The following is a 72,089-nucleotide window of genomic DNA, read 5'->3' as shown; positions in this document are numbered from 1 at the left end:
TTCTATCTGTTCTCTCACTTGCTACCTAACCTTCAACAGGAGAGGACCTACACTGCATGTGCTGCTGTGACCTGTGTCTGTAACCTACCATGGCTCGTGTGACTGGGGAAAGGGCCCCTGCCTTCACCTCAGCGGAGTTGGAGCGGCTGCTGTATGGGGTCCTAACCCAGTACCGACTGCTGTATGGGCCTCCAGACCAACAGGTGAGTACACTGTGAGCACAATGCATGGGGCATGAATGCATGGAGTAGTGTGTGTGAAGGACTCATGTGGGGGTGGTTGGTGTATGTCTCCTGGGCGACGTGCTTGTGTGCTGCGCCATGTCTGTGCAAATGAGGATGGGAAGGGGTATGGTGGGCCATGAGTGTAACAGGCAGAACGGTCTGAGTAATACCTTTCACTGTCTATATTTTCTCTGCAGGTCCGCGCCCATCGAAAGAAGGGTATATGGCATGTCATCGCCAAGGACGTGCGGACCCTGGGTGTCTACGGCAGGCGGAGCACCCACTGTCCGAGACGGTGGGAGGACTTGAGACGCTAGGCATGGAAGATGGCAGAGGCCCAGCTGGGGATGGCCTTCCAATGAGGTGCCCGTCGAACCCTGAACCCTCTGATGGCCCCCATACTGGCGGTGGCCTATCTGGAGCTAGATGGGCGCTTGAGGACATCACAGCAGCCACAAGGGGGTGAGTACAGTGCCCATCATTACAACTTACGCATGGTAGGGTTTTATCCGGGCAGGGGATGAGTGTCTGTGGGTGCCCCTAGGCCAGGCCTAACATCGCAGAGTAGGTCCAGTGTTGGGCAGGGTTCAGAAGTGATATTCCTCTTACCTAGCTATGAGGCATCCACTACTGAGCAGGGCTGTGTGGGTCCCAGGTATGCTGCAGTTGGCAGTATGTGTCCCTCCCCATGCCCTGGTGACTAGCATTGTTACTGGTAGTGCACTGCATAGTGCATAAGCCTGTTCCCTGTGTGTGAGGTTGCTGTGTACAACAACAGTGATGTTGGTACAGCCATTGACCAAGTGTTTCCTTCGTCTCTTCCCCCATTTTTGTTTAGTCATCCTGTCCTGAGTTCACCGATGCTGAGGGCACCAGTAGGACGAAGGGTGAGGAGAGCACCGCGGTGGAGACTGGAGGGGACAGTTCAGACACAGATACCTCCTCTGATGGAAGCTCCCTGGTGGTGGCGGACACCTCTGTGACCACCCCAGCTACAGGTACAGCCGCCACCCCCGTACCATCCTCTCAGCAGCCCCTCAGTGATTTGCCGTGCCCGCTCATCCAGGAGGGTGGGCATTTCCTTCGCCCCAGGCACCTCAGGCCCTGCCCCACTTAGCCATGAGTGAGGAGCCCATTGGCCTCCTGAGATCCATCTCTGTTGGCAGTCAATCATTGTGAATGCCATCCAGGAGCTGGCAGCCCAAATGCAACAAACCAGTGCATTTCTGGAGGGCATTCACACTGGCTTGGCGGCCCAACGCAGATCAATCCAGGCTCCGGCCTACCCTCTGATGGCAGCCATTGTCCCTGTTTCCACCCTCCTCCTCCAACTTCCTCTACCCAATCACATTCCCCTCAACACACAAGAGTGGTTCAGGCAAATACAAACATCACCCACAGGCACTCACACAAACACCATCCAGATGCAGATATACCAACATCCACTGCCTCCACTATGTCCCCCTCCTCCTCATCCTCCACCTCCCTCCCAGTTGCTTCTACACTCCTGCATGCACTACATCCTCAGCCATTACCTCCATCACCAGCACACATATCAGAACACACACCTCACTGGCAGACTCCACCCCACACGTCTCCTGTGTCCTCTCCCACTGTGTCTGTGCCCCCCTCCCAAGGTACACAACCGCAAGCACTCAGTCACCCAACAGCCGTCCACCTCACGCCTGGCCAGGGTGTGTAAAACCCAGGCAACCACTTCAGCCATCCATCCACGGGCCCAGTAGTGTCCACAGCAACTTGTTGTGGTGAAGGATCCAAGCTACCAGCCAGCCTCACAGAAAGGGTGCCTGCCAAAGTGCTGCCAGGAGGGGCAAGGAGCAAACCCCAGCTGCTTCCAGAAAGGGCAAGGAGCCATCCCCAGCTGCTGCCAGGAAGGGCAAGGAGCCATCCCCAGCTGCTGCCAGAAAGGGCAAGGGGCCCGCCCCAGCTGCTGCCCTGAAGAGCAAGGATCCATCCCTAGTTGCTGCCAGGGAGGGAAAGGGGCCTGTACCAGCAGGAAGGAAGGAGAAGGGGGCCTGGTGCAGGGCCTCAGTCAGACGCCCCACACAAACCATTGTTGTGCAGCCGTCCAAGGCTGCAGGGGACGGGCTGGAGTTTCCCCCCACAACCACCACCAGCATCACCGCCACCAGCAGTGGGCACCGTCCGAGGCTGCAGGGGATGGGCTATAGCTTCCCCCCACAACCACCATCAGCATCACCAGCAGTGGGCAGCTGTCTGAGGCTAAAGGGGATGGGCTGGAGCTTCCCCCCACTACCGCTACCACGAGCAGCATCAGCACCACTGCCACCACTGAGCAGCCCATCACTGCCTGCGGACATTCATTAGACCTACATCCATGGGCTGTTGTGCGGCCTGTTCCCTGCAAATCCTGTGGGCATGACACCCAGCTGAGAGACTGTGACCTTGCACTCCCAAGGATCGGAAGCACAGGGCACTGTGCCCCCTCCAGAACCAGTGGGTATGGCACCCACTAACCCCATCCTCCCAGGATGAAGATCACAGGGCATGATGCCCCCTCCAGAACCAGTGGGTATGCACCCACTCACCCCATCCTCCCCAGGATGAAGATCACAGGGCAAGATGCCCCCTCCAGAACCAGTGGGACTGGCACCCACTCATCCCATCCTCCCCAGGAAGAATATCACAGGGCACGATGCCCCCTCCTTAACCATTGGGTATAGCACCCACTCACCCCATCCTTCGCCGGATGAAGATTACAGGGCACAATGCCCCCTCCAGAACCAGTGGGCAAGTCACCCACTTGAGAGATGGTGGCCTTGCACTCCCCCGAACCAAGCACAGGGCATGTTGCCCACTCCAGAACCAGTGGGCAAGTCACCCACTTGAGAAACTGTGGCCTTGCACTCCCCAGAACCAAGCACAGGGCATGTTGCCACTCCACAGCCAGTGGGCAAGTCACCCACTTGAGAGACTGTGGCCTTGCACTCCCTAGGACAAAGAGCAATGGGCATGTTGCCCCCTCAAGGACCAGTGGTGTTGTTCCATCTGCTGGCTGAGGTGCCCCCCGTTCCCCCTCCCCCTGAGGTGCCTGCCTATTTTCGAACTGATGCCCCTGCAGTATTCTCTCCGTGTTGTTGCAGGAGTCAATTGGGGCCTTGGACTTTGTGATGTGGCCCTGTGGCCTACGCATGTTGAGGACTGGGTTGAGCCCCTTGATTTGTGCATATGTATTTAAATTTAGATTTGATGTATGTATTTCTACTGTATTTATATTATTACACTCACTTTCATCTATTGGTGTTGTCCTTGCAGTATTCCTGAGGGGTATGAGGTAAATATGTTTTCTTGTGCATCTCATTGTGTGTATGGTGCTCGGGGTGGGAGGGTGTGTTGTGCGTGTCTGTGCCACTCTCTTTACCGCCACTTTATCACCGACTGCCAGGTTTATAATGAGGGCCTTAGGCCCTCATTCCAACCCTGGCGGTCTCTGACCGCGCTGGGCGGAGGGCAGCGGAAGCACCGCCAACAGGCTGCCGGTGCTTCCTGGGCTATTCTGACCGCGGCGGTAAAGCCGCGGTCAGAAAAGGGGAACCGGCGGTTTCCCGGCGGTTTTCCCCTGGCCCAGGGAATCCTGCCATGGGGATTCCAACCCCCTTCCCGCCAGCCTGTTTCTGGTGGTTTTCACCGCCAGAACCAGGCTGGCGGGAACGGGTGTTGTGGGGCCCCTCGGGGCCCCTGCACTGCACCATGCCACTGGCATGGGCAGTGCAGGGGCCCCCTAACAGGGCCCCATAAAGAATTTCACTGTCTGCTTAGCAGACAGTGAAAATCGCGATGGGTGCCACTGCACCCGTCGCACCCCTGCAACTCCGCCGGCTCCATTCGGAGCCGGCTTCCTCATTGCAGGGGCTTTCCCGCTGGGCTGGCGGGCGGCCTTTTGGCGGTCGCCCGCCGGCCCAGCGGGAAAGTTGGAATGGCCGCCGCAGTCTTTTGACCGCGGGGCGGTCATTCCGCGGTGACCGCATGGCGGGCGGCGATAACCGCCCGCCGCGGTCAGAATGACCGCCTTAATGTCTTAACCCATTCTTCAATTGCACCCTTTTTCCTCCTATTATTTAGCCCATTAACATTCCAAGAAACGATTCTTAACAAAGGTTCAGCCCTACCATTGAGTTATTTTAATGAACTGACAGAGATATAAGCAGACTAGACCTGCTGAAAGCTTCGGCCCTGCCCTACACATTGATCTATCATCTGAATTATATACCTTGCTGCACCTGATTCTGCGTGGTTGAATTATTTTATTCTGTGATAAGATCTCGTTCCCCTTACTTCGCCCGCTGCCCCTCCTCCCAAAACTCCCCTGCCCCTTTAGTGGCCTACACCTGGTGCCCTCCCACCTGGGCGATCCGGAGAACACCACCCACCGCCCCCTTTCCAGTCAAGTGCCTTGACATGGCACCCTAACCATCGGTAGCAGCAGAGGGAATTAAAAGAAAGTGCCAATGTAGTGCGCTGAGTGCGCTTTTATGTGAACATTTCAAACATCCCAGTGAGGGTAGCCACCCTAACTACAGTGTCCCTTTTTCATCCCATTCCATCTGCATTTTCTATTGAGTGCAGAAGAGTCTTGGCTGTGTCAACTGTATGGACTATGTTTGAGTGACCCTTGAAAATAACTTTATGTTTAGATTGTTGAACAAGCCCTGCCGGGGCACCTGCTTTTTGAAATGCAGGTATCATCCCCTTCAGCTCCCTCTGGCTACGAGCGGCAGCAGCAGCAGCAGAGATATCTGAAAAGATTTTAAAAGTAAAGTCCAATGTACTTTGCTCTTGATCGCATGTTGCAAGATAAGGGGGGTGATTCTAACTTCGGCGGGCGGCGGAGGCCGCCCGCCAAAGTTCCCCTACCAAAATACCGCTCCGCGGTCGAAAGACTGCTGAGGGTATTTTGGGATTTGCCCTGGGCTGGCGGGCGGCCGCCAAAAGGCCGCCCGCCAGCCCAGGGCAAATCAACCTTCCCACGAGGACAGCCGGCGTAGTGGGAAGGTGCGACGGGTGCAGTGGCACCCGTCGCGTATTTCAGTGTCTGCATAGCAGACACTGAAATACTTTGTGGGGCCCTCTTACGGGGGCCCCTGCAGTGCCCATGCCATTGGCATGGGCACTGCAGGGGCCCCCAGGGGCCCCACGGCACCCCCTTCCGCCATCCTGTTCCTGGCGGGAGACCCGCCAGGAACAGGATGGCGGTAGGGGGTGTCAGAATCCCCATGGCGGCGGAGCGCGCTCCGCCGCCATGGAGGATTCTGCAGGGCAGCGGGAAACCGGCGGGAGACCGCCGGTTTCCCGCATCTGACCGCGGCCGAACCGCCGCAGTCAGAATGCCCTGCGGGGCACCGCCGGTCTGTCGGCGGTGCTCCCGCCGACCCTGGCCCCGGCGGTCTCTGACCGCCGGGGTCAGAATGACCCCCTAGTTCTTTAATACAGAAGTCAGCAAATTTTACCAATATAGTTTGGGGATATTTTGCATTAGGAAGCTGTACTGCAGGCACTCAATGAGACCGCATAATGGAGAGATTTAGGTGTCCGTCCGTTGGTTCTGGAAGAACATTTCGAGTAATAAGGTCTGTAAGCAAGTCTGAGACAGTCTGCCTATTTTTATTCTCTTCCGGGACCCCCGTAAATCTTAGATTGGATCTACGTGAGCGGTTCTCAGCGTCGTCAATCCAAATCTTGCAAATCCAAATGATCAGCTTGACATTTCGCAACTGATGGCTCCAAGTGTGACTGATTGTCTTCCAGATCTGAGACTTGCTGCTCTACTTCCTTTATGCATATTGCTGCACATCGAGTTTAACTGTGTTTTCATTGTCTGATTTGCCTCTTCTTGTATGTCTTCAGGGATTTTAATTCACTTAAAATTTGGAGGACCAGAGTATCTGTGGGGATGCCGGTGCCTCCTTTGGCTCTTTGATCTTGGAGCTGAGGGTCTCTAAGCAATCTCTCCTGTTCTAGCTGGTGAGGCTCACTCACCAAAACATTCTTGGGGGATCCAGTTGTTGTCTCTTTCCCAAGGATGCAAGAGTTTGAGTTATACTGAACGACTGAGGGAAGGTTGTCTTACGAAGGGGCAGGGTTGCACACATTTAGCAGCACAGTGGGTGCTTCTTTTGACCCTGTGCCGACCCCACTGCTAAACAATGGATATAGCTGCCTGTGCCCCAAGCCAGTCTCCTGGGTCTCTCTGCTGTTGACTGCTCAGCTAGGGCTTGGTTACGGCTGGTTGGAAGCTTGACTTGATTTATTGACTATACCATGGTCCTGCTCTCCATTGTCCCCAACTGCGGCTCTCTCCAATGTGATACTAAAACAAGGATCTGACTTATCCGGCATCAAAGAAGATGAGCTCAAGATCTGAACAGGGCTGAGGGTCAAGCCATTAACCACAGGGGGGGTATTTTTGCTTAGATCCGTATTCGCTATTTTGTCAGAGGGTGTTGAGCGCTTGCCCCAGGTGTTCCAAGATGGTTTGACAGTCGTTGATGCAAAGCAGTCCTTGCTGTTCAGATCCCGAGGTGATCGCCGCATAATTGGCTAAGTGCTGCCCCCTGTGCTGTGCACTGTGCTCCGTGTGCCTTTTACCATATTTAGCCTGAGAACCCGAAGGCCACAAGCCGCACTTGTGAATATACAGGCGGCTTCCGTTGCTCTCCAGGAGTGGTATGGTAATATCGCCAGGCAGTCGGATGTTGATTATTTAAACACCCTTATATTGATTTAGAAACAGTATTATGCTGACAACACTTGATGTTCCAGAATACGACAGTGTATGGCAGGTGGCAAATGACACCCCATAGAGGGGTTTAGTCAGAGTTCAGTCAAAGAACGACCTCTTTTTATTTTTATTTTTCGAGGAGGGGGAGGAGGTCTACAGTCATTGTCGGGGGAAGATTCTTTTCCCCCAAGGATCAGCTGGCTTTAACAACACTGGCGCCTCCCCCCCTTACCGAGCTGCGAGTTCACTGTGTTTTCGCCAAGGGTTTCGCTCTGCCCCTAGGCAGTCTGTGAGTCTCCTACCTCTGCCTCGCCTCTGCCTCACTTGGACCGCCATCTCTGTCTCCAAGTTCACTTCTTATTGCTCAAACAGGGGGCAGGTGGGATGCACACGGTGCATGTCTCTGCGAATCTCCGCAAAATGGAAAGGGTCTTCCCTCTACGCTGTCCGATCGCTCAGCCACGGAGCGTGATGGGAGCTCCTATGCAGCCGTCTGGGCCTTCAATCTTAATAGCATCTTGATCTTTCTGTCATCTTGTATAATACATGTTACTCCTTTTTATTAACCTTGTTTGTGAATGCTATTGTTTTGTTTCATGGTGTTTTGGTGCTGCTTAAATACTGAAGACACCTTTCTCTGGAGAAATTCCTACTGCCTGAGCCAGGGTTTAAGTCTAGGTTCTCTGACTGAAACTATATTTTGACCTGGTAAAATACTTGAATACTACTTTCATGGGACATTTTTCTAACATTAATAATCCATAACTGCACAACCCTTATTATCATCTCATCAAAAGGTTACAAATTATGAACAGCCTGCCATGCTTACAAAATACCACATCAATCTTTCCCTTAATGTACCCAAAAATCTGGTAGTCTGGACAGTCAATTACTTTGATATAGATTTGTAGTCGTAGGTAACCATGCAACTTTTTGCCTGTAGTTATGAAGTCGCATAAGCAGTGGTGCCTTAACTAATTCACAGCCAACGAGTTTGAGAACTACTTGGATGGCTGAAGGACCAATCGTCTGTCCGCTTAAATAGTTACCTCAGCTCTTTGCCCAGACTGATTCAATAATTTGGTTTATCTTGTAATTGCCTTGCAGATGACAAACAAAGCATACTCAAATTCAAGAACCTCAATGACCCCATGACATCCAGCTGAGCACTAAGCTTGATCCCAGAAAAATACTTAATATCCGCTAACTGCTCAACACACCAAAAATGAAATCCTTAGATATGGAAACTGTCCAAAGGCTGAAGAGATTCTGGCCTGCAGACCTAGAGGAAGCACCACTATAAACACCAAAAACCTTGGTGCTATCCTAAATGAAACTCTTACCTTGGAACATCAAATTGACTCTGCAGTGAAATCCTCAACACATTTAATAAAAATGGTAAGATAGATTTTCCCCTATCTAGGTTTCCTTTCTAAAATTGAGTTATAGTCATGCTCATTCTTTCCATCTTGTTTGGAACACTCACAGATGGCTTTTACTCAGCAGCCAAGAAATATCTCTTCATTTATAGTTGATGCAAAACTGAGGGGCCAGAAGACATTTACATTTGAAACCCTGGGACCACATCACACCTGTCCTTATATGTCTCATCAGATTGTGTTCAAAGCTCTTTGGATAGGACACCAAGCACTCTATAGCTTAGAAACAATATTCGTACAATAATTTGAGACCCATGCCCCTAGGCAAAACTTCCAGTCCAATACACACCTTCATTAGAATGTGACTTGTTTCCACAAAACCCTACTCTGAGGTTGCTCTTTTTTGTTTCAAGCCAGCAAATTATGAAGATTTCTCCTTACTCAAATATGTAAACTAGAAAACCAACCTACTTTTCAGAAGCCAGTGAAATCTTCTTTCCTTATATTTTCGGAACATAATAATTATGTTAGAAAACCCCCAAGAAACGATCCATCAATCAAAAAAATAATGAGCCTCAGAATAATTCATCTTTCAGAGAAGAACTCAACAACCAGAAAAGTAAAGCTCTATGACGATAGATCTACTTCACTATCCTTTAAGCATGAGGGTTCGTACAAGCAGTGCCATCTTTGCCACAACATGACCAGATCACAAATCCGGTCTACCCCCATTTTGCCCAATTCTTCCACATAGTTTCTGTTCACCCAACAATTTCTTTAACGACAAATGTAGGACAACCATTATTATTATGGTCAGTGAGAGTTCTGCGTTGTATAGGAGGCTAGCTCTCTATGTAGTGAGCAAAGCTAAGCACACTATGCTGAGAGTCCGGGCAAACACATGTTGGTTTACAGAGGTAAAAACTAGACCGCCTAATGCTCTAATTTGTATGGTAGCTTGGTCAAGTAAGTAGGCTAATCTTGGAGAAGTGCAAAGCATTTATTATACTCACAGTATCAATAAAGGAAGACACACACACTCAAACGAATTACTCAAGACCACTTTACAAAATTACTTCAGATTTTGATAAAAAAATGTTAAGGCCAAAATCATTAAAATTGGGTAAGCACTTTTTAAATTATTAATTTTCAAAGTTTAGAAAATGTCAGTTCTGTGTGTAATTATGCACCGTAGGAATCAATGGAGAAATATTTAAAAATGCATATTAAATCAGGCAATGTGTTTACCAATGTCTCCTTTTGCAGATAGGTCGAGGTCAATGGTGGGCCCTGTGGACCAGCTGGAGAAGTTCAGGTGGCTCCCGGTTTTGGCGGGAGTACCTGCAAAAAGTCATTAGAGCCGGTGCAAGGCTTGGGGGGGACTACTTGGAAAGGCACTGCACAGGTAGACTTCAAGCTGAGTCCGGTGGGTCCTCTTGGAGTGTCTGTGTGGCAAGGGATGAGGGTCCCTTAGAACACAGCTGGATTTTCCCTGCAGAGCACAGGGTGGCCTGGTGCAGAGCGAATCGGTGAGCCAGGAGCTGTGCTCAAAGGTGCCCTTGGAAGAAGGAGGTAGGTTGCTTTGAGGGTCGCTTGCAGGTCAGCAGGGTTACTTTGGTGGGAGGTTCAGTGTTTAATGAAATCCCTTGACCTGGGCTTCCTCCTGGTCCTTTTTCAGTCCGGAGTGGAATGTCCTTCTGGGTGTCTGATGGTGAGTGACCACTAAAGGTCACAGTGCCACCAAACTTGGCACACTGGTAGGCTTTGTTCTTGCAGTCCATCGGGTGAAATTTAGTCCAGCTGTGGTGTCCGGTTGCTTGGTCAGCAGCCTGTCAGTGAACTGGACTTCAATGGTATTTTGGTCTTGATTGCAGGGGAGTGATGCCTTCACTCTGGAGGGAGATCTTTTGTAATTTTCAGAAGTGTGGAGGTCCACAGGAGGTTTTTAGAGTCCGTCCAATGTCCAAGCTACCCCTCAGCAGTGATTGTTGAGTCCTGGATGCAACAGGCAGGGGTTGGCACCCTTTTCTTGATGCAGCAGGACTTCAGTTCTTGAGCCTTGGGTTTTCTTTGTTGCTGGTCTTCTTGTGACCTTGGAATCTGAATCTCTGGTCCAGGGGTGACCACTAAATACTGTATTTAATGGACGTTTTAGGGAGGTACCCAGTAGTGTCCAATGGGCCATCCACCTTAGGGTGGCTACACCCACTAAGTGACTACTTCCTGTGGGCAGAGGCAACTTTGCTACCGTTGATTAGCTATTTTCCTACCATGCAAGATGGAGAAAAATGAAATGGAGGGTCACTTTGCATGCAACACCCTAGGGATAGTGCAATCTGGGGCTGACCACTCCTCCTGTGTTTTGTGTGTTTTCCAGCAGTTGCTCCCACCAAAGCAGCAGACTTGGGGGTCGGGTTTCAAAGGTGGTAGCCCTTTGAAACTTGTTAGCAGGACAGTGCATAATCCTGAGGAGAGAGGTGTGACACTTCCATCCAGGAAGGGCTTTGTTCTGGGGCCCAGAGAGCAGGAGCTCTCAACCCAGGGTTCCAGAATCGTGTCTGGTGGTGGCAGGCTGGATGTGACCAGCCAGCAACCATGCCTCTAAGGAGGACCCTGGGTGCATTTTGCAATAAATCTAATACTGGTACCAGTTTGGATTTATCATTCTGAGCTGTGAAACTCATACTGACCAGTGCCCAGCACATGCATTTAAAATGGCTGCTCTTTTCAGTTACTATGTCCCAGGTTTGGTAAGGACACAGATGGGGCATATTGCTCATGCATCTATGCCCACACATACAGTACAGTGTACGCTGCCTGAGGGCTGGAAAGCCTGTCAGAGTGGTGACATACCTATATTGCATGCAGTGTATAGGGGATAGGGTGCACAGGCTGTGTACCATGTCAAGTTTGCATTTTAAGATTGCACCAGGACACTCAACCTTTAATGGCAGTATTCAGAGCATCTGGATGCATGGCCCTAGGGGGTGGCACAATCTGTGCTGCTGCCCTCAGGGGCCTAACCTTAGAACCCCATACTCTGGGTAGCTAAGTACCATTTACTAGGGACTTGTAGTGGCAGCACAAAGGTGTTGCCAATTGTGCTAATGCATCACAACAGTTTTGGGAAAGAGATCTGGCCCAGGGAACCTGGTTAGCAGGGGCCATGGGCACTAACGACTTTGAGACCACATCAAATACCCTACAAACAGTGGGGTGCTAACCATGAAATAAGAGACCTTTTCTCACAGCAGGTGACACTAAGGCCAGGATGTAGGATCAAATTCTACCTTGAGCTTGTATAATCTCCATGGGGGGGGTCACATAGTTGTTGCTGGCCCTGAAAAGTACTACTCTGGGATTCTATCTAACACAAATATTTTACAACTGGAGCTTCTCCAGAACTCCCCTATAAGAAGTACTGTTCATGTATTTTAGCATTGGATTACCACCTGAGAAGCTGCTAGCCATTTTTCCATCAAAGAAACAAGCTCAGGGGAGGGGGGCAGAGTGACCTTAGATTGAGATGTGAAGAATATCATGGCATTGTACATCTGTTATCTGTTGTACTCATAAGCACCTAGCCTACCAAAGTGTATTCCGCAGAAAGGAAAGTTAACAGAGGTCCTAAAGAAATGTACCACTGATTACTATAGATAGAGCATACACTTCAGCTCTGTTCCTCATGTCACTAAAGTCAGCAGTGTGACACTAGAAGAGAGAAAAACATATAGAAAGCTGTACTGACAAATTTTAAATGTGCCATTTGCTTGTGTTTCACAGTTCGACATAGGCACCTTTCTAATTAAGTTACATGCTAAAAGGTTAAAATAGATTTGAAAACGTAATGTAGACTTTAATCTAAAAGCTTATGTTGAAACAAATTTGCATTCCTTGTGGTTAATGAACAATTAATGACTTTGAAATGATGTGCAAGTGAGAAAAATATGGTTTTCTGTAATATTTAATTTAATGCAATAACAACGCTCTTCTATTTTAGATTAAATATTTTACCTATGATGATGAAATATTAATGATGATGTTATAAGTTTGTATTTTATATGTGTTTTATCAACAAGTATAAATCAATAGCATTTTATATTTTTTTGTATTAGAATAAATGAGGTATACAGAGCTTGCATTTTGTAGTCATGTAAATGTGGTAAATTGTTTTTTCATATCCTGAAACCTTCTTTCAGATTTTGTTCTCATGAAAAGCAAAGTCCAATTTTTAAAAAGTCTATTGTTTAACTGTAGAAGAACTATATTCATGTGTCCTTGAAATGAATGCAATGCAGGAATATGGACTAAAATTGCACAGACCTGGGAGAATGTTAGACTGTTGCAACCTGAAGTCAAATTAGTGATCCTAATTGAATGATGCCCCGTTTTCATAATATGAACTTATCTTAGTAACCAATTGGAACATTACCTGTGGATTGATATATTGTTTGATGATCGAGCTTTGCTCAAATATGGAGCAGATGTCGTCTTGATGTGAGACTGATACTCTCCTGATGCCTACTGACCAGATGCTTTGCAGACTTAGATTCCCTGAATGCCGTATCCCTTGGAGAGGTATATTCCTCTCTGCCATTTGCCTTTGCCCCTTGAAATGCACTTCTAGGTTAGAAACAACACCATGCTCATGCTTATTTGTATTTTATTTTAGTTAGTGTCCTGTAGCCCGAGTTAGTCTTTTTTTCCAAATTATTTTTGTCCTTTTTGTATTTTTGTATTTTGCCTGCATGTGTTTCTCCCCACACATATATTTCCTTAATTTGTTAGCTGTAAGGTTGACTATTGCCCAAACATTGATTTTTGAGTTGACTGAATTTTAATTGACTAAATGATTGTGAAATCTGAGCACTCCCTGATTTCTGTGTTCAGATATTTCTATTGACTTTCTGTGTCATTCTTCTTGAATGCTTAGTTTTATTATTGTTAGTACACCTGAACTTATTTTGTCGCCTTGGGCAGCCCCTGGTGATTAAGCAACTTTATAATATGGTTTTGCGCATAGTCTACATGATTTTGAGCTTGTGTTTGTAATAAAACTTTTAACTATATTCCTTATTGAAGGTTCCCTTCCGTGGCCACATTGGTCATTTTGCCTAAATTATTGGGGTGGTGTTAGAGAAATTGTTTATAGTTCACCTCATATCTTACTCGATCAAAAAGTTTGTCAACCTTGTGCATTTGATTCTTGTGAAAGATGAACAAATGCATTCACAGTTTTGGTAGCCAAGTCACGGTTTCATCCCATAAGAGGGAGAACCATATTTGTGAAAAAAGTGTTAGGGAGTGAGGCTTGAATCCATGTCATTGCCCATTTTTGTCCAATTTCCTATTCCAGAGATCGATGAAGTTCCAGCGTTGTGACTAAAAGTGACGTATTGTGTGAGTATAAATAGGAATTTGAGCTTGTGATGCTTTTTGCTCGAAGATTGCAGTGAAGTGTGATGTTGTGAAGTGTTTTGCAGAGTCGTTGTAATCTAACTGTGGCGCTAAAAATGTCTGCGATTGTTATTGATGGGTCCAACGCTAAGATCCTGGGATAATGCACAAGTGTAGAAGATACTTGGTTAATTCATTGTTTGCAGTGAGATACTAGTGATGTGGCACTGTTGACAGAGGCAGTAGTTTTTCCTTTAGTGAGTGTGATTTGTTGGTTGGTATTTGGTGGATCTGAAAGGCCTAGGGAGGATCTATATCAACCAGGAGTGAGAATTGCTAGTCAAGTTCCACTTGTTGTTTAATTGTGCAAGCCATATTCAGAAGTGTAGCCCGCACAGCTTTCAAAGTGTTTAATTTCCTACCCATAGTGTGCAGATAGGTTGTGGGTTTTGCTTGCAGTGTTTTGCATTTAGGTTTGAGTGAGCGATTGTGTAAAAGACAATTGCGAAGCTACTGCAGTTTCTGAGAGAAGTGAGTGTGACGTCATTCTGTGCCATGCTGGTATAACACAGTTGGAGTGAAGCCGTGCTGGTATTGATGGACAGTACAGCAATGCTATTGGTTGAAAACAGATTGCAAAAAGGATCGAGGGATTGCATTTACTTCCTGATTTGATTGAAATCAATGTGGTTTGTTGAATTTGTGTCCAAAGATTTTTTTTTCAAACCTTTAAAGAGGAGATGTGTTTATTCCAGCTAGAGAGGGTGAAAAACTAGCACCTGAGGGAACACCATCTTAGGAAGTGTCAGAAACAAAAGGAGTTTTAGCATGCTTATGGGTTAAACAGCAATGTAAACTAACTGAGAAAAAGGGTCTATTAACTTTTTCTTGTTATGGAACATTTAATCTGAGAATTTTAGACAATTTGAGGATATTGATGTGCGAATCAATGCCTCCTCCAAGTCCTGAAAAATTGGAATCCCTCGCTAATTGGGAACTTGTTGCAAGACAGAAAGAAAGAATAACATTTGAGTCTAGAATGCAGAAAACAGTTAAGACATTATCGGAAGCTAAATGGGATGCAGAACTGGAAAGGTGGGGATCACAGACACTAAATGGAGTGAGAATGTTTCCAGCTTTTACAAAGGAAAGTGATGGACTCCCAAACCTAAGATAAGAAAGAAACAGACAGCTAAGGCATATCAGACAGCAGACAGTGAGAGTAAAAGACAGTTACATATGAGAGTGATTCAGAAGGTGAGTTCATAAATCCGCTTCTAATGAATCACCTCCCACTGTATCATTCAATTGAGGAAGCAGTACAGAATATAGGCCCTCATTATGAACACGGCGGTCGAAACTGCTGTCTTCCTCCTGGCGGTCTTACTACTGACTGCCAGCGCACCCGGAACCCCAACGGCCATATAAAGAACATTCCTGTGGGCCGTCCCACAGGAATGCCTGGCCGGGACATTGACATCGGCTCTACATGGAGCCACCGCCAATGCCTCTGTGCAGTGGGTGCAGCTGCTCCCGTCACGCAGATCACTGCCCGTAAATCAGGCAGAGACCTGTGCGATGGGGGACTGCACAGGGGCCCCTGCTCTGCCCATGCCAAGTGCATGGGCAGTGCCGGGGCCCACCAGGGGTGCCCCGGTGAACCCCTTTTGCCAGCCTTTCCCTGGCAGGGAAACCCGCCAGGGAAAGGATGGTGCCTGAGGGATCATTATCCGAGGGGCAACACCGCCCGCCGACTGCCGCCAGGCTTCCTGACGGAGGCAGCCTGGCAGTGAGTGAGGGCCGTCTATGGCGGCCCTCCATCGGTTCATTATGTGGAGTGTGGCCCACCTTGCCGGCTGGTGGAATTTCATGCCACCTCCGGCATGGCGGGCCACACCGCCATGTTCATAATGACCACCATAGTCCTGTTCCAGTTAAACAGACCCTGATTCAGACAGTTCCAAGTACAGGTGCAAATCTCAGAACACAAGTGCCCATGGCTTATCCATAATTTCTGACTGTTAATACAACACAGTCCATTAAAAACCCAGTTGTGAATCAGATAATGCTAAGTCCTAATGCGAATCAGATGGTGGAGACACCTAATGTGACTACACCTATGCAGAACTGTAATCAGAATCAGATTATGCCCATGTGTACACCCGTAAAAAGAATGTCAAATGTTACCCCGAGTCAAACAGGACAGACTTTCTGTACTGTTTTAACAGGCGATAGTATTGAATGCAAATTCCATAGAGTCAGACAAATTTGATTGGTCCTAATACACTCACAGTTCCCCTGACTATAGGTCCAGTTGTTCCACTGTCTGCTTCAGGTAACCCTGGAAGTAATGCCCCATCAAAGAATGTTTAAGCAGTTCCTGAAACGCCAGTAGCATCTGCTGGGATATCACCAATTGTTATACAGAGATCAGTATATTCAAACAATTCAGAGATGGATATAATAGCTTCTTTTATACCAATGTTGACCCCTACGTGAATTGCAGAACATAACCAGATGTTAAATCAAGCAGGACTGGTTTTTGATGCAAGGTTTCCTCAGGAAACCCCACTTCCTTACATGCTCACCCCAGATCAGATTACGAGTGCACATTGCAATATCCAGCAAAATGTGCCCATAGAAATGGTAATAGTTTGCAAGGTCTTTCAGCACAGCAGTTAACCAGTTTGTTAAACAATCTGAGCCTACAAGGAGCGACAGGTGCAACAAATGGTAATGTTAGAACAGAAGATACACTAGAAAGAGACAGACAGGGAATGTGCCCTGATTAAAATTAGAATTAAATGGATTGATTATGGGAACACTCGAGAGGGAGCATTTGACAACATACACAGAAAATAAATTGCAATCCATATAATGAAATATGAAGAAGACTTAAGAAAATCTAAACCTTTAAAGAGAAATTACAGATTAGAGTTCAGTAACAAAGACATTCATAAAATGAGATCGCCTGAAATGAGAATGCACGTTACAGAATTAATAACACACATTCAAACATGGGGAGCATGAGATAAGTGGGAAGGCAAGTGGGCTAAGAAAAGAGATCAGAATAAAGCAAAACAGAATTTGTCCTCGGCAGGAGCAATTCAAGCTGAAGGCAATGTTGAAAAGATGCTGATGAGAGAAATGCCAAGTAGAGGGTATGTACATGTACCCTGTAGTTGGAGTGATCTATTGTCATTTACAAAGGATTACTCAAAATTGAGAGAGAAGCCAGTGGAATGGTAGAAGAAGACAGAGAGATTTGTGAAACTTTCAAAATGTATGTGGGAAGATTTGAATGCATTTTTTGACATTGTAGTTCCAGATGGTTTGTGGATTTGTGCAAAAGATGCATTGATTGGCCAGGCTGTGAACCTCCAAGAGATCCGGTAACAGGTGCACCTTCTGAAGATATGATGAAAAAGTATCATAAGATGAGTGAATTCCTGAAGAACAAAGTGTCCCCAAAAGAAAATTGACAGGACAGCACAGTAAACTAAAGAATCAATCCATATATAATAATGATAGACTGTTACAAGCTTCCAAACAGCACAGTGGTACTGAAAATATTAAGCCAAAAGATATGTCATTTTGTATGTAGATTTGTCCAAGGACTGAAACCAGACATTAGTGCAATAATTTAGCAGCATTTAATTTGTTGGCAGAAGAAGCCCATTGATGTGATCTTGCAATATTCAAGGCACTGTAGTGATGAAATTGAATTGAAGCAGAAAAAGTTGAAGGAAACGTTGATGGTGATGCAAGTAAAGGCTGCGAGTAGAGGAAATCAGAATTCACTGGTGATGGGGATTATGAGTGGAATGCAAGGAGTGCAACAGCAAGTTACCAATGTGGTTCAGTCTAGAGGTAGAGGACATAGGCCCTCATTATGACATTGGTGGTAACTACCGCTTACCGCCATGCTGACTGCCGCCAACATACCGCTGCTGCAGCGGATTACCGCTACGCATATTGTGACACACACATAGCAATCCATCACTATATAGCCACACACGCCAGTCTGCCAGCCCAAAGGTCAGTGATAAACTGGCGGCAGCAAAACCCACCAACGCCAACAGAACTACGTCCACAACATTATGACCTATGAATCACTGCGGCAGACATTCAACAGCGGTAAACCATTGGGGATACATACCACAGTGCTCAAAATACACACACATACAAAACAACACTAGATTGGACAATTCAAATAACACACACCTGACACCCATTCACACACCACACCCACACTACTATAAAACACACACCCACATTACCCACAACCCTTAATGACTACAAACAAGTGACACAAGAGTGATAGCAAGACCACAGCCACACACCACCATCACCTATACACCATCCAAACACCTTACATCATACATCCCAGCACATCAACCCACTCCCTCACCCATACCACTCACACTACACCCAGGCACCACAACGACACCCCAGGTTCTCGGAGGAGGAGCTAAGGGTCATGGTGGAGGAAATCATCCGGGTAGAGCCATGGCTATTCAGATCACAGGTGCAGCAGGAATCCATTGATAGGAAGATGGAGTATTGGAGGAGAATCGTGGACAGGATCAACGCTATGGGACAGCACCCCAGAACAAGGGATGACATCAGGAAGAGGTAGAACGACCTACGGGGGAAGGTGCGCTCCGTGGCAGCAAGACACCAAATAGCTGTACAGAGGACTGGTGGTGGACCCCCACCTACTCCCCCACAACTAACAATATGGGAGGAGCAAGTCTTGGCAATCATGCGTCCTGAAGGTGTGGCAGGAGTAGGAGGAGGACTGGACTACGGTAAGTCAAATCTCTATTACTATCACCCCCCCTACCAGCATGCCATTACATACCCCCACCCTTACCCTAACTCCCATCTCTCCACCACCCACCACACACCCCACCATCACAACCCACCGCTCCCAATACCAAGCCCTGCATGCTCTACCAATACATGGACCCCCATCACAGACCTGCATGGATACCCATCACTAAAGCATGCACACTAGAGGGAAACAGCAAGCCCACGAAATAACTACTACAAAGCTGCCAAGGCAATAACAACCAGAGAGGGCAACACACCCACGCACAAGAAGTCACACGCAGAAACAATAACACTGTATTTACATCCCCACAGGTCCCCCAGCCAACGTCACCGGAGGAGGTGCCAGCAACATCCAGTCCTCCCCCAGAAGAGGCCCACAGTGCTGTCAGAAGCTCTGGACGCCTCGATCTGGATGACCAACTTGGCCCATCAGGGATCTCTGGACAGTCTGTTAGCCAGGCACAGTCCCATACCACCAGAGCCTCCCCCCTCAGGAAACACCAGCACAGTACCCACCCAGCCAGCCCATACCACTGTCCCCAAGACACGTCAATCAGAAGTGTGTCCACCACTACAGGGACCCCAGGCCACCCCACAAACACAGGACAATCAGGGACCTGGGGTCATTTGCAGTGGGCACACAGTTCAGGGGACAGAGGCACAGGACAACAGGGAAGCTGGGAGGACTGCTGTGCGACAGGGGGAGGACAGGCCCAGGGAACCGACTCTCCAGGAGTCACTCCCCAAGATCCTTGGAGCATACCGCCATTCCCAGGAGACGATGGCCCAGATACTGGACACGATGCAGGAGAACATGCAGCTACAAGAGGGACAGTACCTGGGGATCAGGGAGGACTTGAAGTCCATTAACACCACCCTGGTCTCCAATGCAGGGGTGCTGGTAGGCATGGCCAACAGTATGAGGGAGGCAGTGGCACACCACTGGGCACCTACCACTAGCCAAACCGATGAACCGGCCACCAGCTCCCCTGCAGAAGGAGAACCATCCCGCAAACGTTCCCTGCGATCCAGACAGAAGCCAGAGACTATTGCCAAGAGCCCTGCCAGGAAATAAGACTCTCCTGATTGTCACCTTTGTGTCCCACCCTGTCACGCTGTCCACCTTGAACTGCCATTGCTCCACTTCCTATGCCCCTTGGACAATGCACCTGTGATCCAGATAGACCGGACTCTATCCTGGACTTTCCTCCACCATCAACCCAGCCCATTGCACATCCCCATCTACTTATTAGCACTTGAATAAACACCATTTGAAAAAATACAAGCATGGAGTCTGTCAAATGATTGAACTATGTATTCATTTAACAAGCTTTAAACACTGCAATGCTACTGTACAGTAATGTATACATATGAATGTCCTGTAGTTGGCTGCAGTCAACATACCAGGAGCGATAGTGGGGCACAAGTATCTGCAAATAGAGATGCTAAAGGGCACAGTAAGTGGCCATAGAAGTGGGAAAATCAGCCTGCCAGTGACAATGTCAAACACAAAACTGTCATTTATAAGTGAAGTTACACTGTGTAGGAGGCTGGCCTGTCTTGTAGTGTGTACCAAGGGGTACTTACACCTTGCACCAGGTCCAGGTATCCCTTATTAGTGTAGAGGGGTGTCTAGCAGCTTAGGCTGATAGAAAAGGTAGCTTAGCAGAGCAGCTTAGGCTGAACTAGGAGACGAGTGAAGCTCCTACAGTACCACTAGTGTCATATGTCATATGCACAATATCATAAGAAAACACAATACACAGATATACTAAAAATAAAGGTACTTTATTTTTATGACACTATGCCAAAGTATCTCAGTGAGTACCCTCAGTATGAGGATAGCAAATATACACAAGATATATGTACACAATACAAAAATATGCCGTAATAGCAATAGAAAACAGTGCAAACAATGGATAGTCACAATAGAATGCAATGGGGGCACAGAGGGATAGGGGCAACACAAACCATATACTCTAGAAGTGGAATGCGAACCACGAATGGACCCCAAACCTATGTGACCTTGTAGAGGGTCGCTAGGACTGTAAGAAAACAGTGAGGTTTAGAAAAATAGCCCACCCCAAGACCCTGAAAAGTGGGTGCAAAGTGCACCTAAGTTCCCCAAAGAGCACAGAAATAGTGATAGGGGAATTCTGCAAGGAAGACCAACACCAGCAATGCAACAACGATGGATTTCCTGACAAGAGTACCTGTGGAACAAGGGGACCAAGTCCAAGAGTCACGACCAAGTCGGGAGTGGGCAGATGCCCAGGAAATGCCAGCTGTGGGTGCAAAGAAGCTGCCACCGGATGGTAGAAGCTGTGGATTCTGCAAGAACGACAAGGGCTAGAAACTTCCCCTTTGGAGGATGGATGTCCCACGTCGTGAAGAAGTTTGCAGAGGTGTTTCCATGCAGAAAGACCGCAAACAAGCCTTGCTAGCTGCAAGGGTTGCATTTAGGGTTTTTGGATGCTGCTGTGGCCCAGGAGGGACCATGATGTCGCCAATTGCGTGAGGAGACAGAGGGGGCATCCAGCAAGACAAAGAGCCCACTCAGAAGCAAGCAGCACCCGCAGAAGTGCCGGAACAGGCACTACAAAGTGGAGTGAACCTGAGCTCACCCGAAGTCACAAAGGAGGGTCCCACGATGCCGGAGGACAACTCAGGAGGTCGTGCACTGCAGGTTAGAATGCCAGGGACCCAGGCTTGGCTGTGCACAAAGGAAATCCTGGAAGAGTGCACAGGAGCCGGAGTAGCTGCAAAACACGCGGTTCCCAGCAATGCAGTCTAGCGTGGGGAGGCAAGGACTTACCTCCACCAAACTTGGACTGAAGAGTCACTGGACTGTGGGAGTCATTTGGACAGAGCTGCTGAGTTCAAGGGACCTTGCTCGTGGTGCTGAAAGGAGACCCAGAGGACCGGTGATGCAGTTCTTTGGTGCCTGCGGTTGCAGGGGGAAGATTCCGACGACCCACGGGAGATTTCTTTGGACCTTCTAGTGCAGAGAGGAGGCAGACTACCCCCACAGCATGCACCACCAGGAAAACAGTCGAGAAGGCGGCCGGATCAGCGTTACAAGGTCGCAGTAGTCGTCTTTGCTACTTTGCTGCAGTTTTGCAGGCTTCCAGAGCAGTCAGCGGTCGATTCCTTGGCAGAAGGTGAAGAGAGAGATGCAGAGGAACTCTGATGAGCTCTTGCATTTGTTATCTAAAGAATTCCCCAAAGCAGAGACCCTAAATAGTCAGAAAAGGAGCTTTGGCTACTTAGGAGAGAGGATAGGCTAGCAACACCTGGAGGAGCCTATCAGAAGGATTCTCTGACGTCACCTGCTGGCACTGGCCACTCAGAGCAGTCCAGTGTGCCAGCAGCATCTCTGTTTCCAAGATGGTAGAGGTCTGGAGTACACTGGAGGAGCTCTGGGCACCTCCCAGGGGAGGTGCAGGTCAGGGGAGTGGTCACTCCCCTTTCCTTTGTCCAGTTTCACGCCAGAGCAGGGCTGGGGGATCCCTAAACCGGTGTAGACTGGCTTATGCAGAAATGGGCACCATCTGTGCCCATGAAAGCATTTCCAGAGGCTGGGGGAGGCTACTCCTCCCCAGCCCTAACACCTTTTTCCAAAGGGAGAGGGTGTAACACCCTCTCTCTGAGGAAGTCCTTTGTTCTGCCTTCCTGGGCCAAGCCTGGCTGGACCCCAGGAGGGCAGAAACCTGTCTGAGGGGTTGGCAGCAGCAGCATCTGCAGTGAAACCCCGGGAAAGGTAGTTTGGCAGTACCCGGATCTGAGCTAGAGACTCGGGGGATCATGGAATTGTCTCCCCAATGCCAGAATGGCATTGGGGTGACAATTCCATGATCTTAGACATGTTACATGGCCATGTTCGGAGTTACCATTGTGACGCTATACATATGTTGTGACATATGTATAGTGCACACGTGTCCCCGCACTCACAAAGTCTGGGGAATTTGCCTTGAACAATGTGGGAGCACCTTGGCTAGTGCCAGGGTGCCCACACACTAAGTAACTTAGCACCCAACCTTTACCAGGTAAAGGTTAGACATATAGGTGACTTATAAGTTACTTAAGTGCAGTTGTAAATGGCTGTGAAATAACGTGGACGTTATTTCACTCAGGCTGCAATGGCAGGCCTGTGTAAGAATTGTCAGAGCTCCCTATGGGTGGCAAAAGAAATGCTGCTGCCCATATGGATCTCCTGGAACCCCAATACCCTGGGTACCTCAGTACCATATAGTAGGGAATTATAAGGGTGTTCCAGTATGCCAATGTAATTTGGTGAAATTGGTCACTAGCCTGTTAGTGACAAGTTGGAAAGAAATGAGAGAGCATGACCACTGAGGTTCTGGATAGCAGAGCCTCAGTGAGACAGTTAGTCATAACACAGGTAACACATACAGGGCACACTTATGAGCACTGGGGCCCTGGCTGGCAGGGTTCCAGTGACACATACAACTAAAACAACATATATACAGTGAAATATGGGGGTAACATGCCAGGCAAGATGGTACTTTCCTACACACTGTCTTACCTGTGTGTCATTGTAAGTATTGACAAATTATTGTACTTCTGTTGTCCTCATCCTCATCCTCTGCCTCCTCATCTTCACTGTCCACAGGGTCCACTGCTGCCACACGCCCATCTCCAGCCTCATCCTCCTGCAGATGAGGCACCTGGTGACGTAAGGCAAGGTTGTGCAACATACAGCATGCCATGATGATCTGGCAGACCTTCTTGTCAGATTGAGGCAATGAAACCTGGTCTTCAGGAGGCCGAATGTCCTCTCTATGATTCTTCTTGTTCGCCCATGTGCTTCATTACAACGTTCCTCTGCCCTTGTCCTGGGATTCCGCACAGGGATCAGTAGCCATGAGAGGTTGGGATAACTAAAGTCACCTGCAAGTATTGAGGGACAGCTGATAGACACACGCTAACCCTTAGGGCCCACACCATACCCATACACTAACATCCACTGGGTGGGAACCAGGGCTCACCTATTAGCCACACCCAGTGCCTCTGGAGTTGAGTCATCAGATATGGGATGCTGCTATTCTTCAAAATAAAGGCATCATGCACAGACCCAGGATACTTTGCATTGACATGGGAGATGTACTGGTCCGCCAGGCACACTATCTGCACATTCATTGAGTGAAAGCTCTTTCGACTTCTGAACACCTGTTCATTTCTCCGGGGGAAGACAAATGCAATATGTGTACCATCAATAGCCCCAATAATGTTGGGGATATGTCCCATAGCATAGAAATCACCTTTCCCTGTGGCCAAATCCTCCACCTGGGGTAAAACGATGGAGCTGCTTATGTGTTTAATCAGGACAGACAACACTTTGGTCAGCATTATTGAGAACATTGGCTGTGACATTCCTGCTGCCAAGCCCACTGTCACTTGGAAGGAGCCAGTTGCCAGGAAATGAGCACAGATAGGACTTGCAGTGACGGATGACGGATAACAGATATCAGGTCAGGCTCCAATTGGGCACACAGCTGTGTGATTGTGGACATGTCCTGTCTATAGGTGAGGACAATGTGCCTGTCCTCCATTGTTGCCAAGTCCACCAGGGGCCTGTACACAGGGGGATGTCTCCATCTCCTATTCATCCGCAGCGGTTGCAATCTAGGGGGAAAAATAGTGAGCAGCTGGTCAGTATCCCATATTTGCAAACACTACACTTCATTGCATGGTATGACTGTAACAGTATATTGTTGGATAGGCTCAAATGGTGCTTATGTGTATTGTGACGCAGTTAGGTGCACCCCTCTGAAAAAGCATCCACCTGTCATGTTAGGAGGGACATGAGGAAATTAGGTAATTCCACAGATGTTGTGCGCCGTTGCGGGAGGCGGTCGAGAACCGCCGTGCAGCTCCTCATTGGTTACCATTGGGCCCGATGGGTTACAGTGGCCAATGGTGATGTAGGCTGGCGGTGACAGTACGCACTGCTGCAGACGTGACTGACATTTTCTATCTGTTCACTCACTTGCTACCTAACCTTCAACAGGAGAGGACCTACACTGCATGTGCTGCTGTGACCTGTGTCTGGAACCGACCAGGGCTCATGTCACTGGGGGAAAGGGCCCTTGCCTTCACTGTGGCAGAGTTGGAGAGACTGGTGGATGGGTTGCTACCCCAGTACCAAATGCTGTATGGGCCTCCAGACCAACAGGTGAGTACACTGTAAGCACGATGCATGGGGCATGAATGCATGGAGTGGTTTGTGTGAAGGCCTCGTGTAGTGGGGGTTGTTGGAAGGGAACTGGGCAGAGTGCTGCATGTATGCTGGGCCATGTCTGTGCATAGGGGGATGGGAGGGCTAAGGTGGGCCATGAGTGTAACAGGCAGGATTGTCTAACAAATACCTTTCCCAATGTGTATTTCCCTGTAGGTCAGCGCCAATCAGAAAAAGGGTATGTTGCGTGCCATCGCCCAAGGACATGCGGGCCCTGGGGTTCTACGGCAGGTGGAGCACCCACTGTTGGAAACGGTGGGAGGACATGAGACGCTGGGCACCGAAGACCGCAAAGACCCAGCTGGGGATGGCTTCCCAACGACGAAGGGGTGCTCGTCAAACCCTGACCCCCCTGATGGCCTGCATACTGTCGGTGGCCTATCCGGAGCTGGATGGGCGCTTGGGGGCATCACAGCAGCCACAAAGAGGTGAGTACAGTGCCCCAATATACTACTTGCGGGTGGTGGGGTGACATCCGGGTGGGAGATGTGGGCCTGTGGGTGCCGTAGGCCAGGCTGATGTAATCTTCCTCCAACCAAGCTAGTAGGCATCCACTACTGGGCAGGGGTTTGTGGGTCTCAGGTATGCTGCAATTGACGTTAGGTGTCCCTGTCCATGGGCTGGTGACTAGCATTGTGACTGTTAGTGCATTGCCTAGTGCGTAGGGCTGTTCCCTGTGTGTGTGTGTCGTGTACGCCGCCATTGACCAGGTGTATCCTTTGTCCCCCCTTTTGTTTTGTCAACCTGTCCTTATGTGCATTAGCATCATCTGGTGGAGGAGCAGAGGCACCGGTGATGGGGAGAGCTGCATCCCACAGGGCCCAGGGGGCCGAATCCACCGCCCTCCCAGCAGCCCCTCAGCGTATTTCATGTGCCCGCTCACCCAGGAGGGTGGGTATCTTCTTCGCCCCAGACACCTCGGGCCCTGCTCCACTTAGCCCTGCTGCCTTGAGTGAGGAGGCTATTGACCTCCTGCGATCCATCTCTGTTGGGCAGTCAACCATTGTGAATGCCATCCAGGGGCTGGCAGCCCATTTGCAACAGACAAATGCATTCCTGGAGGGCATTCACTCTGGCATGGCAGGCCAACAGAGATCAATCCAGGTTCTGGCCTCCTCCCTGATGGCAGCCATTGTCCCTGATTCTAGCCTCCCCACTCCAACTTCCTCTACCCAATCCCGTTCCCCTAAACCCCAACCTATCTCAAGCACACAGGCAGACCAGCATGCACACAGAACAACACACAGAAGTGTTTCAGGCAAACACAAGCACCACACATCATTCCGCAGGCACTCACACAAACACCATCCAGATGCAGACATACTAACATTCACTGCCTCCACTAAGTCCCCCTCCTTCTCGCCCTCCCAGTAGCATCTACACTCACACCTACATGCACTACATCCTCATCCACTACCACCATCACGCCTATCACTATATGCCCCTCACTGGCAGTCACCACCACCACATCCATGCATAAGTCCCCTGTGTCCTCTCCCACTGTGTCTGTACCCCGTCCTCCAAAAGTACACAAATGCAAGGACTCAGACACCCAACAGCCATCTACTTCATAACAGCATCCAGCCCATGCACCTGCACCCAAAATCAGCAGACAGACACCTCCTGCAACCACTTCCTCTTCCTCCACTCCCAAACCTTCACCCTCATCCCGCCTCAATGTTCCTAAGAAACTTTTCCTCTCGACCGTTGACCTCTTCCCTACCACTCCCACTGTCCCTCATGTCAGGCCAGGGTGGTCAGAACCCAGGCGAGCACCTCAACCACCCAGTCCACGGCCAGAGTAGTGTCGACAGCCACTCCAGGTGGGAGAAGATCCTGAGCACCAGGCAGTCACACTGAAATGGTGCCTGCACCAGGTGCTTCAAGGAAGGGCAAGGAGGCACCACCAGCTGCGTCTAGGAAGGGCACGGAGGCACCACCAGCTGTGTCTAGGAAAGGCAAGGAGGCACCACCACCTGCGTTTAGGAAGGGCACAGGGCACCACCACCTGCCACAGGGAAGTTCAAGGGGCAATCCCCAGCTGCTGACAGGAAGGGCAAGGGGCCTGCACCAGCAGGCAGGAAGGACAGGAGGCATGGTGCTGGTACTCATTTGGAACCCCACAACCAACCATAGTGGTTCAGCCCTTCTGAGGCTGCAAGGCAAGGGCTAGAGCCTCCCCGCACCACTGGCAGCACCGCCACCAGCACCGCTGCCAGCACCGCCACCAGCACCGCTGCCAGCACCGCCACCAGCACTGCCACCAGCACCACCATCAGCAGCAGCAACCCCAGTGGGCAGCTGTCTGAGGCTGCAGGGGAAGGGCTGGAGCCTCCCCCACCGCTGCCAGCACTGACACCTGCACTGCCACCACTGAGCAGCCATCACCGCCGGCGGGCAGTGTGTACTCCTACATCCACGGGCTGTTGTGGGGCCTGGGCCCTGCAAATCCTGTGGGTCTGACACCCAGGTGAGAGACTGTGACCTTGCACTCCCCAAGATCTGCATCACAGGGCACAATGCCCCCTCCAGAACCAGTGGAAGAAGCCATCCACTCACCCCATCCTTCCCAGGATGAAGCACACTGGGCACAATGCCCCCTCCAGAACCAGTTGAAGTACTGTGGCCTTGCATTCCCCAGGACCAAGCAGTGGGCAAACCACCCTGTAGAAAGACTGTGGCCTTGCTTTCCCCAGGGCCAAGCAGTGGGCAAACCATCCGCTAGAGAGGCTGTGGCCTTGCACTCCACAGGACCAAGCAGTGGGCAAACCACCCACTTGTGAGACTGTGGCCTTACACTCCCCAAGACCAAGCAGTGGGCAAACCACCCACTAGAGAGACTGTGGCCTTGCACTCAATAGGACCAAGCAGTGGACATGTAGCCCCATCCAGGACCAGTGGCGTTGTACCATCTTCCGGCTGAGGTGCCCCCCCATTCCCCTTCCACCTGAGGTGCCTGGCTCATGCCCCAGCAGTGTTCTGTCCATGTTGTTGCAGGAATGTGGTGGGGCCTTGGCCTATATGATGTGGCCCTGTGACCCACGGACATTTAGGACTGGGCAGTGTCCCTACATTTGCAAATATGTATATATGTTTGGATTTTAATGCACTTATTCTTAGTATTTTGTCGTATTACACTCACTTTCTTTAAATAATTTTGTCCTTGCATTATTCCTGAGGGGTACGGGGTGAATATGTAATGTTACTCCATCTGGTTGTGTGTATGGTGTTGGGGTGGGGGTGTTGCCTGTTGCGTGTGTGTGTCACTCTCCTTTTCCTCCCCCTCCCTTGTGTGCTAGGCAGCAGTACTCACTGTGGTCGTCTTCGGTCGCATTGATGTTCATAATGCAGCAGAAGGTAGACGAGCATGGGGAATATGTGCAGCTTGGGCTCCCTGGCATTGTTGTTGTTCCCTGAGTCTCCAAAGGTGAGTCCTTTGACTTCTGAGATCTGTTTCCGCCAGGCTTCTGATGTCATTGGTACCGCAGGGGAAAAGGTGGCAGATAGGCCGGTCATTATAGTGTGGGCGGTACATTGTCTTCAGCTTAGCTGTTGGTACTTGTTGATTCCGCTGTAGCGGTCAGTGTGTTAAAGTGGCTGTCTGTCTGAGTGGTTTTCCGCCGTGGTCATAATTAAATTTTTCTTACCGCCGACCTGTTGGTGGTTTTACCGCTGCTTTATCACCAACCGCCAGGGTTGTAATGAGGGCCATAGTGTTGATGTAGATCAGAATGGAAATTTGGTTGGTGTTAGATACCACAAGCTTCAATGCCACAACAGCAGGTGATTGTTCCTCAGAAAAAGATGAATCAGCTGGCAAAGATAAACACAAATCAAATGGCAACTACAAATGTGAATTACATAGCTTCACAATTTCCCTTAATTGATTTAAGTGATGTGGAATTCTTAGAAACATTCCATAGTGATAGATCTAATGATGAGTACTGTTTGTTAACCACATCCTCAGAGATTGATCAGTGTGGTCCGTATGTAAAAGCAAATGTTATGGGACATGATGTGTCACTCTTGATCTGCACTGGAACTTTGTTGTCAGAACAGCAGAGGTGCCAGACTTGCTCCTATCAGGAGGAATTCAGGTTATAGGAGTGGCAAACAAGCAATTGGCAAACCCTGTGAAATAACATGTCCCAGTACAAATAGGTTCATTTGAAGACAAACATCAGTTTGCGGAGGGATGTTGTCTGGCCCTGAGTACTGATGGCCTCTTGAGATCAGAGCTCTGCTTGCCTATGGACTTGTGACGGAGGCAGTGGCCCTCCTACACTCAGCAGGGGCTGTCATTTGTGCCCTCTAGGCATCCCCCAGACCGGGGCCATGGACTGGCAATCAGGCAGCGGCTCCCTGTGCAGTTGGCTGTCCTGGCCTCTGCCGGATACACTGGGCTTGGGAGGCCAGGCGGAGCAGTGGCCTGAAGATGGGACCATCAGCAGCCTCCCCCTCATCGTCTGGTGGATGCTGACTGCTGGCTGGTCCGGTCCCACTTCTGGTCGGGGCAGACAAGTCAGAGGCATGGCAATGCTTCCAGCGGCCTCCAAACACCTACTCCTGCCCCCCCCACTTCCAGCAACCTGCCCGGTGCTTCCACCCCAGTCCATTACTCTGTGTAGCCTCCTCCTTGCTTCTCTTGTTGGTGTGCATTGCTGAGTACCCCCTTGACACCCCTCAGCATTCCCCCTCCAGCCTCTTTCAGAAGAAGGGCACATGGCATCACAGTGCCACTCATCATGAGAGACACACCGCTCTGACATTGAGGCCCCAAACTAAATGACGCAACCTCAATGTGGAGGGACTTCGGCTCTGCCCTTGACCTCCTCTCACCAGCCTTGCCCTCCCACTCACTGGTAAGGAATCAGCCCTGGTCTGCCAATGACTTTATGAGCATCCACACCTTGTTCGATACTGCTTGCGGGTAAGCTGGACCAGGCAGTGTTTGCTCCACTGAAGGCATGGGTTTAAAGACTGGGGAGCTCATAGCTAGTGCTTCCCTGGACCAGAACTGGGCTGCACCATCCTTCTTGACAAACCCTGTGGCTCAGACCTCTGAAAGCCCTTCACAATTAGCAGACTTTAAGCGGACACTGCACAGTTTCAGTCTTGGGCATCCGGGCAGGAGATGCTCCCATGAAAAACCATTGGCAAACCAGAAAGGTGACTTCTCTTCTCTTCTCTTCTCTTCTCTTTTCTTCTCTCTTCTCTTCTCTTCTCTTCTCTTCTCTTCTCTTCTCTTCTCTTCTCTTCTCTTCTCTTCTCTTCTCTTCTCTTCTCTTCTCTTCTCTTCTATTCTCTTCTCTTCTCTTCTCTTCTCTTCTGCTCTCCACCAGCTCTGCTCCATGGCTACCTCAGGGGTAATGACAGCATTGGGCCAGCCTGAGGTCCCCCCACCCTCACCTGCCTTACCTTTGATCATCCTCTGGAGCTCTTGTAAGCACATTGTACAGGTACAGCGCCAAGTCTATCCAGTGCAGACCCACCCCATCATTGCCTGTTTCCTGCGACAAAGAAGGCACAGCAGCTCCTCACCAAGACCCGCTCTCATGGCACCTACATGCACCAGTGGCCTTAGATTCACATTGCTGCTGACTTTTCATGAGACTAACGGCGTTGCAAAGCATTCATAACCCTCCGGCCCCAGCTCCGTCAATGGGCATTAACTATGGCCTGTTTGAACCAGCTTGGATGTGGACAATCAAGGAAGGTGCTTCAGGCAGTGGCGCACCTCACTCAGGACCAGGACAGAGACAAATCATAATCCTCTTTGAAGCCTACCACCACTGAAAGTTGAAGTTGCTGCGGCCTACTGCATCTTGTTCATGCATTGGTGCAAGACCACGAGAACTGAGCCCACCTCCCGGTGGACAACTGAGTATCCAGCTTCATGCTTCTGTATGATCTAGCCACTGTATCACTTTGCTCCTAGCCTATCGTGTCCCTGCGGCACACCTCCCCCCACCTTCAATGCTAGGTGGACATGCTTGTCAGTGCTCTGCAGCGTATTGTTGAACTTTGACATGTTAAGTGCCATGTGGCTGTTTTAACTGCTCATATTATTACACTTGTTCAGTATTTATGGGGTGAGGGTCCTGCACACCGATGATAGCCTTTGTGCCTTCACCCCAGGGGACTCCCTGAGCCCTGGATAACCCCCAGACAAGCCCTTGTTACACTGGGTGCCATGGAATTTTTCTTTTTTCAATTTCTATTCTATTTTTGTTCCCTCTGTTTACCTTGTTGCCCTCTGAATCACATCACAGTGTGTGTCTTGATGTCATTGTTGGGGATGCGAGCAGTGCCCTGACATTTGGGCCCAGGCAACGTTGTTGGCCCTTTGGGGTTTTTCCAGTCAATCTCTGAGCCCTGCCGGCCCCACGCTCACATTCTTTGCCACCCTATTTATATTCTCCGCCTTCCTGAGGGGGCCTCCCACAGTGCACTGGCTCCACAAGTTTTAACTCATGGTCTACAGGCCTAAGTCCTGGGGCCTTGCTCTGGCCTAGCGCCTTGTAGTTAGCTACCATTGTTTGCCCTCCACTTACCCTCCTGACCATTATTTCCATATTTTTTTTTAATGTTATTTTAAATTATTTTCATAATTTGTGTGCCCCGGAGCCTCATCCAAAGTCCGAAGGATCTCCGTCCCTGACGCTTAACCCACCCCTCCCCCTACTTATATTCTTCTACTTTTCTGCCTGGTGCTCCCCCTGTCTCACTCTCCTTCTCTCTTCTTCTTTCTTTTTTCTATCCATTGATTTGTTTTCACTTTCTGTTCGCTACCCGTGGCCACCTCCCCACCTCCCGTACCCCGTACCGGCGTCCCCTGTCTTCATTCACCACTTTCATACTTCCAAACCACAGTAATGGCTGGATCAGCCTCTCCTGCCCCCCACTATCCCCATGTTCTTTCATGGAATGCCAGCGGGCTGATGCCTTACATAAAATTCAAAAAGGTGCTCTCCTACCTGCAATCGAAATGAGTAGATGTGGCCTGTTGCAGGAGACCAACCTTGATGGCTTTGAGTCTAACAAATTGTGTTGGGACATGGTGGGCAGCTGCAGGAGGTGGGATGTCCAGGAAGTATGGTGTCAAAAATCTTCGCATCAAGTGTCAATCCCACCTGCAGATAACAATTGAGGAGGAGGACAGGAAAGACATCATGGAGGCTCTGAATAGGGGCATGGAGGAAGCCTGCATGAAATTCTGCCTCTTCAAGACACTTCATGAATGGATTCCAGTGAAACTGCACAGGGTGGGCCGACTGACCCAGGCGCATTGTTGGCTATCCCCGGCCGCCTTCTGCAACCTCACACACATCCTCTGTGAATGCTGTAGGAAGTTGGCTCTGTATGCACTATTTCAAAGTAAGGAATAGTATGCACAGAGTCCAAGGGTTCCCCTTAGAGGTAAGATAGTGGCAAAAAGAGATAATACTAATGCTCTATTTTGTGGTAGTGTGGTCGAGCAGTAGGCTTATCAAAGGAGTAGTGTTAAGCATTTGTTGTACATACACACAGGCAATAAATGAGGAACACACACTCAGAGACAATTCCAGGCCAATAGGTTTTGTTATAGAAAAATATGTTTTCTTAGTTTATTTTAAGAACCACAGGTTCACATTCTACATGTAATATCTAATTTGAAAGGTATTGCAGGTAAGTACTTTAGGAACTTTGAATAATCACAATAGCATATATACTTTGTACATAAAATACATATAGCTATTTCAAAAGTGGACACAGTGCAGTTTTCACAGTTCCCGGGGGAGGTAAAGTAATGTTAGTTCTTGCAGGTAAGTAAACCACCTACGGGGTTCAAATTGGGGTCCAAGGTAGCCCACTGTTGGGGGTTCAGAGCAACCCCAAAGTCACCACACCAGAAGCTCAGGGCCGGTCAGGTGCAGAGTTCAAAGTGGTGCCCAAAACACATAGGCTTCAATGGAGAAGGGGGTGCCCCGGTTCCAGTCTGCCAGCAGGTAAGTACCCGCGTCTTCGGAGGGCAGACCAGGGGGGTTTTGAAGGGCACCGGGGGGGACACAAGTCCACATAGAAAGTACACCCTCAGCAGCGCGGGGGCGGCCGGGTGCAGTGTGCAAACAAGCGTTGTGTTTCCAATAGGTTTCAAGGAGAGAACAAGGGGTCTCTTCAGCGATGCAGGCAGGCAAGGGGGGGGGCTCCTCGGGCTAGCCACCATCTGGGCAAGGGAGAGGGCCTCCTGGGGGTCACTCCTGCACTGGAGTTCCGATCCTTCAGGTGCTGGGGGCTGCGGGTGCAGGGTCTTTTCCAGCCGTCGGGATTTTGGATTCAGACAGTCGCGGTCAGGGGGGGCCTTGGGATTCCCTCTGCAGGGGTCGCTGTGGGGGCTCAGGGGGGACAACTTTGGTTACTCACAGTCTTAGAGTCGCCTGGGGGTCCTCCCTGTAGCGTTGTTTCTCCACCAGTCGATTCGGGGTCGCCGGGTGCAGTGTTGCAAGTCTCACGCTTCTTGCGGGGATTGCAGGGGTCTTTAAATCTGCTCCTCTGGAAACAAAGTTGCAGTCTTTGTTGAACAGGGCCGCTGTCCTCAGGAGTTTTTTGGTCTTTTGGAAGCAGGGCAGTCCTCTGAGGATTCAGAGTTCGCTGGTCCTGGGGAAAGCGTCGCTGGAGCAGTTTTCTTCTGAAGGAGGGAGACAGGCCGGTAGGGCTGGGGCCAAAGTAGTTGGTGTCTTCTTCTTCTCTGCAGGGGTTTTTCAGCTCAGCAGTCCTCTTCTTCGTAAGTTGCAGGAATCTAAATTCTTAGGTTCAGGGAAGCCCTTAAATACTAAATTTAAGGGCGTGTTTAGGTCTGGGGGGTTAGTAGCCAATGGCTACTAGCCCTGAGGGTGGGTACACCCTCTTTGTGCCCCCTCCCAAGGGGAGGGGGTCACATTCCTATCCCTATTGGGGGAATCCTCCATCTGCAAGATGGATGATTTCTAAAAGTTAGAGTCACTTCAGCTCAGGACACCTTAGGGGCTGTCCTGACTGGCCAGTGACTCCTCCTTGTTATTCTCATTATATCCTCCTGCCTTACCGCCAAAAGTGGGGCCGTGGCCTGAGGGGGCGGGCAACTCCACTAGCTGGAGTGATCTGCGGTGCTGGAACAAAGGGGGTGAGCCTTTGAGGCTCACCGCCAGGTGTTACAGCTCCTGCCTGGGGGAGGTGATAGCATCTCCACCCAGTGCAGGCTTTGTTACTGGCCACAGAGTGACAAAGGCACTCTCCCCATGTGGCCAGAAACATGTCTTGAATGTGTCAGGCTGCTATAACCAGTCAGCCTACACGGGTAGTTGGTTAAGGCTTCAGGGGGCACCTCTAAGGTGCCCTCTGGGGTGTATTTTACAATAAAATGTACACTGGCATCAGTGTGCATTTATTGTGCTGAGAAGTTTGATACCAAACTTCCCAGTTTTCAGTGCAGCCATTATGGTGCTGTGGAGTTCGTGTTTGACAGACTCCCAGACCATATACTCTTATGGCTACCCTGCACTTACAATGTCTAAGGTTTGGCTTAGACACTGTAGGGGCACAGTGCTCATGCACTGGTGCCCTCACCTATGGTATAGTGCACCCTGCCTTAGGGCTGTAAGGCCTGCTAGAGGGGTGAGTTATCTATACTGCATAGGCAGTGTGAGGTTGGCATGGCACCCTGAGGGGAGTGCCATGTCGACTTACTCGTTTTGTCCTCACCAGCACACACAAGCTGGCAAGCAGTGTGTCTGTGCTGAGTGAGGGGTCCCCAGGGTGGCATAAGATATGCTGCAGCCCTTAGAGACCTTCCCTTGCATCAGGGCCCTTGGTACCAGGGGTACCAGTTACAAGAGACTTACCTGGATGCCAGGGTGTGCCAATTGTGTATAACAAAAGTACAGGTTAGGGAAAGAACACTGGTGCTGGGGCCTGGTTGGCAGGCCTCAGCACACTTTTAATTCAAAACATAGCATCAGCAAAGGCAAAAAGTCAGGGGGTAACCATGCCAAGGAGGCATTTCCTTACAAATGCCTTTTGATCCAGACCTTTTGGATGGCAGTAGGGACTCCCCTGGGGGACTCCATCACACTTAGGATGCGCCTACACCACTACTACACACTACATGACATGGGGTACTCCTTGGATCTATCCCCTCCGCAGTGACGCCTCCTGTTCCCTTGGAACCACCAAAATTTGCATTCTTAGCCAATGGGAATCACCCACAATGCCATTGCAGGAGGACTGGATGGTGGCAATGGTCCAGATGCCAGCCCATAAATGTGTCATCCACAACCTGCAAGATCAGTAGGCAGCATTCCTGCTGACATGGACATCTTTCCTTTGGGACGACTCCTAGCATATCCAGCAGCTTGCACCACATAACTGGTGGGTAATGTCAGTGGAACCCTGATCCTTCACTTCCAACCCCCTACCCAATACAACCCATCCCCACCCCTCTTCCCCCTAATTTCTCCCTGTCATCCCTTCTTCTATTTTACTTTTCTCTCAACCTCTTTTATTCTCTCCCTCCTCCTCTAAATGGCTCTCGTTCTTCTTTCCCCTCCCCTCTCCCTTCCTTCCCTTTTTTTCATTCCTTCTTTCTTCTCGCTTTCTTTCTTCTCTCCCCCCCTTTGGACTCACCTCAATGCCTTGCCATACCCTGGGCTTGCTCTTTCTCCATTTCCATTTGTGGACCAACACGTCACCTTCTCTTGCCCTGTTGAACGCCCCTTGTCACCAGCCTGGGATACTTTTCATTTACCTTCTCTGCTATAACCTTCTCACCCCTCCACTCACCCTCTCACACCCCACCATAGGTGCCCCCACCCTCTCTTGTTAGACGTCTCTGCATTCTATTCCTCCAATAGGTCTGCTGTACATCTAAGTCAGGGCTTCTTATATTTATGGTTACTATTAGTATTATCTGCAATGTGCACTTCTCCTCTCCCCCTTCCATTGTACATTTTTCCCCACCTCTCCCCTTGTTCGTCCCACAGCTGTACTTTGCATACTGTATTGTTATAAAGGGCCACTGTAAGAAATTACAACACAAAAAAACACCCATTTGTGGTTTTCTATGCAAGTTCAGTAAACCTGTTAGGACTTGACTTGTTGTGTAGGCTTAATTGTTCCATTAGCTGTACACCCAAAGGAATCAAGATCCAGACAAATGAAGAAGAAGATGTCCCTTGTAAAATTGTAGAACAGTACTCACTTGTCATGCTGTATCTATTGATGACATGTAATGAGTTGCCAGAAGAATTGAGGGAAACAGTCATTCCTGAGGTTTGGGATTTTTCAGGAAAGAGTAAATTGGTCTTAAAAAAAAAGCTGAACCAATCAAATTAACAGTGAAGCCACATGCAGTGTACCTGAGAATACCACCTTATAACATGTCACCGGAGATAATTGCAGGAACAACACTTTTGAGTCTGATTGAGCAGGGTACTCTGAAGGAAATTCTGGGAAGCCCTTGTAATTCCCCTATTTTAAGATAGCTGAAGCCCAACGGAAAATAAAGCATATTTCAGGATTTGAGAAAAGTGAATGAAATTTTTGTTCCATGTTGTCGCGTGGTACCGAATCCAGCAGTGATTTTATTTCAGATTCCTTGTGAAATGAAATGGTTAAGGGTTATTGACTTGTGTGTGGCCTTCTTTTCCATTCCCCCTCCATGAGGATAGCTACTTCCTTTTTGCATTTAAATTTCGAAGTTGTATTTTAACATGGTGTCATACTCCTCAGGGGTTTCTGGCATCGCCATCAATCTTTAATCAGATTTTAAAGAAATATTTGGAGTTCCTTAAAATGCCCTACCATTCAGTCTTAGTGCAGTATATCGTTGACCTGTTGGTTGCATCAAATACTCGAGAAGCATGCAGAGGAGATACCATAGCTCTCTTGAATCATTTAGAGAACATGGACGTAAAGGGGGTTATTCTAACTTTGGAGGAGTGTTAATCCGTCCCAAAAGTGACGGTAAAGTGACGGATATACCACCAGCCGTATTACGAGTTCCATAGGATATAATGGACTCGTAATACGGCTGGTGGTAAATCCGTCACTGTTCCGTCACTTTTGGGACGGATTAACACCTCCTCCAAAGTTAGAATAACCCCCAAAGTTTCCCCAGCAAAGTTACAGTATTGTGAAAAGAAAGTCCCATACTTAGGTCACCACATAGAGAAAGGTGCAAGAAAGGTGTCCCAAGAAAGAATTTCAGGAATTATTCAGATGAATCCCCTAGTTACTCAGAGGGAAGTCAGAGTGTTCCTGGGAATGGTTGGCTACTGCTGCCAATGAATTGTAAACTATTCCCTTTTGGCTAAGATTGCAGAGATTGACACACAAGGATGTGTCTGATCCGGCACCATTTGATGATGAATGCATGAAAGCCTTCACTGAGCTGAGCGGAAGCTTGTACCAAGCCCCAGCTCTGGGAATGCAAGATTACAACAAATGTTTTTCTTTTTTTTGCTGTGAGAGTGATGGATGTGCTCTCTCTGTTTTGACACCATTACAATGAAGTGCCACCAAGCCTGTGCCATATTTTTCAGCTACACTTGATCCTGTAACTGCTGCATTGCCCGGTTGTTGAAGAGCCTGGGTGTGCTAAGAATCAATGTTGACCAGCGGGAAGACATTGTTATGGGCCATACCCTGAACGTTTTTATCCCCATTCAGTGGATAATTTTCTTACCCTTACTAAGACACAGTGGGGGTTATTACAACTTTGGAGGAGGTGTTAATCCGTCCCAAATGTGACGGATATACCACCAGCCGTATTACGAGTTCCATAGGATATAATGGACTCGTAATACGGCTGGTGGTATATCCGTCACTTTACCGTCACTTTTGGGATGGATTAACACCTCCTCCAAAGTTGTAATAACCCCCAGTATCTCCCAAGTACTTGTCTGACCTGCTACGAGGAAGTGATGCTTGGTTCTCTGAAACTCTTAAGAGATGTAGGCCCTCATTATGACATCAGCTGTTTCTTCAGGAAACTACCAATGCCAAGCGCGTTAGAAGACCGTCAGTGCTGGTGGTCTTCCGCCCGCCATAATATGGCTATTGCAAGATTTTCGACAAAATAAGGGTCGAAATCCAGCCATTGACATGCTGGCGGTCGAGGTGGCAGCAATGCTACCACCTGCACTGCCCCGCCCCGCTAGTAGGTCGCCACAAGCTGTATTTTGGCCAAAAAGATCGCCTGGCAATGCCCTGTTGGCGGGGCGCTGCTGGCCGTTGCAGCGTCCCTTCCCTGCCAGATGACCACCTTGCTGGACAAGGTAAGTCAAGCATCCGTCAGGGGATGGGGGATGGAGGGTTGGGGGTGTTGTGTGTGAGTATGTGGAGTCTCTGTGTGAGTATGAATGTGTGTGTACGTGTGTGTATGGGTCTGTGAGTGTAGTGGTGTATGCGTGGTTATATACATGTGAGTGAATGTGTGTATTAATGTTTCAGTGAGTGCATGTATGCATGTCAGTGTGTATGCATGTGAGCATGTGTGACTAAATGTGTGTATGGATGGGTGTGTGTAAATGTACGTATGGATGCGGTGGTGCATTAGTGCATGCATAATACTTGTGGGTGTGTGTGCATAATTGCAGGGAGGGGGGTTTGGGGGTGATGTGATTCTAGGGGGGTGGGGCAGTGTGATTCTAGGAGAGGTGTGATTCTAGGGGCTCAGGGGTTAGGTGATTTCCAGGAGGGGCTAGGTGATTGCTGGTGGGGGAGCTTTCAACCTGTCACTGGTAGCCCTACGGCCATGGTTTTCATGGCAGTGGTACCTCTGCAAAAACTATGATGGTAGGCTGGCTCATTATACCACTGGCGGTCATGTGTGGACTGCCAGGTCAGAGATGCACATCTCAAGCACGGCGGTTCATTCAGCTATGGCAGGATGAGTAGTGATGTGGCGGGTTTGCTGCGGCCAACTTACCACACTCATAATGTGGCGGTATACACCCCCAGCCTGTTGGTCAAAAGACCTCCAGGGTTAAAATGAGGGCTGTAATGTTTTAAATGTTGCAACACTTTTGCAAGGTGCCCTAAGAGCAGCTAGTTATGCAGTTTGCATGGTCTTAGGTGTGATAGAAGCTTCTTGGCTTTAAGAATTCTTTTCTGCCCAAAAAGCCAAATTAATGGCTCTTAACAGAGCAGGCTGTATTCCTGAACAGCTCAAAGTGACCATATACACTGATAGTCAATATGGGTTTGGTGATGGTCTCGACTTTGGGCAATTGTGGTCCCAGAGAGGCTTCATGACCTCTTCTTGATCACCTATCCAAAATGGTGACAAAGGTTGTCAATTGCTGTGAGCAATAAAGTTACCTGTGACAATTGCAGTTGTAAAATGTACAGCTCATCAGAAAGCACATGATTATATATAATTGGGAAACACCTATGCTGATGAAGTTGCTAGGTATTCTGCCATGCATTGCACTTCCTTTAATGAAGAATTGAGCTATGGAAGTGACCATGAGACAAGTCAAATTTTCTTTATGACAGCCAGTGATACTTGGGAATAAGTCAAAAGATTGCAGGATGAAGTGATAGATGAAGAGAAGCAGGGTTCGAACAAGAACAGGATGTGTCCAGAGAAATTAGGATGATTTGGGGTTTTGAGTGATGGTAAACCAGTATTGCAAAATAGCTTATTGTACCTGGTGACAAAATACTACCATGGGCATGCTCACATTGGTAGAGATGCAATGATTAGAATATTCAGACAAACGTGGCACAACCCTAAATTCAGATTGGTTGCAGAAGTAGTGTGTCACAGATGTGTAACGTGTCAACAGATGAATGTAGGAAAACACAGAGTTATTGCAATGAGTCATTTAGGCAGATTGGGAGGACCTTTCAACCAAATGCAAATTGATTTAATTGAATTGCCAATGTGCAAAGGACTGAGATACGTGTTGGTGGGGGGGGTGTTTCTCCCATTGGGTTGAGGCTTACCCAACTAGAAGAATTGATAGCCTCACAGTTGCAAAACCGCTATTGAGGAAGTTGATACCTCTGTTTGGTTTTTCCACTTTCCTTAAATCAGACCAAGAAACTCATTTTAAAAATGAGATTGTTAAATTATTATGTGCACCGATGCAAGTTGAGCAAAGATTGCATTGTAGTTACAGACCAGATTGCCTCAGTTCTGGCAGAGATAAATGGAATTCTGAAATCTCAACTGGTGCATCTACAGCACTGAAATGGCCAGATACAGGGCCTCATGTCCTGATGAGTATATGCAGAACACCCAAAAGAAGTACAGGCTTGTGACCTCACAAGATCAACATGGCGTGAGCAATGAGATTGCCAGTAGGGCCTGCAAATGCGCTTGTGAACATTAGAGATTACTTGGTTCTAGATTATTGCAAAGGACCAGCTGATGTGGTTTGTTCTTTGTCACGGCAGGTTGGAAAAGCAACTGTGCAACCGCAACATGAACTTTGTCACAACCTGACTCCTGGCACATGAGGGCCGGTGAAGAAACATGTGGGAAAGACATGCTTGGAGCTGTGTTGGAAGGGTCTGTACCAGATTTTTCTGGTTATGACGATAGCTGTAAAGTGTGCTGGTCTTCCATACTGGGTCCATGCAAACCACACATGCAAAGTTCCAAGTCTTCTTGATGAAACAGCGCCTGTTCCCAAAGGGTCAATTATAGTGAGGGTCCAGGTTAGCCAGTCTGTGGGGACTGGACAAGTGGCTAATGCAGAGCATGCATGGTCTGATGAAAATATGAGCGTGTCAACAGAAGTTGTAGGTACCAAAGGGTCGAGACAGAGTCAGGCCACTCCTGCTACCTTAGATAATGCTGAAATGCCAGTAGTGCAAGGCAAAAGAGTTGTTACCGGAGATCAGTGGTCTGAGGAAAACTCAGAGCCATTGATAAATGTGCCTCCTTCTATTGCTGAAGTAATTGGAAGAAATAGAGCAAAGTGACAGTGAAACAGTAGGTTGTGTGCCAAGAAGATCAAAAAGAAAAAGAATTACAAGTCGCAGATACTCTACGGCCGAAGACTGGGAGAAGGAGTTTGTTTCCTTTTGTATTAACAATTTGAATCCAGCTGAACATTTTGGAATTTGAAATTGCTTTGGAATTGAACTTTGAAATCACATTGCCACTGAGGAACAGAGATAGTATTGGCTGGAAGGGGTAATTAGTGATTACCAGATGGTTTATTATTACAGACATTTGACCTTTTGTAAATAAGAAAGACTTATGATAAACTTTTGAATTTTTATTTTTGTTTTTTAAAATACTGTTTTTTAATTTGAAAGACTGAAAGAGACAGTGAAATAATTGAGAGCTGCTTTGCATTTTTTTTTATTTGAATTCAATATATTTTGGACTGAGTCTAGACAAGCCATGAACTCTGATTGAAGTAAGAAGAATAAATGTAAGTATCTGTTTGTGTGTATAGGTTTAGCAGTGATTGCAATTATATTAATGATTATTGGATTTTGCATGTTAAGGACGAGAGTGAGAAAACGTCACTCACATATGCCCCGAAATTTAGAAGGTTCATTCACAAATCAAGGTCACCTATCTGAGGATTAAAAACTTGTACACACAGATAGCTCTAAGGGGGATTTGACATCAAATGTATATTACAAATTAATATATGAATACATTTAAACCATGGAGGTAGAGAACTGTTATGCTGGTACAAAAATCCCTTCATCAGTACAAGAAGAAACCTCATATCACAGCTTGCAACTAACATGTGGAATTTCTTGTAGTTTGTTACTAACACAGCTCTTTGATCAGGAGTATTATCAATACTTCTATTCTATGATCTAGTGTTTTCTTTTATGCTTATTGTTAGAAATAGGGTCTCTGGCTGGCAGCAGGTTTGCACTCTGTCCAAGCAGGGACCCTTTCTCTAGTCAGGGTAGGGAGATACACACCTAGAATAACCCCTGCTTACTCCCTTGGTATCTTGGCACAAGCAGTCAGGGTTATCTCAGAGGCAATTTGTAAAGTATTTGTACAAAGACATACAGTAACACAGTAAAAACACTACTAAAGAACTCCACACTAATTCAGCAAAATATCCTCTATTTATCTAAATCAAACAAGACCACCAAAGTAACAAAAATGCAATGTACACAAGCAGATATGTGGAATTTGAATGTAAAAAGAGTCTTAATCCAGAGAAATCAATGAGTGTGTTGTTGTAGCACAAAGTGGCAGTATATGTGTCAAAGATAAAGCTGCACAGGCTTCCTTACTCGCAAGTGAGACTGTTCATCAATGTTTTCTCCACCGGGCAAGCGATGCATCGACTTTTACTACACAGGGAAGAGATACAACAATTTCCAGACAAGCAGCCTCAGGTCAGTGTAGTGAGTTTGCAGGTTTTGGTGCCCAGGGACGATGCATGGAAAATGCACACGCATGGCAGCAATAAATCTGCGCTGAACTGGCGATGCGTTGATTTTACTGGTGATGCGTTGATTTTCAGCCACAGTGCAGGCGCTGCATCGATTTTTCTGCTGCTCGGCTCTAGTGCGTGGAATTTCACCTTGGGTTCACCAGCTTCTCCTTTTAAGTGGCCAGGGACTGGATATGGCACCATGTGACAGGGTAGGGATCTCAGCAAGAAAGCCTGTGTGCTGGTAGATGAAGTCTTTGATTGCCCTGAAACTTCAGAACAGGGTGCAAGCTCAGTCCAAGTCCTTGGAGAATCTTCACAAGCAAGATACACAGCAACGTCCAGTCGTTGTCCTCTTTAAGGCGGAGGCAGCAATTGCAGGCCAACCCAGCAAAGGGGCAGCACTCCTCCTCAGCTCTTCTCCTTCGCAGAGGGTCCTCTTGCACCAGAAGTATTCTAAAAGTCTGGGGTTTTGGGTCTACTGCTAATACTCTAAGTCTCTGTTCTTTACAAGATCCTGCCTAGCCCAGGCCTGCCCCAGACACATACCAGGGGGTTGGAGACTGCACTGTGTGAGGACAGGCACAGCCCTTTCTGGTATAAGTATCAGCTCCTCCCTCCCCACTCGAGGCAGGGAGACTCATCAGGATATGAACGGCACTCCTCAGCTTCCTTTGTGTCACTGTCTAGAGGGGAATTCACAAACAGCACAACTGTCAGTCTGACCCAGATGTGTATTCCAGAAGCAGGCAGTGGTACAGCATTGTTAAGCAAAAAAATGTCCACTTTCTAAATGTGGCATTTTCAAACAGACAATCTAAAAAACAACTCTACCAAAAGATGTGTTTTTAAATTGTGAGTTCCGAGACCCAATACTCCATATCTCTATCGGCTCCCAATGGGAAACTGCACTTAAAATATATTTATAGACAGTCCCCGTGTTAGCCTATGGGAGAGATAGGTCTTGCCATAGTGAAAACCGAATTTGGCAGTAGGTCACTATCAAGACATTTAAAACACATCAGTACATGCCCTGTCTTTTAAATACAATGCACCCTGCCCATTGGGATACCTAGGGCCTACCTTAGGGGTGACATATGTGTAGTAAAAGGGCAGGTTTGGGTAAACTTGGTAGGTGGGAGACCTGTTTACAGGGCTACTGATGTGGGTGACACAATCAGTGATGTAGGCCCACTAGCAGCATTTGATTTACAGGCTTTGGGTACCTCTAGTGGAGCAAATGCCCTTTAGCACTAATCAGTAGTGGGAAAATATCCAGTGTACCAAAAAACAAAAAAAACAAAGTCCAGCACACAAGTCGAAAACACAGGGAGCGGAGGCAAAAAGACGGGGGGAACCACACTAAGGATGGTAGATCTAACACCTATCATGAAGCACCTAAGTAATATTGCTAAAGTGAAAAACATTGACACTGTGGGAGGATTCTTTGAACCTACCCTGACATTTAGAACAAAATATGCACACGTTAATTATTTGAACTGCATAGTTAGTTCAGTAGAAAAAGTTAATTGACAGAAGGAGGGCAATGAAAGTCAAAATAGAAAAGGGAGTAGTTTTAAAAAAATTTGAAAATATGTAACACATTCAGTGTCTGAAAATCAAGGATTCTTAGCTTTAGATTGGCAAAAAAAATTGAAAATTATGTGTATATAGACTGACGTCAAAGACAGACACACATTTTGTTGAAACTAGTGAATGTAGACATGTTTTTATGTTCAACAGCCATTGGACCTTTTTTGTTAACTCGACAGGATCCCCCCATGCCAGGAGTTTATTTTATATGTTGGAAAGCAGCATATTACAAGCTACCGAAGGGCTGGTATGGAACTTGTTACCTTGGGGTAGGTTTTTCAAAAAATGATCATGTGGACAGCATTAAGGAACCATTCTGAGATGAGAAATCAAACCCAGAAGTTAAAAGAGCAGCACATGCCTCAGAGACAGTGGGGGATATATTTAGTGCCATACATTTGACAAGTGGGAGTTATCTTGAATAATGTCAAGATTAGAAAGTTGTCAACAAAGTTGTCAACAAAAGTAGATAAACTATACACTGACACTGCATAGTCAAAGGAGGGCGGAGTCTTTAAGACATTACATGTACAACATTGTTGTACATATATATCTGAAAATTGTAAAGAGATAAGAAAGGACATTGTAAATATGACTGACCTGAAGGGAGATCTGAAAGGTTTGACATATATAGGTGAATCCAAAGCAATTGGAAATGTTTTTTCAGCCATTGAAAAATAGTTTGAAGACATGGGACAGCGGTTAGTAGGAACTATTTAAGACAGCTGTTGAGTGTGCTTTGTGTATTATAGATACACTTGGATTTTACAAACTGTAGAAGACAACTAAAGGAGAAATAAGCAAAGAATAGGCATATGAAAGAGGAGTGAAAGAGTAACATTTATTATTGTAATCTCAAGAAAATGGAGAATTACAGCAGACCTTATCGAAATAAGACATCGACAATCTGAATTGTGACTTTGAAATGAGAATTTGGCCTTCGTGTGATGATGTATCTTGCCATCAAACGGGGGACTGATAGAGCATACATTTTAGCTCTGCTCCTCATGTCTCTGAAGTCAGCAGACTGAGGCAAGTTTCAATCTTTGACGCAGAAGGGGGAAAAATTAATGTAGAAAGCTGCATTTTAAATGTGCCATTTGCTTGTATTTCACAGTTCGACATGGGTGCCATTCTAATTAAATCACATGCTAGGTTAAAGTTGATGTTAAAATGTAATTTAGTTTCTGAAACTGAGTATGTTGGAACAAATTTGCATTCCTTGTGTTTAATGCAAGATTAATGACTGAAATTACATACAAGTAAAAAACATTTAGTTCTTCATTATGTAATGCAATAACAAAGCTTTTCCATTTTGGATGAATTGTTTTACTTATGCTGATGAAATATTATTAATGTTAAAGTTATAAGTTTGTATATTATGTGGGTTTTATTAACAAGTATAAATCAATTGCATTTTATATTTTCTTGTGTTAGCTTAGCTGAGGCCTACAGAACTTGAATTTTGTTGTCATGTATATGTGCTGAATTGTTTCTTAAATAACGTGAAGCCTTTTTTCAGATTCCATTCCCATAAGAAGCAAAGTCCCATTTGGAAAAGGTCTGATTGTTCAACTGTGGAAGAACTGCATTCAGGTGTCCTTGAAATGAATCAGCAGGAACATGGACTGAAATTGCATACAATATGAGTCATACGGAAAAGGAGATGTTGTCATGACAGACTTTGGAAGCTGTTGGACTGTTGCAACTTGAAGTCAGACTAGTTTTCCTAATTGGATGATGTTCCTTTTACATAATATGAACTCATCATGGTAACAAAATGAAACATTTCATGTGGATTGACTTATCGTTTGATGATCAAACTTTGCTCAGATATGGAGCAGCTCTTGTCTTGATCTGAGACAGACACTCTCCTGATGCTTGCTGAACAGATGCCATGCTGATGAAGATTCCCTGAATGCTAGATCCCTTGATGAGGTATCTTCCTTTACACCATTTGCCCTTGCTCCTTGAAAGGCCCTTTTAGGTGACAACCTCAGCCATGCTGACGCTTATTTTTATTTTATTTTAGTTAGTGCCCTGTAGCCTGAGTTAGTCTATTTTTCCAAATTATTTTTGCCCTTTTTGTATTTTGCCTGCATGTGTTACTCCCCGCGCATGTACTGTCCTAATCTGGTTAGCTGTAGCATTGACCAATGCCCAAACATTGATTTTTTACTTGATTTGAATATGAATTGACTAAATGATTGTGAAATCTGAGCACTTCCTGATTTATGTGTCTCAGATATTTCTATTGACTTTCTGTATCATCCTTCTTCAATCTTTAGTTTTATTAATAGTAGAATGCCTGAACTCATTTTTTCATCTTGGGCAACCCTTGGTCATTATGTATCTTTATAACTTGGTTTTTCATATAGTCTACATGACTTTGAGTTTGTGTTTGTAACAAAGCTTCCTGATTGAAGGTTTCCTTCCGTGGCCACATTGGTTATCATGTCTAAATTATTATTGGGGTGGTGTTGAAGAAATTGTTTATGGTTCACCACACATCTTAGTGGGTCAAAAGTTTTTTCAACCTCGTTGTGCATTTGATTCCTGCGAAGGATGAAAAAATGCGTTCACACTATAATGTTGCAGCACTGACCAAACCATATAAGTGACAACTGCAGGGTTTTGTTAGCACACAAGTACAGTAGGATTCTCTGATGACAGGCATCGGGAACTCTCCATTCCATCCACAGGGTCATCTGAAAAAGTGAAAACCAATGAGAGATAGCACCATAAAAACAAAATAAAACCTTATGCATATTTCAATCCACAATACATCACATTGCATTATGTGTTTTAATTGTCCCTCTCCACAATATATCACTTCACACTCGTAGTGCAAGGGTTCCTGTATTACAGGCAAGATTGTTTTTGTGCAGGAAGGGACACCTGCCTGCACATAAACAAACTTTATTGACATTTTCTTCTATGTGTGCTGCAAATGCCGCACATGTGGAAAGAAGAAATAACAATGAGAAATTAAGATATTTCTCCTTGTTATGCAACAAAATTGTTACAAATCTGGGAATGCATCAGAATCCATGGGTGAATGCATGGAAACGTTCATGCTCCACCCATGGAACACATCCAAAGTTGAAATGTACCATACAAAGCTTCAGTAGCAGCCTTGAATTAAATTTCTTTAGAGGCCTTTTCAGGCCGTACGTGGCTCTGTAAATACTACTGAAGCCTTTGCATTATCCTTTCATCACCTTATGTGATGCATGGCCGTGCAAAGGCTTCAAAAATAGGGGACCAACTTCATATTCATTAATGGTGGTGAATCACAATCTTAGGCTCAGGAGTAATTGCCAAATTCCAAGCCCTTCCAATAGACTGCAGATCCTCAATCAAGGAATGGCTGCTTATTCACTAAAAAGCCCAACTGGCTCAGTAAGGGACTAACCTCCAGACCAAGATGAAATACTTCTTCTAAGCATAAACCCAACTCTCACAGTGCAAGCTCCTGTACTTGCACATATCAATGGGAAAGAACACTAAGCTTACAGATCTCCAGATGCCACTCTGTGAGTACTCAATGTATCTTTCCCAGTGTTGGAAATGCCACTTTTTGCAGGATCACCCCCACACCTCTTGCCTTTTTCCCTCCTCTTTTTGCTGATCTGTTTCTTTTGCCCTTAGGACTCTGGGCACTGCTAACCAGTGCAACAGGGCTTGTACTCAGTCCCCTTAAACATGGTAACATTGGTGTATAGCCAACTGGCATATTTAATTTACTTCTAATCCCCTATAAAGTGCACTATATGTGTCAAGGTCCTGTAAATTAAATGCTACCAGAGGGGCTGCAGCATTGATTGTGTCACTCACTTAAAGTAGCCCTTTAAACATTTCCCAGGCCTGCCACTGCAGAGTCTGTATGCGTAGTGTTAGAAATGGGGTTTCTGGTTGGCTAAGATATGCACCTAAGCCAGGCAAAACCCACCTCTTCAGTCAGGGCAAGTAAGTTACAAACCAAAGATAACCTGTGCTCACCTCCTTGTAGCTGGGTGCAGAGCAGTTAGACTTATATCCAGAAGCAATGTGTGAAGCTTTGCACAACACACTCACAACAAGGAGACAATGAATAAAACACCCCTAAGGTAGGCTCTTGTATGCTCATAGGGTAGGGTGCTGTGCAAGTAAAAGGCAGGAATTATACTTTTTAGTTTTACATGTCCTGGTAGTGTAAAGCTCCCAAATGTGTTTTTCACTACTGCGAGGCCTGCACCCCACATAAGATAGCGTTGGGAATTGTTTAATACCCTTATTGCGTGTAATTCCCGATGAGAAGGAGTAGGACTGTCATGCTTGGTACCTATACACTTGTAGTAATAAATCTTCTTTAATGGTAAAGTTGGATTTATGATTACAACTTATAAAATGCCACTTTTAGAAAGTTGGCATTTTTCTGCTCTTAAACCCTATGTGCCTGCTGTCTGCCTTCAACACACATCAGGGTTGGTGACAGCTGGGCTTAGTGTATTTCCTCTGGGCAATCATACACAAAAGGAGCTAAGGTGTGCCAATTGCATCATGATGGCCCATCACCAGGCTGATGGGTCTTCCTGAGCTAGATGAGAGGGAGGAGCTGACACTTGCACCTGAATAGGGTTGTATCTGTCCCCACACAAAGAGCTGCAAAGCCCCCTGTAGTATGTTTGGAGCCAGGGCATGGAAGGAAGGACCTGTGAGTACTTCAAAGCCCCTTTTTGAACTCACCCCAACTTTAAAGGCACAACTGGGTATATGAACTGAACTTCTGACCCTACCAAATCAGTACACTTCTGGACCTGAGAATGCTCTGCCAAAAAGATGGCTGCTGTGCTGCTGTGCTGCTGAAAGGACTGTCACTTTGCTGAAACTCTGCTGGACTTCTGCATTGCTGTGCCGCCTTCCTTTCCTGGGAGTGAGAAGGACTAAACCTGCATCCCTTCATCCCCAGAAGCAAGTAACTCTAAGGGCTTGCTGGCTCCCCTCCTATTCTGAAGCCTGAGGGCCATCAAAGACTTCCTTCAATCTTGCTTCAGCTGCTGGACTCTGCCAACTGTGAGTCCTGTCCTGTCAAGAGGTGCCAATCCAGTCCTGGGCGTTGAAAGGGAACTCTAAAGCTGTTCTTCTACAAAAATTGATGCATCGGTGCTGATGCACTGATCCGAACCACTACATTCTCCCATGACGCCGATGCATCACCGCTGCTGCTGAGGTCAAAGACTCTGCATTGCTGACTGCATGGCTCTGGATCAATACATCACTACCAGCCCCAGTGCATTGCCAGCTGGGAAGCTCAAAAACAGCGCACTGCCTTCATCACAAAGAGTTTGACATCACATACCTGCTTGTAGATCATCAACTGCGTGTCTTAATGATAATGATTCCCCAAACTGACAGATCAGAACCGACACATCACCATCTGCTCCTCACATCCGATCTTCAACATCAACGCAACCATCAATCAAATTTACTGTTTCAGCTGGACAAGGTTGGTCCCTGTAGCCAGCCCACTCTCCATAGCAATTGGCCTGAACTTTGGATTTACCCCGGTCTACTGCGACCAAATAGCCCTGGTTGGCGCTTTAACTTTCTAAGCACTACAATTGCAGATATTCTTTAAACACCCATATCTCAACTTCTACTCATTGTATTTTTGTCATTTGGTCTTGTTTTGCTCATAAAAATATACTCTAATGTTCTAATGTTGTATGGAGTCCTTTTCTGGTGTTTTCACAGTGTTACTGTTTAAATGATGCACAAATACTTTACACATTCCATCTTAAGTTAAGCCTGACTGCTCTATGCCAAGCTACCAGAGGGGGAGCACAGGTTAATTTAGGATGTGAATCTGACTTACCCTTACTAGAATCATGGTCTCTACTTGAACAGGGTGCATACCTCTGCCAACTAGAGACCCAGTTTCTAACACCCAGGCACTGCAAGACTGATCATTTGGTTATGTAAACATAGTCACATTCCCCAATATACCAGAGACCTCAACAGAGTCCATTCAGCTTACATTAATTTAAATTTAAATTCTCTGTATCATGTACAAAGTTGACAACTCAATAACAATATTAAAAAAACTCTTGAAAGGTGTACCTACACCATTCAAAGCATAAACCAACTATTTAATTCCCCAAAACAAAGAAAGTGGTTACATCTGGAATACTATGTTCTGTTCTAGGGACCAAATATATGCTGTCATGTCAGGTATTCAAGGCCTTTGTCACAGCCTGTCCACACCACTTTGAGCTCTAGAAACTGCTCTGCATGCTTCATCCTTGGACACAGACCTTGGCACCCCTTGTTATAACCATTTCTGCATGATATTATTCTGCAGAGGGTGTGGTTTTGGCACCCATCAAGATGGCGGGCCCATGAAGTGCTCTGTAGGACACTAGAGTATTTTCTGTCCGTTAGACCTCCCAGGAGCTAAAATTATGGCAGCAGAATACACACTTCATTTCCCAAGCCCCTGGTGAGCTGACCGTGGTAGTTTCTTACAAGAGCCGTTATTATATCTTCAAGAAATCAGCCCCAGTGGATTTTTTCATCTAAAACAAAGTCACACCCCCCATTTTGTAAGTAGGAAGCACACCTCTAGTCTCCTCATGGAAGCACATTTTTCAAGTCAGCAGAAAAAGTTAATTGACAGAAGGAGGGCAATGAAAGTCAAAATAGAAAAGGGAGTAGTTTTACAAAATTTGGAAAATATGTAACACATTCAGTGTCTGAAAATCAAGGATTCTTAGCTTTAGATTGGCAAAATTTTTTGAAAATTATGTGTATATAGACTGACGTCAAAGACAGACACACATTTTGTTGAAACTAGTGAATGTAGACATGTTTTTATGTTCAACAGCCATTGGACCTTTTTTGTTAACTGGACAGGATCCCCCCATGCCAGGAGTTTATTTTATATGTTGGAAAGCAGCATATTACAAGCAGCCGAAGGGCTGGTATGGAACTTGTTACCTTGGAGTAGGTTTTTCAAAAAATGATCATGTGGACAGCATTAAGGAACCATTCTGAGATGAGAAATCAAACCCAGAAGTTAAAAGAGCAGCACATGCCTCAGAGACAGTGGGGGATATATTTAGTGCCATACATTTGACAAGTGGGAGTTATCTTGAATAATGTCAAGATTAGAAAGTTGTCAACAAAGTTGTCAACAAAAGTAGATAAACTATACACTGACACTGCATAGTCAAAGGAGGGCGGAGTCTTTAAGACATTACATGTACAACATTGTTGTACATATATTTCTGAAAATTGTAAAGAGATAAGAAAGGACATTGTAAATATGACTGACCTGAAGGGAGATCTGAAAGGTTTGACATATATAGGTGAATCCAAAGCAATTGGAAATGTTTTTTCAGCCATTGAAAAATAGTTTGAAGACATGGGACAGCGGTTAGTAGGAACTATTTAAGACAGCTGTTGAGTGTGCTTTGTGTATTATAGATACACTTGGATTTTACAAACTGTAGAAGACAACTAAAGGAGAAATAAGCAAAGTATAGGCATATGAAAGAGGAGTGAAAGAGTAACATTTATTATTGTAATCTCAAGAAAATGGAGAATTACAGCAGACCTTATCGAAATAAGACATCGACAATCTGAATTGTGACTTTGAAATGAGAATTTGGCCTTCGTGTGATGATGTATCTTGCCATCAAACGGGGGACTGATAGAGCATACATTTTAGCTCTGCTCCTCATGTCTCTGAAGTCAGCAGACTGAGACAAGTTTCAATCTTTGACGCACAAGGGAGAAAAATTAATGTAGAAAGCTGCATTTTAAATGTGCCATTTGCTTGTATTTCACAGTTCGACATGGGTGCCATTCTAATTAAATCACATGCTAGGTTAAAGTTGATGTTAAAATGTAATTTAGTTTCTGAAACTGAGTTTGTTGGAACAAATTTGCATTCCTTGTGTTTAATGCAAGATTAATGACTGAAATTACGTACAAGTAAAAAACATTTAGCTCTTCATTATGTAATGCAATAACAAAGCTTTTCCATTTTGGATGAATTGTTTTACTTATGCTGATGAAATATTATTAATGTTAAAGTTATAAGTTTGTATATTATGTGGGTTTTATTAACAAGTATAAATCAATTGCATTTTATATTTTCTTGTGTTAGCTTAGCTGAGGCCTACAGAACTTGAATTTTGTTGTCATGTATATGTGCTGAATTGTTTCTTAAATAACGTGAAGCCTTTTTTCAGATTCCATTCCCATAAGAAGCAAAGTCCCATTTGGAAAAGGTCTGATTGTTCAACTGTGGAAGAACTGCATTCAGGTGTCCTTGAAATGAATCAGCAGGAACATGGACTGAAATTGCATACTATATGAGTCATACAGAAAAGGAGATGTTGTCATGACAGACTTTGGAAGCTGTTGGACTGTTGCAACTTGAAGTCAGACTAGTTTTCCTAATTGGATGATGTTCCTTTTACATAATATGAACTCATCATGGTAACAAAATGAAACATTTCATGTGGATTGACTTATCGTTTGATGATCAAACTTTGCTCAGATATGGAGCAGCTCTTGTCTTGATCTGAGACAGACACTCTCCTGATGCTTGCTGAACAGATGCCATGCTGATGAAGATTCCCTGAATGCTAGATCCCTTGATGAGGTATCTTCCTTTATACCATTTGCCCTTGCTCCTTGAAAGGCCCTTTTAGGTGACAACCTCAGGCATGCTGACGCTTATTTTTATTTTATTTTAGTTAGTGCCCTGTAGCCTGAGTTAGTCTATTTTTCCAAATTATTTTTGCCCTTTTTGTATTTTGCCTGCATGTGTTACTCCCCGCGCATGTACTGTCCTAATCTGGTTAGCTGTAGCATTGACCAATGCCCAAACATTGATTTCTTACTTGATTTGAATATGAATTGACTAAATGATTGTGAAATCTGAGCACTTCCTGATTTATGTGTCTCAGATATTTCTATTGACTTTCTGTATCATCCTTCTTCAATCTTTAGTTTTATTAATAGTAGAATGCCTGAACTCATTTTTTCATCTTGGGCAACCCTTGGTCATTATGTATCTTTATAACTTGGTTTTTCATATAGTCTACATGACTTTGAGTTTGTGTTTGTAACAAAGCTTCCTGATTGAAGGTTTCCTTCCGTGGCCACATTGGTTATCATGTCTAAATTATTATTGGGGTGGTGTTGAAGAAATTGTTTATGGTTCACCACACATCTTAGTGGGTCAAAAGTTTTTTCAACCTCGTTGTGCATTTGATTCCTGGGAAGGATGAAAAAATGCGTTCACACTATAATGTTGCAGCACTGACCAAACCATATAAGTGACAACTGCAGGGTTTTGTTAGCACACAAGTACATTAGGATTCTCTGATGACAGGCATCGGGAACTCTCCATTCCATCCACAGGGTCATCTGAAAAAGTGAAAACCAATGAGAGATAGCACCATAAAAACAAAATAAAACCTTATGCATATTTCAATCCACAATACATCACATTGCATTATGTGTTTTAATTGTCCCTCTCCTCAATATATCACTCCACACTCGTAGTGCAAGGGTTCCTGTATTACAGGCAAGATTGTTTTTGTGCAGGAAGGGACACCTGCCTGCACATAAACAAACTTTATTGACATTTTCTTCTATGTGTGCTGCAAATGCCGCACATGTGGAAAGAAGAAATAACAATGAGAAATTAAGATATTTCTCCTTGTTATGCAACAAAATTGTTACAAATCTGGGAATGCATCAGAATCCATGGGTGAATGCATGGAAACGTTCATGCTCCACCCATGGAACACATCCAAAGTTGAAATGTACCATACAAAGCTTCAGTAGCAGCCTTGAATTAAATTTCTTTGGAGGCCTTTTCAGGCCGTACGTGGCTCTGTAAATACTACTGAAGCCTTTGCGTTATCCTTTCATCACCTTATGTGATGCATGGCCGTGCAAAGGCTTCAAAAATAGGGGACCAACTTCATATTCATTAATGGTGGTGAATCACAATCTTAGGCTCAGGAGTAATTGCCAAATTCCAAGCCCTTCCAATAGACTGCAGATCCTCAATCAAGGAATGGCTGCTTATTCACTAAAAAGCCCAACTGGCTCAGTAAGGGACTAACCTCCAGACCAAGATGAAATCCTTCTTCTAAGCATAAACCCAACTCTCACAGTGCAAGCTCCTGTACTTGCACATATCAATGGGAAAGAACACTAAGCTTACAGATCTCCAGATGCCACTCTGTGAGTACTCAATGTATCTTTCCCGCTGTTGGAAATGCCACTTTTTGCAGGATCACCCCCACACCTCTTGCCTTTTTCCCTCCTCTTTTTGCTGATCTGTTTCTTTTGCCCTTAGGACCCTGGGCACTGCTAACCAGTGCTACAGGGCTTGTACTCAGTCCCCTTAAACATGGTAACATTGGTGTATAGCCAACTGGCATATTTAATTTACGTATAATCCCCTATAAAGTGCACTATATGTGTCAAGGTCCTGTAAATTAAATGCTACCAGAGGGGCTGCAGCATTGATTGTGTCACTCACTTAAAGTAGCCCTTTAAACATTTCCCAGGCCTGTCACTGTAGAGTCTGTATGCGTAGTGTTAGAAATGGGGTTTCTGGTTGGCTAAGATATGCACCTAAGCCAGGCAAAACCCACCTCTTCAGTCAGGGCAAGTAAGTTACAAACCAAAGATAACTTGTGCTCACCTCCTTGTAGCTGGGTGCAGAGCAGTTAGACTTATATCCAGAAGCAATGTGTGAAGCTTTGCACAACACACTCACAACAAGGAGACAATGAATAAAACACCCCTAAGGTAGGCTCTTGTATGCTCATAGGGTAGGGTGCTGTGCAAGTAAAAGGCAGGACATATACTTTTTAGTTTTACATGTCCTGGTAGTGTAAAGCTCCCAAATGTGTTTTTCACTACTGCGAGGCCTGCACCCCACATAAGATAGCGTTGGGAATTGTTTAATACCCTTATTGCGTGTAATTCCCGATGAGAAGGAGTAGGACTGTCATGCTTGGTACCTATACACTTGTAGTAATAAATCTTCTTTAATGGTAAAGTTGGATTTATGATTACAACTTATAAAATGCCACTTTTAGAAAGTTGGCATTTTTCTGCTCTTAAACCCTATGTGCCTGCTGTCTGCCTTCAACACACATCAGGGTTGGTGACAGCTGGGCTTAGTGTATTTCCTCTGGGCAATCATACACAAAAGGAGCTAAGGTGTGCCAATTGCATCATGATGGCCCATCACCAGGCTGATGGGTCTTCCTGAGCTAGATGAGAGGGAGGAGCTGACACTTGCACCTGAATAGGGTTGTATCTGTCCCCACACAAAGAGCTGCAAAGCCCCCTGTAGTATGTTTGGAGCCAGGGCATGGAAGGAAGGACCTGTGAGTACTTTAAAGCCCCTTTTTGAACTCACCCCAACTTTAAAGGCACAACTGGGTATATGAACTGGACTTCTGACCCTACCAAATCAGTACACTTCTGGACCTGAGAATGCTCTGCCAAAAAGATGGCTGCTGTGCTGCTGTGCTGCTGTGCTGCTGAAAGGACAGTCACTTTGCTGAAACTCTGCTGGACTTCTGCATTGCTGTGCCGCCTTCCTTTCCTGGGAGTGAGAAGGACTAAACCTGCATCCCTTCATCCCCAGAAGCAAGTAACTCTAAGGGCTTGCTGGCTCCCCTCCTATTCTGAAGCCTGAGGGCCATCAAAGACTTCCTTCAATCTTGCTTCAGCTGCTGGACTCTGCCAACTGTGAGTCCTGTCCTGTCAAGAGGTGCCAATCCAGTCCTGGGCGTTGAAAGGGAACTCTAAAGCTGTTCTTCTACAAAAATTGATGCATCGGTGCTGATGCACTGATCCGAACCACTACATTCTCCCATGACGCCGATGCATCACCGCTGCTGCTGAGGTCAAAGACTCTGCATTGCTGACTGCATGGCTCTGGATCAATACATCACTACCAGCCCCAGTGCATTGCCAGCTGGGAAGCTCAAAAACAGCGCACTGCCTTCATCACAAAGAGTTTGACATCACATCCCTGCTTGTAGATCATCAACTGCGTGTCTTAATGATAATGATTCCCCAAACTGACAGATCAGAACCGACACATCACCATCTGCTCCTCACATCCGATCTTCAACATCAACGCAACCATCAATCAAATTTACTGTTTCAGCTGGACAAGGTTGGTCCCTGTAGCCAGCCCACTCTCCATAGCAATTGGCCTGAACTTTGGATGTACCCCGGTCTACTGCGACCAAATAGCCCTGGTTGGCGCTTTAACTTTCTAAGCACTACAATTGCAGATATTCTTTAAAAACCCATATCTCAACTTCTACTCATTGTATTTTTGTCATTTGGTCTTGTTTTGCTCATAAAAATATACTCTATTGTTCTAATGTTGTATGGAGTCCTTTTCTGGTGTTTTCACAGTGTTTCTGTTTAAATGATGCACAAATACTTTACACATTCCATCTTAAGTTAAGCCTGACTGCTCTATGCCAAGCTACCAGAGGGGGAGCACAGGTTAATTTAGGATGTGAATCTGACTTACCCTTACTAGAATCATGGTCCCTACTTGAACAGGGTGCATACCTCTGCCAACTAGAGACCCAGTTTCTAACACCCAGGCACTGCAAGACTGATCATTTGGTTATGTAAACATAGTCACATTCCCCAATATACCAGAGACCTCAACAGAGTCCATTCAGCTTACATTAATTTAAATTTAAATTCTCTGTATCATGTACAAAGTTGACAACTCAATAACAATATTAAAAAAACTCTTGAAAGGTGTACCTACACCATTCAAAGCATAAACCAACTATTTAATTCCCCAAAACAAAGAAAGTGGTTACATCTGGAATACTATGTTCTGTTCTAGGGACCAAATATATGCTGTCATGTCAGGTATTCAAGGCCTTTGTCACAGCCTGTCCACACCACTTTGAGCTCTAGAAACTGCTCTGCATGCTTCATCCTTGGACACAGACCTTGGCACCCCTTGTTATAACCATTTCTGCATGATATTGTTCTGCAGAGGGTGTGGTTTTGGCACCCATCAAGATGGCGGGCCCATGAAGTGCTCTGTAGGACACTAGAGTATTTTCTGTCCGTTAGACCTCCCAGGAGCTAAAATTATGGCAGCAGAATACACACTTCATTTCCCAAGCCCCTGGTGAGTTGACCGTGGTAGTTCCTCACAAGAGCCGTTATTACATCTTCAAGAAATCAGCCCCAGGGGATTTTTTCATCTAAAACAAAGTCACCCCCCCCATTTTGTAAGTAGGAAGCACACCTCTAGTCTCCTCATGGAAGCACATTTTTCAAGTCAGCACATTGCAGACTTGAAAATTTAAAGAATGCATGACCGCTAGCATTTCTACAACTATATAATTGTTGAATACAGCTTGCTTTAACTTTAGTAAAGTCCATTCTCCAAAAAATACCCTTTTTTTTATAACAAGCAGCTTTTATTATCATACTCTCATACTCTCCTCACCTTTTCTCATTGACCCAGACATATAATTATAATCATTAATTTTAATATGAGCTAATGCTACATGCTCTCAAGTATTTTTATGAGATTACTACTGACTTCAATGGTCTTCAGTGCATAAATATATTTCAAGACTGAAGTCATCATCATGAGTCCAGCGGTCCTAGGACCAACAGACTCGCAGTGGCAGTCGGACCACCCCCAATGTAGCGGTCCTGCCTCCATAGTATGACCGTGACAAACGTGCTACGGTCGGACCACCGACATAGCCACTTTTTTTGGCCAGCCAGTGGTCTGGGGATGCCATCGGTCTCAATTGCTGGGGTTACGAGCCCCCTCTCCACCGGCTTTTACACGGCGGTTGCACCGCCATGTAAAAGCTGGAGCAGACGGGGAGCCGGGGGTCCCATGGGGGCCCCTGCACTGCCCATGCACTTGGTGCAGTGCAGGGGCCTACATGGCCACCCCCGTTGTGCTTTTCACTGTCTGCTTGGGTGCTGCTGCACCCGATGCACGCAACATTGCCGCTGCCTCTATAATGAGCCTGCATCAATGTTGTGGGTTGTTTATACTATGCCAGCCCTGCTGAACCAGCGGGAAACTTGAAATAGCTCTCACGGTCAGGTCATCGTACTGGTGGTTTTCTGACTGCCTGGCTTTGGGGGATGGGCTTTTCTGTCCCCTGAAGTCGTAATGAGGACCTGAGCTTTTCTACATCCTGAGGAGAATACACACAGTCCTCTGGTTTTGTCTCATATTTTCCTCAGGCTTTCTACAATATATGGGGGAAATAAGAAACTTTAAGCTCACTGACATTACAAACACCATTTTCTCATCAGACTCTGACTCCACTCATACGGAAATGGATGACACTATTAGACAGAAAGCTGAAACTCAGTCACGCGCTATTCCCAAAAATTCCTCATCAAATAAACTGCAGACGCGATCAAATAAACAACCAAAAAAGATCCCCTTCTCCAGGAAAATCCATTACCGCATCTATGGATCTGACTCTTGAAGAAATACAAGCTCTGAAACCTTTTATGGCAGAAACCCTTAAAACATTGCAACATTTGGATAACAAATGGTCTTCCATGGAGTCTAGAGTCTTAATGGTGGAACAACAGACAGAAAGCTTTCAAACATCAATTTCACAAATTTCTTATTTCTCTTCTTAAGAAACACTCTGAAGACCTTGAAAATTGCAATCACAGTCTTTCTTACCAAACCTTCTTGACATGTCTAATACTACTCTCAACTTACAAAGAGCACATAACTGCGAGGAATTATCTTATTCTTTCTGCAATACACTGACTTACATGTTATGTCAGCCATCAAAGTTAAAAAACAGATTCTTTGGGACGGTCATAGATTGCTTTTCTCTCAGGATGTCACCAAAGTCACTGCAACCTTCGTAATCAATTCCTAGACATGCACCCTCAGTTAAGAGCTATAAATGGAAGATTTGGTCTCGTACATCCTTGCTTATTTAAAGTAACGTACAAAGATAAAACCACTACCTACGAGGATCCTCTTACACTCAAAAAAAGAAAAAAATCTGCAACTAGATGCAGAAAGTATGGACACTGAAATTTTCTATCTTTTATGATGCAGATATATGTTTTATCATGTTGTTCCTGTGAGGTTTAACATTTTATGATATATCTTCAGTTAAATATCAGCTGCCCTACGATCCTGTAGAGTTTGGGTCTTCCTTCCGTCTCTATTGGCGGTGCCACCCTGCCTCTTGTCTCGTGTTTTTGTGGGTAGGTTTCTCAGTTATCATATCTATGACTTGTACTGTCTACTTATTTACTGTTTCATCATTTCTTCAACACTAGTTTTCCTTTCCATGTTCTCTTAATCTTTTTTGTGCCATGCCTTTTATTCCTCTTTCCCCCTTTTGCAATACTCATTATGAATCTGATCACTGTTCACACTCATCTTTTATACTATCTAAACTTACTACTGTAGACATTTTATTTGTCCATGTTATAATTCTGTTATTTTATTCTGGGTTATTACATGGAATATTAAAGTGTTAGGTAACCCTATTAAACAGCAGAGGGGGATTCCCCATTTAGCTCAATTGAAAACTGATATTGCATTACTCCAGGAAGCACACCTTTCTGAATCAGAAGCTATCGAGCTTAAGAGATGTTGGGTAGGTAATGTGTTTGCCGCACATGCTTTAGGCAAGAAAAATTTAGTTTTGTTTTTTTGCCATAAATAGCTAAATGTTACTGGATCCCATCAAGCATCTGATTTTGAAGGTAGATGGATTATCCATAACTTTATTGTTGACAAAATACCCTTAACTATTTTTATTGTGTATGGACCAGTTTTGGTGGATAATCCTTTTTGAATACCATCTCAGATAAACTGTTTGCATGTACTGATGATTCTATCATTTTTGGAGGGGTCTGTAACCAAATTCATGATTCTGTACTAGGCACAAATTCAACAGTAAAAATTCCCTTATACTAAAATGCACTCACAATTCAAATCAACTATCAAATGCAAATCACTAATTGACATATGGAGATTATGCCAACCGGATCTTTGGGAAAATACTTTTACTCACCACATCACACACAATCCAATATTGACTATCTCTTTTTTAGTTAATCTTTGACACAACATGTAATACATTCCAAAATTGGATCTATCTTAATTTCAGACCATGCTCCAGTGTACATTGACCTTCATCTTATTCCACTCCCACACCATGCTGGTCGATGGTGCTTTAACAATTCACTTCTTTTTTATACTAAATTTATATCCCAATTTGCAACATTTGCCTCTGAATTTTGTATTATAAACTCTTCTTTTGCAATGATTTGGGACTCTTTTAAGGCAGCAGCAAGAGGTGGTTTTTTTGTGATAAACTGTGTTTCGCACAAAAAAAGTGTATTGAACAACAATCTAATCAATTACTTGCTAAAATTAAAAAAGTGGAATATACTTATTACCATTCTAAAATTGAGAGCTCACTACAAGATTTTCTTGATGCTAAATTTACTTTTCATAGACTATCCACAAATGCCACATCTCCCTACCTTTAGAAATGTAATGAATGTTATTAGGAGTGCTAAAACAAAATGGGAAAACTACAAGTAAGCGCTGTGACCGAAGGAGGGGCAGGAGCCCTTTAAATTTGTATCGCGCTCCCGCCGTCGCGGGAAGCGCTGTGACCGGAGGAGGGGCAGGAGCCCTTTAAATTTGTATCGCGCTCCCGCCGTCGCGGGAAGCGCTGTGACCGGAGGAGGGGCAGGAGCCCTTTAAATTTGTATCGCGCTCCCGCCGTCGCGGGAGGCGCTGTGACCGGAGGAGGGGCAGGAGCCCTTTAAATTTGTATCGCGCTCCCGCCGTCGCGGGAAGCGCTGTGACCGGAGGAGGGGCAGGAGCCCTTTAAATTTGTATCGCGCTCCCGCCGTCGCGGGAAGCGCTGTGACCGGAGGAGGGGCAGGAGCCCTTTAAATTTGTATCGCGCTCCCGCCGTCGCGGGAAGCGCTGTGACCGGAGGAGGGGCAGGAGCCCTTTAAATTTGTATCGCGCTCCCGCCGTCGCGGGAAGCGCTGTGACCGGAGGAGGGGCAGGAGCCCTTTAAATTTGTATCGCGCTCCCGCCGTCGCGGGAAGCGCTGTGACCGAAGGAGGGGCAGGAGCCCTTTAAATTTGTATCGCGCTCCCGCCGTCGCGGGAAGCGCTGTGACCGGAGGAGGGGCAGGAGCCCTTTAAATTTGTATCGCGCTCCCGCCGTCGCGGGAAGCGCTGTGACCGGAGGAGGGGCAGGAGCCCTTTAAATTTGTATCGCGCTCCCGCCGTCGCGGGAAGCGCTGTGACCGAAGGAGGGGCAGGAGCCCTTTAAATTTGTATCGCGCTCCCGCCGTCGCGGGAAGCGCTGTGACCGGAGGAGGGGCAGGAGCCCTTTAAATTTGTATCGCGCTCCCGCCGTCGCGGGAAGCGCTGTGACCGGAGGAGGGGCAGGAGCCCTTTAAATTTGTATCGCGCTCCCGCCGTCGCGGGACGCGCGCGGGCGGCGCCCGGGCGAAGCCCGGGCCAAGGGCGGGCCCGTCCTTCGCCCGTCATCAACCGGAAGAGGCCGGGCTGGGCCCCCCCCCTAACGTCTACTTCTTCTGCCTGTGGAATCTCCATCAGGGTGCTGTACCAGATATTGTGTGAGTTTGTTACCAAATATGGGGAAAAGAAAGTCTAATGTTCAGAAGGGGGAAGCCGGGTCCAGCTCCCTTCAGTCCTCCATTACTAGTTATTTATCCTCTGTGATGGGGGCCATTGAATCCGAACTTGAACATGTAGAAGAAAGGATTGGGGCTGTCCAAAGTACTGTCCAACACCCCCCCTTGGAACCTACCATCCATATTTCCACTTTTCCAAGGACTGGTCCTTCATCACTGATCTCGCCTCTGAATACCAGCCAGTTGGGCGCCGATACACTCCCCACAACCGACCAAATTAATTCTTCTCTCCTTTTAGCTATTCCTCCTCCTGAAAGCTCTTGCTCTCAGGCCGATTCTCCCCCTTTGAAGAAGAGGAGAGCCGGGAAAAAGCTCAAAAATACAAAAAAGGCCCTGGGCCCCAATAAGAATCTACCTACCTCCCTGGCCCATAGTGACCAACCACCAATCCCCCTGGTCTCCTTCCCCGAATGCCCTCCGAGCAAGGATGCTCCTGAAGATCTTTCTAGTTTTATTGACTTGACACTCAAATCCTTTTGTGCAACTCTTGAGGCAAAAATTTCCACCTTGATCGCTAGGAAGCTCGATTGCTTTTGTAACGATGTGACCAGGTTTTTATCTAGTTTTTTAAAACCAGGTCCTTTATGCTCGGGAATACTTCATAGCCCCGAACCAGCACATCAGTCTACTCCTCCCCCTACTTTGGTATCCCAAGGAGTAAGCAATTTTTTGCCTGATCCACGATCCGTCTCTGGTCAAGGACCTTTCACTGACAACCCTGCATCAGGGCCGATAAGGGAAGTTTATTCCTCTAGATCGCATGACAAAGATCCTACTAAACTTACTAACCATGTAGACTTTTTACATTTACCTCCTGCCTGCAACCCGTACGTTCTGGTTCTTTCAAATGTTCCTCCTCTGGAGTGCTCCAAACAAGAAGATACCCATTCCCTAATTAGAAAAGCTGGTCACTGGTTGAACTTCAATTTCAAATCCAATTGCTTTCATAATGATAAGATTCTCATGGCCCGAAGAGTGAGGAGGGTAGGACACTCCAAAGTATTGGAGGAGGGAGACTATGTTGTTTTAAATTTTGCTAATCCTCGTTCAGTAGACAATTTTTTGACCAATTTGGACTACTGTAAAATGTCAACTAACAGGATTCAAATACATCCCCTGTATCATTTTTACGACCCTGTGCTCCTACCAAACCGCATTGTCACTAATTCTAGTATTCGCAGACCAGATTTTGAAAGGTTTCATTTACAGGTAAATGTACCCTCTAGCAACCGGTTCTCGACTCTCAGTCACCTTGACGTGAACGATTGACTATCGGTGACCCACCCCTGCTCTTCTAAAAAGGAGAGACCAAAGGCTGGGAATGTCCACGCTGAATGTATCTGGGACACAGGAAAGCCTGATTTGGACCTGAAAGCTCCTATAAATACTAAAGTTCTAATGTCATGTCCTGTGTCTAGACCATTAACTCTGCTTAGCTGGAACATAGCAGGGCTGCGATCTAAATCTGACAATTCGGACTGGAAAAGCTTCATTTCCTCCTACGATATAATCTGTCTACAGGAGACCTGGTCCATAGATACGTTCCTCTTGAACGGTTTCACCTCTTTGTGTCAGCCGGCATTAACTTCCCAGATGGGGAGAGCTAGTGGCGGCCTCTTAGTTCTCGTTTCCGTACATCTCCCGCTTTTAAAAGTGTCTTTAATCTGGTCTTCCCTTTATTTTATGGTTGTCCTTGTCTCTATCTGTGGCCAAAAGGATATCCTTATTTTAAACTTTTATAACAATATTCCACGGGGCCTCCTTATGGGTCATTTGGAAGAGGTAACGGATTTTATAGATTCTTCACATGCTTTGCAGAATAGTGACCTAATTATTATATGGGTGGGCGATTTCAACACTCCTCTGTGCAGCAAAGAACACATGGACCTGTGTGCCTTTCCTGCTGAGGGCAGAGAGTCAGTATTTCATTTTAACCACACATCTGAAGGAGATGCCTTAAACCTTTTTACTTGTAAATTTGACTTGGTCCATGTTACCGAGAAATTGGCCCCTGACGCCTGCAATATACCAACCTTTACAGGGAATTTGAGGGGGAGTATTATCGATTTCATACTTATCAGCTCCTCTGATTTTTACGTAATTCAAGAATTCAAGATTACGCCCCACTGTGCGAGTGATCATAACCCCCTTAGTATTATATTGGACCTAAAAATTATTCAGGCATCCAATAATAAAAGCTTGAGCGCTGCTACTGTTTATAATCCAAACTGTGGCATACGTTTAAAATGGGACAAAATAGATCCAAAACTCTTTAACCAGGAAATTGTAAGAAGTAGGTCGGACTCGATTCAAATGTGTCTCTCCCAGCAGTTAGATTCTGACCGCATAGTGCGTGAATTTGAATTTTTAAGCACTGACATTTCACGCGCCTTGGCGGTGGACAGGCCTGCGAAGGGGCCGGCGGCCCACAGATGGTTCGATTCCGCGTGTTCATCTGCCCACAAAAAACTCAAAGATGCACTTAAAGCAGTTCCTCTCTCCCGACAATTAGTTAAAATAGCCAGAGTTGATTATAAGGCTGCCATTGACAAACGGAAATCAGAAATTAGGTCCAGGGCCTGGGGCGATCTTTTGGCTGCATCTGAGCAGAAGGACACTTCTAAATTTTGGAAAGTGATTAATCACTCATACTTTTCTGGTCACCACTCTTTGGCCGATGACTGTCTTATTACTGAGGATGTCTGGTTAACTCATTTTAGGAAAGTCTTCTGTTCAGGATCCTATGAGAATTCGCTTGTAAATTCTTCTACACTTTTCAATTTAGATTCCAAAACTAAGGCCCCAAACATTATTTTTGACCTCCACGAGGTCAAAAATGCTATTAATAGATCAAGGCAGGGAAAAGCTCCCGGCCCTGATGGGGTTCCCGCTGATCTTTTTAAATCAGAAATTGATCTTTGGGGTCCGCTAGTTACAAATGTTTTGAATAGTGTGGTAAACAGTAACGTGCCCCTTTCATGGAAATCGGCCATTATTGTTCCTATCTTTAAAAAAGGTAATAGACAAGATCCTTCCTGTTACAGACCAATCTCTCTTATTGATTCGACGGCAAAGATTTTAGGTAGAGTGATCTTGTCCCGGTTGGAAGACTGGGTGTCCGAGGCCCATATTTTATCCCCTATTCAATTTGGTTTTAGACCTGGTGTAGGCACAGTTGAGCAAGTTGACCCAAGGGTAGGTCGCTCCCCCTGCCGCTGCAGCTCCTCCAGGTTCCTGAGTTCCTGAGACCCACCCCACAGTAAGTACCCCCCACCTCCCAGCCCCTCGTTCTGCCCTGCGCTACTCACCCTCTCTCCTGCTCCTGCTTCTTTTCCTCTTTCCTTCTTCTCTGTTCTTCCTCCTCGCTCCTCGTCTGTATTCTTCTTCTGTACTCCTCTTCTCCCCGTCTTCTCTCCTCTTCTCTTCTTCCTCATCTTCTGCTGTGGTATTCTGCACCCTGTTTCTTCGTTTTTTGTATCTCCCTCCGTGATCTTCTGTGTTCTTCTGTGTTCCTCTGTCTTCCTCTGTCTTCCTCTGTCTTCTTCTGTCTCCCTCTGTGTTCTTCTGTATTCTTCTCTGTTCTTCTGTCTTCTTCTGTATTCTTCTGTATTCTTCTGTGTTCTTCTGTGTGTCTTCTGCTCTTCCGGTCTTCTGCTCTTCCGGTCTTCAGTCCTTCCGGTCTTCTGCTCTTCTGTTCTTCTGTTCTTCTGTTCTTCTTTTCTTCTTGTCTTCTGCCTTCGGCTCTTCTGCCTCCTCCGTCCTCTTCTCCCCGCGCCTGCCCTCCTGCTCCTGCCTCATCCCCCTCCCCCACTCGCACCCCCCCCTCTATCTCCCCTATCTAACCCGTTCACTTTCTACCTCCATCACTCCTCCTATCTACCTATCTCTCCATCTCTCTATCCCACTATCCAACTCCCTCACTCTCCACCTCCTCCTATCTTCCTATCTTCCTATCTCTCTATCTTTTTCCCTATCTATCGATTTCTCTATCTACCTTTTCTCTCTACCTATTTCTCTATCTCTCCCCCCCTCCCGCCACCCCCTCTATTATCTATCTTCCTATCCCCTCACTCTACCTCTCACCCTCACCCACCTCTATAACCCCCCCTCCCCTATCTTCACAACCCTACACCTATCTTTCTCCCTAATCTCCTAAACCTCCTAACACTCTCCCCCCTCCACCCTTAAACCCCCCTCCCCCAGCTCTTCTCACTCTACCTGTCCCCCCCTCCCTCGCGCTTTCCCGCCGCGACCTCCTGCACGCCCCCGCCCCCCAGCTCCCATTCGCCCCCAGCTGACCCCTCCCCCCCCCTCCTACCTCATATGGCGGCCGCTGCGCGACAGTGGTAGCGACCTTTGACCCAAGGTTAGGTCGCTCCCCCTGCCGCTGCAGCTCCTCCAGGTTCCTGAGTTCCTGAGACCCACCCCACAGTAAGTACCTCCCAGCCCCTCGTTCTGCCCCGCGCTACTCACCCTCTCTCCTGCTCCTGCTTCTTTTCCTCTTTCCTTCTTCTCTGTTCTTCCTCCTCGCTCCTCGTCTGTATTCTTCTTCTGTACTCCTCTTCTCCCCGTCTTCTCTCCTCTTCTCTTCTTCCTCATCTTCTGCTGTGGTATTCTGCACCCTGTTTCTTCGTTTTTTGTATCTCCCTCCGTGTTCTTCTGACTTCTTCTGTCTTCCTCTGTCTTCCTCTGTCTTCCTCTGTCTTCCTCTGTCTTCCTCTGTCTTCTTCTGTCTTCTTCTGTCTTCCTCTGTGTTTTTCTGTCTTCCTCGGTGTTCTTCTGTCTCCCTCTGTGTTCTTCTGTCTCCCTCTGTGTTCTTCTGTATTCTTCTGTCTTCTTCTGTCTTCCTCTGTCTTCTTCTGTATTCTTCTGTGTTCTTCTGTATTCTTCTCTGTTCTTCTGTACTCCTCTCTGTTCTTCTGTGTTCTTCTGTGTGTCTTCTGCTCTTCCAGTCTTCTGCTCTTCCGGTCTTCAGTCCTTCCGGTCTTCTGTTCTTCTGTTCTTCTTTTCTTCTGTTCTTCTTTTCTTCTTGTCTTCTGCCTTCGGCTCTTCTGCCTCCTCCGTCCTCTTCTCCCCGCGCCTGCCCTCCTGCTCCTGCCTCATCCCCCTCCCCCACTCGCATCCCCCCCTCTATCTCCCCTATCTAACCCGTTCACTTTCTACCTCCCTCACTCCTCCTATCTACCTATCTCTCCATCTCTCTATCCCACTATCCAACTCCCTCACTCTCCACCTCCTCCTATCTTCCTATCTTCCTATCTCTCTATCTTTTTCCCTATCTATCGATTGCTCTATCTACCTTTTCTCTCTACCTATTTCTCTATCTCTCCCCCCCTCCCGCCACCCCCTCTATTACCTATCTTCCTATCCCCTCACTCTACCTCTCACCCTCACCCACCTCTACAACCCCCCCTCCCCTATCTTCACAACCCTACACCTATCTTTCTCCCTAATCTCCTAAACCTCCTAACACTCTCCCCCCTCCACCCTTAAACCCCCCTCCCCCAGCTCTTCTCACTCTACCTGTCCCCCCCTCCCTCGCGCTTTCCCGCTTCGACCTCCTGCACACCCCCGCCCCCCAGCTCCCATTCGCTCCCAGCTGACCCCTCCCCCCCTCCTACCTCATATGGCGGCCGCTGTGCGACCGCGCAGCGGGCGCGTGCAGCGGGTGCGCCGCTGGCGCGCCGGAGGCGCACCAGAGGCAAGCCCGTCTGCGCCCGTCTGCGCCTGGCCCGCGCCCAGCGCCATGACCCCTGGTCCCCAGCGCTCCCAAGCCCCGATGATCCGCTATGACCCCACCACCCTCCATGCCCTCAACCCAGGACGCTCCAACACCTGCTTCCAAGCTCACCCCAAACGCACCCATGGACCCTTCGCCTGCAACTCCTGCAAACGCATCTTCCACCACGCAACAACTACGACCACAAGCCCACGCGCCATCAACCACCTCAAGTGCATCCTAGTCAACGCTCGCTCCGTTCACAAACACGCCGTTGAACTCTGGGACCTCCTAGACTCCACAGCACCGGACGTCGCCTTCATCACGGAGACCTGGATGAACGCCTCCTCTGCTCCAGACATCGCCACCGCCATCCCCGAAGGCTACAAGATCTCCAGGAAAGACCGCACCAACCAAGTAGGAGGAGGCATCGCCATCGTCTTCAAAGACTCCATCAGCGTCACCACCTCCACTGAAGACTCCCCTCTTGCCGCTGAACACCTGCATTTTCAGATTCGCACCGACCCGAGGACCACCCTCAGAGGATCCCTCGTCTACCGTCCTCCCGGACCTCGCGCCCCTTTCAGCGACACCATCGCCGACTTCATCTCCCCGCACGCCCTCGCCTCACCGGACTACATCCTCCTAGGCGACCTCAACTTCCATCTGGAACAAAACAACGACCCCAACACCACCACCCTGCTCGACAACCTCGCCAACCTCGGCCTCAAACAACTGGTGAACACTGCCACCCACATCGCCGGACACACACTCGACCCTATCTTCTCCGCCAGCAAACACGTCTTCTTCAGCCACGCCTCCGCCCTTCATTGGACCGACCACAGCTGCGTCCACTTCACATTCCGACGCGAGACCCGCCACCTCCGCACTCAACCCATCCCTCGCCGACAGTGGAACAAGATCCCTGAAGAGCAACTGTTCGCCGCACTCGCCACCAACCAACCCACCCTCACCACCGACCCCAACGTCGCAGCCCTCAACCTCACAAACTGGATCTCCAACTGCGCAGACAACCTTGTTCCCCTCAAACGCTCGCAGCGACAGAACAACACCAAGAAACCCCTCTGGTTCTCTGACACCCTCAAAGAATCAAAGAAAACTTGTCGCGCACTTGAGAAAGCCTGGCGCAAGGACCGCACCGCTGACAACATGACCGCCCTCAAGAACGCTACCCGCAAACACCACCACCTGATCCGCACTGCCAAAAGGAATTTTTTCACCGACAGACTGGACAAAAACAGCCACAACAGCAGAGAACTCTTCAGCATCGTCAAGGAGTTCTCCAACCCCAGCGCCAACGCCAACGCCGTCACGCCCTCACAGGATCTATGCGAATCCCTCGCCACTTTCTTCCATCGCAAGATCAGCGACCTCCACGACAGCTTCGGACACCAGACCCAACCTAACACCACCGAACCCACATCCCCGACCATCACCCTCAACAACTGGACCCACATCAGCACGGAAGAAACCAAATCCATCATGAACTCTATCCACTCCGGCGCCCCTTCGGACCCCTGCCCGCACTTCATCTTTAACAAAGCCGACAACATCATCGCCCCGCACCTCCAGACCGTCATCAACTCTTCTTTTTCTTCTGCTACCTTCCCCGAATGCTGGAAACACGCCGAAGTCAACGCCCTACTAAAGAAACCTACGGCTGACCCGAGCGACCTGAAAAACTTCCGCCCCATCTCCCTTCTGCCTTTCCCAGCCAAAGTATTAGAGAAGACCGTCAACAAACAGCTGACCACCTTCCTGGAAGACAACAACCTGCTCGACCCCTCACAGACCGGATTCCGAACCAACCACAGCACTGAAACCGCCCTCATCTCAGTCACAGACGACATCAGAACCCTGATGGACAACGGTGAAACAGTCGCCCTCATTCTTCTTGACCTCTCGGCTGCCTTTGACACCGTCTGTCACCGTACCCTAATCACCCGCCTCCGCTCCACCGGGATCCAAGACCAGGCCCTGGACTGGATCGCCTCCTTCCTCGTAAACCGCTCCCAAAGAGTCTACCTCCCTCCGTTTCGCTCAGAACCCACTGAGATCATCTGCGGCGTACCTCAAGGCTCATCACTCAGCCCGACACTCTTCAATGTCTACATGAGCCCCCTCGCTAACATCGTACGCAAGCACGACATCATCATCACCTCCTACGCCGACGACACCCAACTTATACTCTCCCTCACCAAGGACCCCGCCAGCGCCAAGACCAACCTACAAGAGGGTATGAAGGACGTCGCAGATTGGATGAGGCTCAGCCGCCTAAAGCTGAACTCTGAAAAAACTGAAGTCCTCATCCTCGGCAACACCCCGTCCGCCTGGGACGACTCCTGGTGGCCCACGGCCCTCGGCACCGCACCGACCCCCGCAGACCACGCCCGCAACCTCGGCTTCATCTTGGACCCCCTTCTCACCATGACCAAGCAAGTCAACGCCGTGTCCTCCGCCTGCTTCCTCACCCTCCGCATGCTCCGCAAGATCTTCCGCTGGATCCCCGCCGACACCAGAAAAACCGTGACCCACGCCCTCGTCACGAGCCGCCTGGACTACGGCAACACCCTCTACGCTGGGACCACCGCCAAACTCCAAAATCGCCTGCAACGCATTCAAAACACCTCAGCCCGCCTCATCCTCGACGTACCCCGCAACAGCCACATCTCCGCACACCTGAGACACCTGCATTGGCTCCCAGTCAGCAAAAGGATCACCTTCCGACTTCTCACCCACGCACACAAAGCCCTCCACGACAAGGGACCGGAATACCTCAACAGACGGCTCAACTTCTACGTCCCCACCCGCCCCCTCCGCTCCTCTGGCCTCGCACTCGCCGCCGTCCCTCGCATCCGACGCTCTACGGCGGGTGGGAGATCTTTCTCCTTCCTGGCGGCCAAGACCTGGAACTCCCTCCCCACCAGCCTCAGGACCACCCAGGACCACTCCGCTTTCCGGAGACTCCTAAAGACCTGGCTGTTCGAGCAGCGATAACCACCCCCTTTGTCCCTAGCGCCTTGAGACCCGCACGGGTGAGTAGCGCGCTTTATAAATGCTAATGATTTGATTTGATTTGATTTGAAGTTTTAAACTTGCAGCTGATACTCAGCAAATATGTGACAGTCAAAAAAGAGTCTATTCACATGGCTTTCATTGATCTAACCAGTGCCTTTGATATGGTTAATAGGTCAAAGTTATGGCAAATTTTGGAAGCCTTAGGCTGCGATCCGCCTCTTTTGGAGCTTATTAAACGCCTACACACAGACCTAACAATTTCTGTTCAGGTCGGCTCACATGGGCAGAGAACCTCCCCCATCCCGTCAACTAGGGGCGTAAGGCAGGGATGTATCTTAGCCCCTTTTCTCTTTCTGATTTATATAAATGGGCTCTATGATTCACTTTTAAAACATGCAAAGGACATACCGAAGATGGGTCAGAGACACCTCCCAGTTTTATTATACGCTGACGATGCAGTTTTAATTGCCCGTACTGCAAACGGTTTACAGGGACTACTGGATGTATTTTACGATTTTATGCTGAATCTGGATCTGAAAGTAAATTACACAAAGACTTTTGTTATGACTTGTGGCCCACGCAACACTAAGTCTAAACTATTTTCTATGGGAGGGCACACTCTTAATAAGGTCAAAGAATTTTGTTATATAGGCATGTACATGAGTTCTTCTTTGTCCTGGAAGACACACATTAATTTTAAGCTCCTACAGATGATAAGGAACAATGAAGCAATTTTTCGCTTTTCAAATAAACTAGGTCACAGACCCCCTGCTCAGTTGAAAACTCTTTATAATTCCAAATGCACTGCATCAGTCCTTTATGGGGCAGGCGTCTGGGGCTTTAATAAAATACCGTCTCTTCAGAGTGTAGAAAATAAATTCCTGCGCAGATTATTGTTGGTTCCAAAATGCACCGCAAACATAATCTGCCATGAAGAACTGGGTCAGTGCTTTTTGGAGGACAGGGTCTTTATGGCTCCCCTACTGCTGTGGATCAAATGTTGGTCAAATCCTATGGCAAGTTTGGTCCAAGACTGTATCACTGATTGTCTTCAATTGGAATACTCAAATAGGATTCCCTGGCTTATGTTTCTGCAAAACTCCTTTGAGAACCTAGGGCTTAGATATATGTTTGATGATCCCCATCTATTAACCACAAACTCTAGGTCTGTTTTGAAGTCTACCTATTCCAAGCACATATCAGAGCTGAGATTTTATAGTTCCCTGAAATTGAAATCTTTTGATTCTTATTCTCGGATTGTGACTGTTCCATGCCTTGAACCCTATTTGTCTTGGTTTTCAAGTTTTAAAATAATTTCCTTTTTAACACTTTTTAGACTTAATCTAATTCATTTTAAGGTAGCTTTCCCTGAACCATGTTTCTGGAAAAAGGATTTACCGCTTTGTCCCTGTGACTCCAAATCAACCCAGAGCACTTTGCACTTTTTTCTTTTTTGCCCTTTATATGCTGCACCTAGAGGGGCCTTTATTTTACCCACGTTACGTCTTTTTAGACCTATTCATTATAAGGAAGCCCTGCTATACCTTCAGAGGTTGCCTAATATCCAAATTTGTCACCATGTATTAGACTTTGTCACAGCTTCTTTACGCATTAGGAAAAGGCCTATTCCTTTTTAAATATTTTATGTACGTATAGTATATCCTTTTAACGCCAACATTTGTACTTTTCTGACTTTGTGATTTTTAATCATGT

Source organism: Pleurodeles waltl, chromosome 4_2 (genome assembly GCF_031143425.1).
Source record: "Pleurodeles waltl isolate 20211129_DDA chromosome 4_2, aPleWal1.hap1.20221129, whole genome shotgun sequence".
Taxonomy (NCBI): domain Eukaryota; kingdom Metazoa; phylum Chordata; class Amphibia; order Caudata; family Salamandridae; genus Pleurodeles; species Pleurodeles waltl.
Note: the sequence above shows the minus strand (reverse complement) of the source record.